The 72,089-nt window shown below is 38.0% G+C and overlaps 3 protein-coding genes and 1 long non-coding RNA gene across 4 annotated transcripts; 3 read left to right on the top strand and 1 right to left on the bottom strand.

Moving 5' to 3' along the window:
• Positions 1–6,665: 6,665 nt before the first annotated feature.
• LOC108955336 (jacalin-related lectin 4-like) lies at positions 6,666–8,459 on the bottom strand. Its single transcript, XM_018862897.2, has 2 exons — positions 7,714–8,459; positions 6,666–7,147 (listed from the first exon to the last, which is right to left on the bottom strand). Exons 1-2 carry the CDS (start codon positions 8,248–8,250, stop codon positions 6,830–6,832), a joined length of 855 nt encoding a protein of 284 aa, XP_018718442.2. The 5' UTR covers positions 8,251–8,459; the 3' UTR covers positions 6,666–6,829.
• Positions 8,460–25,669: 17,210 nt separating this feature from the next.
• On the top strand, positions 25,670–28,361 carry LOC104415634. The gene is made up of 3 exons (XR_005546674.1): positions 25,670–25,808; positions 26,457–26,539; positions 28,093–28,361. It is a non-coding gene; the product is annotated as an uncharacterized LOC104415634 (long non-coding RNA).
• Positions 28,362–41,380: 13,019 nt separating this feature from the next.
• On the top strand, positions 41,381–41,680 carry LOC104420330 (agamous-like MADS-box protein AGL61). Its single transcript, XM_010032195.1, has one exon. It carries the CDS (start codon positions 41,381–41,383, stop codon positions 41,678–41,680), a length of 300 nt encoding a protein of 99 aa, XP_010030497.1.
• A 5,811-nt stretch (positions 41,681–47,491) lies between these two features.
• Positions 47,492–48,064, top strand: LOC104420331 (agamous-like MADS-box protein AGL61). Its single transcript, XM_010032196.1, has one exon. It carries the CDS (start codon positions 47,492–47,494, stop codon positions 48,062–48,064), a length of 573 nt encoding a protein of 190 aa, XP_010030498.1.
• The last annotated feature ends 24,025 nt before the right edge of the window (positions 48,065–72,089 follow it).

Raw genomic sequence — 72,089 nt, forward strand, 5'->3', positions numbered from 1 at the left:
TGGCCAGCAACCGCCATAGGTGAGGGTCGGTGAGGGTGTCATGGCCTCGCTTGTGGGCGGTGATGGTTGCTTTCGTCAGATTCAGCGATGGGTCGACCCTCTCGGCTAGGGCAAGGGTTGCCTTCGCTAGATCTGGCGAGGTTTTGGGAGGCGACAGTCGTTGGATTTGGCAAGGTTCCGGGGTAGGTGCGAGGGCAATGGATGACTTGTGATGAACATCGGCATTGCTGGTGAGCCAATTGTTCATGGTTGGCCGTGAGCATCGTCCATGGCTGGATGAGAAAGATGGATACTCGAGGATCAATAGCATGCCCGATCGATACTGATGACGGCCATGGATGAGGGTCGGCATGCTTGTGAGTGGTTCATCCATAATTGGCTGCTACAATCGAGCGTTGTCTGTCCATAGCCCCAGAAGGCAAAAAGAAAATGAAGAAAGAAATGTTGAAGAAGAGAGAGAAACCAGGGAGAGAGAGGGACTTATAGCTTTTCTTAAAGGTAGGCCCACGAGCAACACATATGGGTCGCGGAATGGACTAGTGCATTATTGAGGTAGCTACCCTAGCTACACCTAATTTTTCTTGAAGCGGATGAGCTAAGCTACAAAGGGGTAGTGAGAAAAGAAATTAAGAATTCGTTTGTTTGCTAAAAACTGTTTCCAAAGAATTATTTTTCAAATTTTGTATTTGGATAATGGAAAATAATCAATTTATGAAAAATATCTTTCATCAGCTGAAAATAATCAGCTTACATTTGGGGAAAATAATTTCCTATTTTGGTAAGAAGGAAATCATTTTCCTTAAACTACCAAATAAACGAAACTAACCATTTTCCCTAAAAATGATTTTCATGAAAAGTATTTTACTTTATATGAATTTTTCAATGAAATAAACGTACCCTCAATTTTTCGATGGTGACTAATGTTATCTATACAGATATGATCGTATTTGTTACCATCAATTCTCTACAAATTGATTCTAGATGTAAACTCATTCAATTTTGTCTTCAGTGAAATGTCTTCTGTTTGGTTTAATGATAATAAAAAGTGAAAAGCAGGCTGGTCGTAGAAAACATGGCCCAAACTGCAGAGCATCTCAAGTTTTATTGGCCAAGAAAAAAGCACTTAGAACAAAAATGCTCTATGCTGTAAGAAAATACCAAAAACTTAAGAATCCAAACACACAATGAGAGATGATCCTCAAAAGAGAAAAGAAAAAGTGAAAGTATGCTCCACAATCTCATCTTTTAAGTGAAGGGAAAAAAAAAATGAGACTCCAGGTATGTATACTCCTCATACTATGCCTTTTTTGAATCATAAGGCATATTTTTTCTATTTAGATTTGACAATATTACGTAATGCCAATCAACAATAATAACATGCTATAACTTAGCCTAATTATATGGTTCCAAACATACTCCAATAGAATCGAGGTGTGATCCAAACTGTCCAAAAAAACCCTATGATCTTACCTTCAATAGTATACGATGGTATCCAAAATTGCGTACCCATTTCAAGGTAATTATGTAAAACTAAACCGAAAACATTAATAAGATCTTGCAATTAAATTAATGCAAAAAATAAACGCGAAATGATAAGGACATTGGAGATTTATGTTGTTGGATTCGAGTGTTAGTATTTACATGAGCTGCTAGTAAATAATTCACTTTAATCAAAGAATGAGAGCTGTAATCGCTCACACATTTGAGTGTTTCTCACACTTGAATTAAGTCTAAATTCAAAGGTTGCGTTTGGTAGTTCCGATAAAATTCAACATAGGATTAACTTTATTCTATCTTGTGTTTGATGCTTATTTAAGATATGATAAAGTCGAATATATGGGGGATATAAACCGAATAAAATTATCTTGTGAAGGAGGTGAGATAAATGTGGATATGAATTATAACATCAATAATAAGAAAGTTATTTTCTTAAATAACAAACTTCTTATATTAACAAAATTAAAATTATATTTCAATATAATTAATATTTGAATTCTAATATAAGAAATTCAAAATAACAAAAAATTATTTAGTTATTTTAATTTAATTTAATTTTAATTTATATATTGGAATATAATTATGTTTTATAATATAACTTCATAATATAAATATAAATTTATCACTTATTTTAGGTATATTTATTACATATTTTAGATATTTTAATATTTTAGGTATATTAGTACAATTTACTATTTAATAAAATTTTACTAGAGAAGAAAGAAATAAAAAGAAATTAATTAAAAAGAGAGGAAAATAAAATAAAAAAGAAAATAAAAATAGAGTAGGCAAGAGTGTCTTGAAAGATTTTTAAAATCTTCATTTGTAAAATTTTTGGTTTATTTATACTAATATACTGTTTATATTAAACAATGTATATGATATGATGTGAATATATTCAATTTTATTATTGCAATCACCAAATAATAGATAGAATATAGCAAAACTCCTACTTTTCATATATTATTTTACCCAATCCTATTTGAGTAAAAAATTCGGATAACCAAATATAATCAAAGTGTTTACAAATAATTTAACTTTATTTGGATGAAAAAAATTATCATTACAAAAACATCGCGTTGACGTCGGTGGCGCCGAAAACCAAGAACGTGGTGCGTTCTTTTTTTCTTCATTCGCGCAGCTCTGTTTCTCGAAAGAACGCTCGTCTACCTTCTTTCTTGCTTTTTACCTTGTTTGGCTGCTGCTTTATATAGGAAAGAGAACTCAAGCAAACCTCCCTTTTGGATTGGGAGCCACCAAATCTTTAAATGCACCTTTTTCATCATTTGGATTTTAGATGAGACGTTCACCGAATCTTTAAATGCACCTTTTTCAACCACGACAACTTTGACTCCTTAATGATGCGGTCGATAATTTCAATCCACATTGTCTAATTTGGTTCAAATTTGATACACTGCTCAAATTCGATTCATAATTTAACGAAAACGACAACTCAAACTGCTTCAAGCTTTTCGTCTAAGATAACAAATTGCAATTGAGTTTCCATTGTTCCATATGAAATTACATTTTCTCTTTGCTTAAATTGCTATCCTTTTTCCACTACTTGCTAGGATAAAACCATATTGCTCGCATGGGTTGTATCGGACGAGTATCTTCCACAGTCAGTGGCCGAAGAAGTCCAGAGAGGAAACCTTCAATGATCAAACTTAAGGTGACGATAGAGGGTGCGGGTCATACGCCCGAAGAAGACTGGCAGGCCTCCGTGTACTTTCGGCGCTCTTAGTTCTAGCCTTTTGTTTTCTTATGTTTAGTTTTGACAGTAGGCCATGTTTCTCAGGCCTGAAATGGTCGCGGAAGCTTTGTGGATGTTCCTTGCTATGAAGATGCGCAGTCTTGATTGTCTTCCCTGTTAAAGCTTTTTGCTCTTTCTAAAGGAAAGGAAATATCATCCAAGGCTTATGCCGGAAACTCTGTAATAGAATCTCTGAGAAATGCTTTTGTCACTATCTATTGACACCAAAAACTACCCTTGCTGTCACGTGCTGATCATGAACGGTAAAAGCCTCCGGAATCACCCTTGTTGTCACATGTGGGCTGTGATTTACATTAACCCAATCCATGGTAGTCATAAAAACAAAGGATGACCAAGGATTTCGAGAGCCCTTGGGCTAGATTTTGATGGACTTATAGGTATAAATACATGATTCGATGATAAAGCAGTTAATTGCCACGTGTCCAAGCTAAGTGACGCTGTTGAAGATATAACATTTAGATGAAATTGACGGCGAAGTTTGGGCGGGAACTATTGATACTTAAAAAAGCGCCAAAATTAAAGGAGTAGTTAGTACTTATTGAATAAGCCATGAGAACATCGTCAAACATGTCAGAAAGCAACTAGATATGGATAAGGCGGTTCAACATAGAACGTGGAGTGACTTTTAAGGAGGAAGCAACTGACCACTGACGGTTATCAAAATTAGTCTATAAATACCATAGGCAATCCAATAGAGAAGCCCTTGGAACAACACACAAAGCTACTTTATATGACTTATATATATATATTAGTCTAGTCTAGTTTAGATATAGCTTAAGATTCCTCTTGTAAATTCAATTTCGGTGAGTGTCTATATTCCGGGTAGTGTTGTGATTAGGTTCCAGTATTGACCTACCATCTAGTGTCATCAATTAGATTCCAATGTTGTGTCTTACCCATTTAAGAGTCGTGTCCACTAGGTGTTGTCTCTATCGTCCAACACCATAAATTAGATTCTGACATTGTATTCTCAAACTCATCTAGAAGTAGTGTTTACTAGATGCTGTTACCATTGTCTAGCATCGTCGATTAGATTTTGATGTTATGTTCTCATATCCATCTAGGATCAATGCCCACTAGGTGCTTTTATCACCGTCCAACGTCGTCATTTAAATTCTGACGTTATGTCATCATATTTACCTAGGAGTAGTGTCTACTAAATGTTAGTCCCACTGTCTAGCATCGTTGATTAAATTTTGATGTTGCGTTCTCGAACTCATTTAAAAGCAGTGTTTTCTAGGTGCTCTTGTAAATATGAATTTTTTTCAAATCAATTTCGATGTTGAACAAATCACTTTGATTTTAACGTGCTTTCATTAGTGTGTTAAAGTGAATTTGGATTAAACTATTGATTAGATTTCGACATTGGTTATCATTGATTTTGGCTTCATATTAAGTGACTTCAAAGATACGGAACCATATAATATATAGCTCCATTAGCGTCCGACCATCTTTGTCCAAAACTAGCACAAAACCTAAGTCTCCTATAATAAAAAACCAAAATATAATACTTGGTGAAAGATATTTTGTTGCGGGATTCAAAATTGGCAAAACATCCTTTTGGCATGCTCGGTAAGACTCCGGCGTTAATGGGAAAGAGTGCTATGCCATGCACAAGAAATTGCAACAATCTAGACGGTGTCATAGACGAGCCCTTGCCATCAATGGAAGATATCCCATGTGTCAAGTCATTATCTCCTCAACCTGTGCCAAATCAGACACAAGGTGATAGCACATATGTCCCAAGATAAGTGGAAATCACTCATCATGCTTTTATCGATGAGAAGGACCATTGAGGAAATTCAGAATGAATTCATTGATTATATAGTGAGACGAATGACTGTTGTCATCAAGTTGTTGATAATTAACACATATCATGGATGTACTCAAGGGCAACATGGAATTCCAGTAGGATCAGCCTAGCCACAAATTGGGAATGTTCCCATAACAACAAGGTATGCCCCTTTGCCATCAGCTCTTGCGATACGTTTTGGCACTACAGGATAGAGTGTACCACCCTTAGCTTCTATAAGGATTTTGTAAAGGGGAGAAGCGATTTCGACAACTTAGGCTAATAGATCTAATCCTGAAGGCATCTTTGATCCTAATGGTAAAGTTGGGCAACAACTTTGTCTAGATGCGTTGCTCACTCTTAACGAGAATGCCCACCATGCCACTAATGTCTCTAATGCTATGCCTACAATACAGCCTAGTGTGCCCCTCGCACCACTTGCACACATAGCTGTCAACCGTCAAGGAACAATGTTAGCTACAGCTGGGGGTAAGAACAATTACCTTTAATTTGAGGCAGGATCAGCCTTTTCAGCTAATGTTCCTAGACACTAATCCACACATTCTTAATCAAGAGTTTCAACCCTTGCATCCTAATCCACAACCAAACAATCCACTAGCCAACTAAAATGTTCCTCAAATATACCAGGCTTCATAGCAGCCAGTATATCAAGGTTCGCAGCAGCCAGTATACCAGGTTCCACAATAACCAATATACCGAGCCCTGCAACAGCCAATATATCAAGCCTTGCAGTAGCCAACATATCAGTTCTCACAGTATAATGCGAACCTGATGTTACATCCTAATAATAGTGCCCAACAGATGATAGAGTTACCATAGCCATCTTGGGGTAGAATTAGATGGCTGTCCAACCTGCTCTAAGGAATCATGTTGGTAGAGTATAGCTCGATTTGTGCTTGGATAGATTCAAGAAAATACTGTTGAAAAGAAAAGAGTCTAGATAAGACCTTGAAAGTATTATGCCCGCCATTTCCACCATAATTAGTTTTTGGATCGGAACTGGGGGCATCGTCGACTTCAAAAGTAACGGACTTGATGAAGTCTGCGTAGTGAACATCAATCCCCTTTATATCAACAGAACCCCAGGAGTTCGGCCCTCACCTCCAAAAGGCCCGAAAACCTTAATGGGATATGTACGAGGAATCGGCTCATAAAAAGCACTGATAGACTTGAGACGAGGGCCATTGCAACTCCCATGAAACCCGACAATTTTGCTGCGGGTGTATGGAAATGAAAAATGCTTCCCTTTATTAGCTGTTTGGATCGGTCCATGATCCCTTCTATTAGTACAAATTGTCATTGACTGAAGAATGGTGAGTCTAGAAACTTCAGTGTAGCCCGAGATAGGTGTCAAGTACTCACTTGGATGGTTAAGCTTAATCAAGGAAAGAAAAAGGATAAAAATTAAAGAATTCAAGAACAACTATCTACTTTAACAATGAAGAGATAGACCTTACGAGAAACTATAAAGCATTGAGGACATCAACAAAGTCACATTCTATCCTGAAGATAATGTTGATGATATTTATTCCATAGCTCATCGCATCATTGAGGACATCAACAAAGTCGCATTCTATCCTGAAGATAATGTTGATGATATTTATTCCATAGCTCATCGCATATGTTTTGCCTCCTCCAATTAGGCCATGTATGAACGGGCCAACTTGAAGTCCGTGTTTATCATATAAGACAGAGATGGACTTAATTGCAAAATCGAAGCCTCTGATGACTTGCCTCACATCCATTTATTTTCCGTCGTCCCAAATGTCTGGACCACCATCACCACCAAATGGTCCCACGACATCGAATGGATCGGCGTGAGAAATTGGCCCAAAATGGGCTCCGATTGCATGGAGATGGCTGCTACATTTTCCATGAAACCCGATAATCCGTCCACCAGAATGTGAGAGATCAAAAGGCTGTCCACTTTCTGAACCAAATGGTCCGTACGTCTTCTTGCTGCTGTGGATCTTGAGAGACCGAACAACGTGATGACCGTCCTTATCATCAATATGGCCTGATACAGAAATCAGGTATTCACTTGGGTGATCCAATATGACCAGCTGCAAGAAGTGCAAAAGTTCTTGTAAGCGTTAACATCATCACATCAATCTAACATCTAATATATGTTGCCTTTGCGTTTTTTGGGGATCAATATAGTTCCTTTATCACTTGACCAAATTCGGTTTAAGTACTAGTCCCTAATAGAAAAAGGAAAGATGGAAAGTTGAGTTTAGTGTTTTTTGCTATAAGTAGGTCCTTGAGCAAACCTACCACATCCGGTTTTGCTGCAAATGAAAGGCAAGACAATAAAGTCTCATAAACAAAGCAAAGGGAGACGAAGTAAATACATAAAAGTAAAAAATAAGAAAAAGGAATGATGGGATTTATACCTTCATACATGGCAAAGTTACGCAAAATAGTAACACACAAACACCTCCGTAGAAGTTTACACATGTTGGCCATCATCTCCTGACTACCTTACATTCTTCTATCTAATTACTTAGCAGTAGATTCTATTATCGACGCACAGAAAATGATGTTAAACTTGTAGTTGGTTTTATTTACCTTCTTATAAGCGATGAGTAATAAAGTACATATGAGTCTATTAGAGTGGCAGAAAACTGACCCTTTCATTGTCATGGACATGTCCACCATGATGGACAGATCTCACTAGACACCCGTTCTGATCATAATCGATGGTGATGGAATCAATGACTGACTGTCCATAACGCCTAATTTGCCTCATACCAGTGTGTGCACCATCATCAAAAGCATCACCGCCTTGACCTTCATATAGCCCAACGAACCAGAAGGAACGACAGGACAAATCGAGATAGGCGCTTCTAATTAACTTCTCCAATATCTGGTGCCATTGTTGTTTGGACTTGCCGTTTGGGAATGAGCCAAACCTTTTAAGAGACAACGGATGACCTCTTGCATAATGAGCTAGAATTCGGGACAAATCCTCATAGCCCCCTTGAGGTTCTTCTCTCATCAAGGCATGGTGACAAAAGAGCCGAAGCGCTACATCCGGGCCCAGTCCTTTGACGATAAACTCGTCGTCTACCTTGAGATCTTTCAGCAAGTTTTGGTCTCTGCTTGTGAACAAGATTCTGCTCTTGGGACACAGCAGTTCATGCTCTCCGGCCCCAAAGTAGTCCATCTGGTTTTTCCTAGTAACATTATCAAGAACAAGAAGTATCCTTTTATGACTTATGTTATCCTTTATCTTATTGATGTTGGTCTGAATGTCGTCATACGTCCTCCATCCTTCCACCTTTTGAGATCACGGAGCAGCTTCTTTTGCAGGCCTGATAGAACCACAACATTGTGATCTGCTTCTCTGATTTTGTCAAGAGAAATGAAACACTCAAAATCACGGCGAATGCGATCGCAGATGACTCTGGCTGCCATCGTCTTACCTATTGCTTCTCCTCCACATAGGCCTATGACACGCATGTTGTCCTCTTGGCCCTTGCTAATTAAGGAAATCAACTCTTCTACCAACAATTCCACTCCAATTGCACTTTTCACACCGTAGTGTGGCCGAGTTCCGCGAATTTTCTTGACAAGGTACTCTACTATTATGTTCACAAGTCTCCTTTCATCCCTGACGTTAAGAGGAGTTAAGACTATAAGAGAAATAAACGTAAATATGTGCACCAAGAGACATAATATTTAAGATTTTACGCGTACATATTAGTAAAAAACGGCCAACTTGACTAATTCATTGTTTGTTATTAAGTTTTTCTGCTGATTTAGCGTGCGGATATCTCCAGTTATTTTAAATCAGAACAAAATGACATGTCCCCTGTTTTTTAATCTCAGACCATTTCCTCACTGGGGATTCGTTGTCTATGCATCGTTACAGAGGTTAGTTCTTCTTTACTTTTTTTTTTTAATGAGCAAGAGTAGACTTGTAGTTTTGGTCCTGAGCAGGACCTTAAAAGGCTCAAGGGAGGAATAGGCGGGAGAACCACCCTGAGGTGGGAGACCCCGTTCTGGCTCCCGTAAAGGCATGGGTTAGGGCCTTGAAAAGGATTCCTAACCCCACTGCTAGACTGGCCATAGTCCCCCTCTACGGGGGAACGGCCAGCACACCTGATTCCCGCACAGAGGCGTGGTACAGGAAAATGATGGTGCTTGTCCAAAAGGACGGGGTGGCCTCCCCACTTAAATCATAGGGTGGGTAGGATATTCTTATTGGAAAAAAATTCTAGATACCTTTTAATATTTGGTTGTCAAATGATTGTCAGTTTCTCGTAGTTCTGTAATTTGATAAATGATATCATAATAACTAAATATTAAATAACATATTTATCTAACGGTTTAAACTTGTAAATGTCAATGATCCTAATAAAATCTCACATGGCATCGAACATGAGATCCTAGGTTCAAATCTTTCAGGCCTTGTTTTGCCTCCCTAAATAAATATGTCCATACTTAGTACTAGGCAAAAAGAATAGACTAAGTGTGAGGGATACCGTTAGAATAATTAAATAACAGTTTAAATTTTTAGAATGGTTTATAGTGATTCTACTAAAATCTCACACATGAGGTTTACATAGACGGCGAATTGAACATATATTTACTAAAATTGCAGAAAACAAAGAAGACAAAGCAATATGTAGAGGCAATGAGGGGAGCTGGCGATGTCCTAAAACCATTCTAGCACCACCCCTATAACTTTCGCAAGAGTCCTGCGGCCGCTATCTCTAGAGACAGTGTCGCGAGCACACATTGCAACGATGAGCATAGTAGACATCGCTGGTACTTTCAAGATGAGCACAGAGGTGACAGACAATTGAAAGTCAGCCATCCTTGATGACATCGAAAGATGGTTTTCGGGGAGTTTTGAAATGAGAAGCATATTTATCATACATAGGCGTAATATCACGAAAAACTCCAAATTAGTAAATTTGTGATAAATTCATTCCAAACTAATTTTTTGACCAAAAAAAATCTCAAACGGGTATACTTTTAACAAATTTACCCTAAACTAATATATTTATGACATTTACTGCGACATCCTCAATCTGACCCCTGTCTATGGAGCAAAATTACAATGGAAAATTAATGGACCATAGAAAAGCTATGAATGGCTACCTTAGGATGAAAACTCAATTTTTCATCAGCGGATCGTGAAATTTCAAAAAAGTGGAAAAGAGCCGCAAATGAGGAGCTAAGATGACCCTAAGGCATGGATGGGCCCATTAGCCCTCACGCCCATCTTGGTTGGCCCAAGGGGACGCACCAAGCCATCCAAGCCCATTCTTGAATTTTTGAAGCATGCACATTTAATTTGCCCATTGCATGAATAGTAATTGGACTATAACTTGGTTTAACTCCTAAATTGCTCCTTCTAGAAACTAGTTAGCCTAATGAGGTAATTTTGTTGGCATCCTAAGGGGGAAGGTTGCGCCCATGAAGGAGGAAGAAGAGAGAGACAAACTTGGTTTGTTTTTCTAGTTCATTCACAATTATGACACATGCACAATATCTCGCCATTAATGAACTTGGATAGGAATGCTTCATGAAGCAATTGTAGCCATGCAAAAGGTTGGCCAATAGTGAATTAAGAAGATTGTTTGCAAGCTCATTAATGCTTGGAAAGGGAAAAATCTTGATTGAGCTCATTTCTCTCATTCTCTCTTACTCTCTCTCTCAAACTAAACCCTCCTTCATTCTCTCTCTCAGCTCACCTCTCCCTCATGCTATCTCTCTCTCATTCTCTCTTGGTCTCTCACATCGCCATCGTTTGTTGCCCCTTGTTGTCGTTATTACCGAGCTGCCATCCATTGCTCCATGCTTGTGCCGCCATTTGCCTCATTATGAACCACCATCCACCACCCTTTGCCGCCCTTGCCGAGCTGCCCTCATGCCCATGATGCATCATCGATGTCCTTCACCGTGAGCCATTGGGAGTCATTGCAAGCTGCTAAGCTAGCGCCGCATCTTGCCAAGCCACTGCCATGCGTCAAGCTGCCACCCTCGTCATCTATGCCGTGAGTGATGAGCCTCGCCATCATCGCTCACCATAAAGCTCAAAGATCCAGCCCCATAAGTAACTTCCTAACCCTTGTTTAGGGTGGTGGTTATGCTTAGGATTAGGGTTATGTTAGGGTTAATGATAGTTAGATTATGTGATAAGTGGATTAGGATGATAGCTTATTACTGATAAGTGATAAACCAAGGCGATAGGTTATCATGAATAGTGATAAATACAAGTGATAACCTATTGTGAATAGTGATAAATGCATATGATAGGTTATCATGAACCCTAACATAACCCTATCGTAATTAGTGATAAGTATATGTGATAGGTTATCATGAATAGTGATAAGTACATGTAATCGGTTATCGTGAATAATGAATAGTGCATACGATAACTTATTTATAAGGGTCATAAGTGCTTATTATATACTAACTTTGAAAGTGATAAATGCTTATTATATCCTAATTTTAAAAAGTGATAAGTGCTTAAGATGTTCTATTTTAAAATGATAAGTGCTCATGACATCCTATGTTCATAAATGATAAGTAGTTGTGAAATATTATTTTGAAAAGTGATGTGCTAAGTTGATAAATGAACTCATGATGTGATATATGCTATGAGGTTAATGCACAGTTATTTTGGTGGATAAATAATCAATGGGCGATCATGCGGAATTATTTCATGACATTTTTTTGTGCAACGATTGTTAATGTATAATGTGTGAGCACTAAATACTCTTGCATTGGCTAATTAGAAAGATGAAAATTGGCTTGAGTGGTTGATGTGCTTATGTGATCACATTAATGGTTTTGTACTCGTATGATTACGAGGGACAATGTCGGATAGATTTCAGATGTCCCTACATCAATGGGATGCTATTCACGAATGAATTTCGGAACGAAGCTCCTTAAATGGAATGCCGTCTTCGAGTGAGGTCGAGTCGTTGTCGCGCCTGATAGGGAGGACGATGCTTGATTATGTCAAAAGATCACCGACATGAGTGCCAGTTGTGGCTGTGAGCGGTTGTAATAATCTAGATTCATGTGGATGCATTGTGCATGGAAGGGATAATGTCATGTCCAAATTACTATGCATGAATGTCATATACCTGCTGAAATTGTACGCTCACGTGATGATATATCTATGTAGTTATTAGATATTGTGTTAGGGCATTGTATGGTCAGTTGGCATTTCACGCTTATAGATAATGCAAAGTAAAAGCTTTGTTATTGATTTGCCATTGACAATTAAGCTACACATATAGGTTGTCTCTGAGGCGAAGTACTCTTCTACACAAGATTTAGGGAGCTTTATTTATTTATTTATTGAGTATCTCACTTATTGTTATTTAAACTTTTTAGGCCTTCATCATGACTAGTTCGTTCAGCCATGTTCACTTTGGGGTGCCTATCAACCAGGACACCCAAGTGACCCTCTACCCAATTCAGGGGACATACGTAATTTACAAAAAGCATGTGCTCATCATCTAGGTAATTGAAGGGCTAGCTAAACTGATGCCCCATGGTTTATGGCTTGGTATGTGTGGTTTGGAAGGGAGCTGTTCGAGCCCTCTCCGAGGTTTTTAACGGACTGCTGGGTGGGGGATTTGGGCCTATTTGGGACCCTATGGTCGTGGATGTCGCCAAAGGCACCATCACTGACCCAGAGGCAGCCCATATTTGAAGTCGAACTTCGAGCTTGAGCCATGGTACTATAACCTAGACATCTACTATAATCTCCAACCCCCGTTTGGCAAGTTGTAAGGAATCTGCACCACGATGTGTGAATATGTAACTTCTGATGTGCTAAGCTAATGTGTAAATGCAAATATGTATATATGAAAGTGTGTGTTGTTGTGTTTGATGCTATCCCTCTTATTGTGTATGATTGGGTGAAGTTGAATCTGCTTCCACTTGCGTATAATTCGAAAAATAAAATGAATGGGTCGGTAACGTCTTAAGAGATGCTATAATTAAATGACCAAAGGAAAGGAAGGGATGCTGCGTGTTCAAGGGTCAAGGTATGATATCTCGCTCTTTTGTTGGTATGAGAGCATGGTCATTATTGGAGTGATGAGATGTGTTGAGACTTTGGGATAGTTAGTTAGAAACCCACACGATGCTTATGATTGCTAATTGTTTTGCTGAATTGTGGTTATGGATTCCTGACTGTGTTATTGGGATTATGGAACTAGCTTTTATAAGAACTCTGAAAGATGAATAACACATACTCAAGAATACCTAAAGGAAGGGTAGCTCTGGGCCATGTAGGTGCTAGAGGAAGGGCACAAGGGTATCCCAAACTAGATGGGATTTTGCAAGCCTTAGAGGCAATTGGAAATTTGATGGGATAGTAGGCTCAAAATTAGGCTGCTGCTACTACCATCACCGCCGTTGCTCCCAATGATGCCTCGTTAGCTAGAGACAGGAATGGTGACCGATGATTGCATAAGTTAGTGGAGCAATTCATAAAGTTGAAGCCGCCACAGTTTCTCGAAAAATGTGATCCTAAGGCTGTTGCATCATGGGTTAGCTAAAGAAGGCCTTTGCATTACTAAGTACACTGAGGTGGATAAAGTGACATTGGTGGTGCACCAACTGCAAGGTAATGCCAATGACTAGCCGGAAGCCACTTGAAGAAGGGTCTTTCTTGAAGGTATAGTCCTAACTTGAGGTGCCTTTGTTGAAGTGTTCAATGGAAGGTACTTTTCTGAGTGCACGCGAGAATAGAAGATAGCAGAATTTTTATGACTCCACCAAATCATTTGTCCGTTAACTAGTACAAAGCTAAGTTCATTGAGCTATCAAAGTAAGGGCCAAGTATGATTGAGGACCCGGTAAATAGAGCGAGGAGATTCAGGGGTAGCCTGAAGTCAAAAATTCACAACTAGCCGGTGCCCTTGAACTTGAAAGACTACAATGAGCTATATGAAAGGGATGCCGTTTGAGTGAGCAGTCACACTTGGATCGCAGTTTACCTCTAATTGGGACTACCATCGATTTGGGAAGAAGCCGGTGATTCAAGGAAAGCACTCCATCCCTCCCACATAGAAAGAATGGCATTGGAAAGTCAGCATACGATCTAAGTAATGAATGTCGATCTCGTGGTAGGCATCATAAGATAGCACTATGCCCCACCAACACATGAGCATGCTTTAGATGTGGCTAGCATGACCATCTAGTGTGAAACTATCCGTGTCGACCGGCCAAGATACAACCCTAATAACTGCATGCGAGATAACAATTTGGGACTATGCGGTAAATCAACCCTGACTGACCCCTAGCTCAGGGAAGAATATATGCGGTAATTAGAGAAGAAGCGAAGGACTCCCGATCAATAACCATAAGTACAATTTTCTTACACCAGCATGCTGCTTACATGCTGTTTGATATGGGAGCTACACATTCATTCGTAATAGAGAAGTTTGTGAGATTAGCTAAATTAGAACTAAACCCGTTGGAAATGGTCCTTAGCATCTCCACTCTATGAAAGATAAGGTGTTATCTATTTTAGGCTGTCAAGGGTGCAAGATATTTGTTAGCGATCAAAAAGAGTTGATAGATCTAGTTGTTTGGCTATGTTTGAATTTGATGTTATTATTGAAATAGTTTAGCTCGAGCCACGGTGGATTGCCATAGTAAGATAATACATTTCAACCTATTTGGTAGTTCTTGTTATGAGTTCATAAGGAATGGAGGAGGACCCTCTATACCCTTGATTATATCACTCGAGATAGAATGACTACTAGAGGAGGGTTTCCACAGTTGTCCGGCAACAATGGTGGATACGACATTGGAAGAACCGAAATTGGAAGATATTGCTATGGTGCGAGACTTTGCGAATGTCTTTCCGAAGGAATTACCAAGATTACCTTTGGAAAGGGAGATAGAATTCATCATTGAGTTAACCCTTGGAATAGAACCAATCTATAAGGCACCTTATCGAATGTTGTTGTCAAAAGTGAAGGAATAGAAGATGCAAATGCAAGAGTTACTCAATGAGAGATTCATTTACCTTAGTGCATCGCCATGGGGAACATAAGTACTATTCATGAAGAAGAATGATGGATCATTGCATTTATGCGGCAAATAAGTATCCACTGCTAAGAATTGACAACTTGTTCAATCAACTTCAACGAGTTTTGGTATTCTATAAGATAAACTTGAGGACAGGCTATCATTAGCTGAGAATCAAGAAGGAAGATATCCTAAAGACTGCATTTTGAACGCGATACAACCACTACGAGTTTATGGTAATGCTGTTTGGGTTAACCGATGCCCTAACTGCTTTCATGGACTTAATGAATCGAGTGTTCAAGGTGTATTTTGATTAATTTGTCATAGTCTTCATTGTCAACATATTGGTATACTTGAAGAGCCTAGATGAGCATGAACAACATTTGAGGACGGTATTACTGACCCTTTGAGAACACGCACTTTATGCTAAGTTTAGTAAGTGTGAGTTCTAGCTCAATCGGGTAGCTTTTCTAGGTCATGTAATATTCGACAAAAAAATTTCAGTGGACCCAACAAAGATTGAGGTTGTCATGAACTGGCCGACACCAATAACGGTGACCAAGGTTTGGAGTTTTTGAAATTGGCTGGCTATTATCGGCAATTTGTGGAAAGATTCTTTGGAATAGCTATGCCCTTGATGCAATGCTAAAGAAGGAAGTAAATTTTGAATGGACGGATAAGTGCGAGAAGAGTTTTCAAGAGCTCAAGCACAAGTTGACTATTGCCCCAGTATCGACAATACCATCTGATCTTGGAGGTTACGAGATTTATACTAACGCCTCATATAAAGGACTAGGCCGTGTCCTAATGCAACATGGAAGAGTGGTGGCCTATGGGTCTAAATCTCACGAGCAGAATTATCCGACACACTACTTAATATAGGCAACAATCGTCTTCACTTTGAAGATCTAGAGGCACTACTTATGTGTAGAAAAATTCATGATCTACATTGACCATCAAAGTCTAAAGTATTTATTTTCTCAAAAGGAATTAAACATGAGATAGTAACGTTGGATGAAGCTTCTCAAGAATTATGATTGCGACATCCTATATCACCCTCAAGATAGTGGACGCACTCAATCGAAAGTCGACAATTGCACAAATGATGGTTCAAGAATGGATCCTTCTTAAAGGAGTGTTAGGTTTGGATTTCATATTTGAGGTAAGTTACCTTTCTAACTGTATGGCTTGCTTTCGAATCAAACCTGAAGTGCAAACCAAGATTAAATCATTGTAGCCAATGGATCCATTCATCCAGAGAATTTTGGAAGAGAGTGCGAAAAAGAGGATACCGAAATTTCAGGTAGTAGAGGATGGACTATTGAAATTTTGAGGACAGTTATATGTGCCCAATAATGTAGAACTCAAGGAAGGGATTTTGGTAGAAGCTCATAGAAACAACTATAGCATACATCCAAGTAGCACAAAGATGTATAACAAATATTTGATAGCATTATTGGTCGAATGGCATGAAGGCAGATGTCACCAAGCATGTGGCTAAGTGCTTAACATGCCAACAAGTGAAAGTCGCAACACTGCAAACCTAGTGGACTACTACAACCCCTAGAAATTCCAGAGTGATTGGAGCACATCATGACGGATTTTGTGATGAGACTACTAATGAGCCAAAGAGGTAATGATTCTATTTGGGTAGTAGTTGATAGTTGACCAAGTTAGCACATTTTATTGCGGTACGAAAAGACTTTGCCATATATAGATATGCCGAGTTATGTGTGTGGCAAATAATTCATTTGCATGGAGTGCCCATGACGATAACTTCATATTGGGACCCTAAGTTCATAGCTGCATTTTGGAAAAGTCTATAGACTACCATGGAAATGAAGCTGTAGTTTATCACGGTTAATCATCCACAAACAGATGATCAATCTGAGAGGACCATCCAAACACTCGAGGATATGTTGCGAGCTTACGTTGTGGATTTTGAAGGAAGATGGAAAGAGCAACTACACCTTGTCAAGTTCATGTAAAACAATAGCTACCAGCAAAGCATCGAAATGGCACCGTTCAAGACATTATATGGTCATGCTTGTAGAACACCTATTTCTTAGGATGTGGTTAGAGAAAGAATGGTTACTGGCCCTAAGCTAGCCCAATAGTCCATAGATGCAGTTAAGATTATCAAGGGCAAGCTAAAGACAGCCTAAAGCCACTAGAGAAGCTATGTAGATAAACGATGAAGGCTTTGGAATTCTAAGTAGGTGATCATGTATTCCTTAAGGTGTTGACTATGAGAGGAATGTCATGCTTTGGCAAAAAAGGAAAGCGAGCCCTCGGTACATTAGACCCTTTGAGATTCTAGAATGACTAAGGATCTTGGCTTATCGATTAGCATTGTTGCCCAAACTTGCTCAAGTTCATAATGTGTTTCGTGTATCCATGTTAAATAAATATGAATGGGACAATGTACAAGTGTTCAATTATGAGGAACTTGAAGTAAACGATAGAGCATCATACATTGAGCAGCCGATATGGGTCATTGATAGAAAAGAACAAGTGCTGCACAACAAGGTCCTTTCCTTAATCATGGTACCAAGTGAGCGACCAAGGAAAGTGAGGAGGTGTTGAGATGTTAGTATCCTCATCCATTCGAAGGGACGAATAATTCCACAAATTTCGAGGATGAAATTTATTTAAGGAGAGGAATGGCGACATCCTTAATCCAATCCCTGTCTATAAAGCATAATTATGATGAAAATCAACAGACGGTGGAAAGTTATAAATGGTCACCTTAGGATGAAAACTCAATTTTTCATTGACGGATTGTGAAATTTCAAAAAAGTGGAGTGCTGCAAATGAAGAGCCACAAGGACCCCAAGTCACAGATAGGCCCAATGGGCCTCATGCCTATCTTGGTCGGCCCAAGGGGGCCCACCAAGCAATCCAAGCCCATTAATGAATTTTGGAAGCATGCACATTAAATTTGCCCATGTGCATGAATAGTAATTGGACTATAGTTTGGTTTAATTCCTAAATTGCCCTTTCTAGAAGCTAGTTAGCCTAATGAGGCAATTTTGTTGGCATCCTAAGAGGGAAAGTAGCGTCCATGAAGGAGGAAGAAGAGAGATGCTAACTTGGTTTGTCTTTTCGATCCATTCCCAAATATGGCATATACAATATCTTGCCATTAATGGACTTGGATAGGAATGCATCATAAAGCAATTGTGGCCACGCGAAAGCTTGGCCAAGAGTGAATTAGCGAGGTTGTATGCAAGCTCATTAATGTTTGGATATGTAAAAATCTTGATTGAGCTCATCTCTCTCTCATTTCTCTCATTTCTCTCATTCTCTCTCACTCCTCTCTCAAGCCGAACCCCCAATTCTCTCTCTTGGCTCACCTCTCCCTCATGCCATCTCTTTCATTCTCTCTCGGTCCCTCGTGTCACCACCATTCCCTACCCCATGCCATCGCGGTTACCGAACCATTGAGTTGCATGCTTGCATCGTTCCCCTCACTGTGAGCCATTGTCCATCACCCATTGCCACCTTTGCCGAGCCATCATGTTTGTGCTGCACCATCATGTCCTTCACTGTGAGCCATCGGGAGTCGCTACAAGCCGCCGAGCTATAGCAGCATCTTGCCAAGCCATTACCATGCCTCACGCCGTCACCATCATTGTCCACACCATGAGCCGTGAGCCTTGCCACGGTGACTTACCGTCAAGCTTAAAGATCTAGTCCTGTGAGTAACTTCCTAACCCTTGTTTAGAGTGGTGTTTACACTAAAGATTATAGTTGAATTAGGGCAAATGATAGTTAGATTATGTGTTAAGTGGATTAGAATTATGGCTTATCATTGATAAGTGATAAGCGAAGGTGATCATGGATAGTGATAAGTACAAGTGATAGATTATTGTGGATATTGATAAGTACAAGCAATAGATTATCATGGATAGAGATAAGTACATGTGATAAGTTATTGTGAATAGTGAATAGTGCATGCAATAACTTATTTATAAGCGTGATAAGTGCTAATTATATCCTAATTTTAAAAGTGATAAGTGCTTATTTTATACTAATTTTAAAAGTGATAAGTGCTTATTATATCCTAATTTAAAAAGAGATAAGCGCTTATTATATCTTAATTTTAAAAGTGATAACTGCTTATTATAACTTAATTTTAAAAGTGATAAGTGCCATCACATCCTATTTTCATAAATGATAAGCACTTGTGAAATATTATTTTGAAAAATGATGTGCTAAGTTGATAAATGAACTCATAGTATGATATTGTATACTATTAGGTTAATGCATCATTATTTAGGTGGATAAAATAATCAATGGGGGATCATGTAAAATTATTTCATGGCATTTTTGTGTGCAAGAATTGCTAGTGTATAAAGTGTGAGTACTAAACACTCTTGCATTGGCTAAAGAGAAAGATAAAAATTGGCTTAAGTGGTTGATGTGCTCGTGTGATCACATTAATGGTTCCATACTTGTATGATTATGAGCAATGATGCTTGATGAATTTTGGATGCCCCATGTTGACGGGGTGCCGTTCGTGAATGAATTTTAGGATAAAGTTCCTTAAATGAAATGTCTTCTTCAAGTGAGGTTGAGAAGTTTCCGTGAGACAATGCCAAATTACATCGAAAGACCATTGACGCAAGTGTCAATCATGGCCATGAGCAGTCGTGATAATCTGGACTCATGTGGATGTATTGTGCATGGAATGATAACATCATGTCTAGATTACTATGCATGAATGTCATATGTCTACTGAAATTGGGCACTCACATGGTGATATATCTATGTAATTATTAGATATTGTGTTAGGGCATTGTATGGTGAGTTGCACATTTCATGCTTATAAATTATGCAAAGCAAAGGCTTTGTTATAGATTTTCCATCGATAATTAAGCAACATGTATAGGGCGTCTCCAAGGTGAAGTGTTCTCCTACGTGAGGTTTAGGGAGTTTACTTACTGAATATATCTCACTCGTTGTTGTTTAAACTTTTTAGTCCCTCATCATGACAAGTCCGTTCTATCATGTTCACTTTAGGGTACCTATCGACCAGGACACACAAGTGACCCCCTTCCCAATCGAGGGGATAGATGTGATTTATGAGAAGCATGTGTCTACCTTTTGGGTGAATGAGGGGCTAGCTAACCTGGTGCCCCATAGGTTCATGGCTTGGTACTTATGGTTTGAAAGGGAGTTCTTTGGCCCTCTTTGGGATTGATGGACCGCTAGGCAAGGGATATGGAGGTGCTATTAGGGACCCCATGGTCATGGATGTGCCCGACGGCACCATCACTGACTTAGAGATGAATCCGAATCCAAAGTCGAACCCTAAGCCTGAGCCATGGTGTTATAACCTAGACGTGTACTAAATGCATAAGGGATACTACTTTTGAGATCACCCTCGTAGGATAGAGGTGTAAGGCTAACACCCAACTCCCTTTGACAAATTGGAAGGAATCCGCACCACAAATATGTGAATATGTAGCTTCTGATGTGCTAAGCTAATTTGTAAATACAAATATGTATACGAAAGCATGTGTTTGTTATGTTTTATGCTATCCCTCTTGTTGTGTATGATTAGGTGAAGTTAAATTTGTTTCCACTTGCATATAATTGAAAGATAAAATGAATGGGTTGATGACACCTTTTAAGATGCCGCAATTAAATTATTAAAGGAAAAGAAGGGATGTCGCGCATCAAAGGGCCGAGCCGTGACATTTACCCTCTGTTAGTTTTCATTAAATTTCACTTATTAAATTGTTGAATTAGATGACACGTGATAATTGACTGGTGTAATATTTGAGATTTTACTCTTCATTTGTCACAGTTGTACTAGTTTTGTGGTTTTTTTTGTGATACTAACCCAATTTAATGGAATGTATATTTGTTACAAATGTACTAATTTGTGGTTTTTATGATAAAAAAATTAATTTGAGATAAATTTGTCATAACTATATCATTTTGGGGTTTTCTATAGTCATATGGGGTAAATTTGTCATGAGTATATCAATTTATGATTTTTCGTGATATTAACCCTTATACATAACTATATGACTACTATCAAAATCCAACAAAATTATTCAAGAATAGAATTCTTCCTCCAATTCCTTGTCCAATAATTACTAAAAAATAGTTGTTTTGAATTTGTATGCTAATTAACGGGACAAATTTGACTTATCAATATATGTCTTCCGGGTTACACAACATTAGGATGAGCAAATTTCAAATGATTAATTTTTCAATGAGTGAAAATCCTAGAAAGTATTGACAAAATAAAACAAAGAAAAGTAAATCCTAGAAAGTAGCAAACAGTAGAAGAGGAGGATGGAGAAGAAACTAAATCTCTCTTAATAGCTACAATTGTCTCATTTTACTTTAGACATAGATAATGTAATATAATAGTTACATCAAAATTACCAAAAAAAGTCATAAACCTATTATAATTGTATCAATTCAATTATAGACATTTTTGTGATTGTACTAATTCAGTCCATTTGATTAATTTTGGCAAGTTGACATTTGCCAACGCTAGCCATTTGGCAAAACACTAACTTAAACAATTTATAATAATATTTTTTTCTAAAATTTTTTTTCTTTTATTTTCCTTTTTTATTTTTATTTTTTTCCTTATTTTCCCCATAGCTAAGCCATGGCGATAGTCACTAGCCACTAAGCAAGGCCTGGGGATTGTGGTCAAGGTGGCTTCGCCTAAATTTAGGTGAGGCTAGCCTCCATGGTCTCACCATGACCTTGTCAACCTCGGGCAAAGGCAACTATGGCCTTGCTAACCATGAGTGAGGTTGCCTTCACTTGCGGCCCCAAAGCCATGGCAAGGCTGGGTAAGGGCCACGATCCTTGTTGATTGTCATGCCCCGGTCCTCGAGCGAATGCCCATTCCTCGGTGATCATAAAATTTGCAACATCCCAAAACGCGTCACCGACCTATTTATTTTATTACACATGCGGAAGCGAACTAAACACTCATGACAATAAACAACATGGGATAGAAAAGCAGAACAATCACATCAAACCAAACACCTTTATACACAAGCTGAGTTTATTTATAAAGGTTTACAAAAGATTTGCTTTCGAAAAGAAACTGTCTTACGACCTACTAGTTGGACACGTTCATCGATCCTTTGGACTCCACTAGCTCCGGGGGCATCGGGTCCTCCACAGCTCCATTAGGAGGGTCAGCTACACCCTCGCCAAAAGTGGCATTGACAACCACCAAGGGAATCTCAAAACCCTAGAGGGGACCCACCCTGTACCCATTGAGTTCATGGCGGAACCATGCCCTAAATTGATGAGGTACCCTCTCATGTAGGTCCTCATCGACCCAAACTGTGGTCACAATCAACTCATAGACCCAATGACTACTGAGGATCTGAACATCTATCTGCCGTTCAGTAAGAGCCCATAACTATCCAAAACATTCCGGAGGAACTGCTATCTAAGGACTTGAAAATATTGAGTTCACGACAAGGTGAGACAATGTCTTAGCAAGTTTACCCCCTAAACTCCGACTAGGAAGGAAATACGCTAAGGGCATCCTAACCACATAGCCACACAATCACAAAGACTTATCTCGTCTCAGATCTTTCCTGCATGTCAGTATAGTTCATATCACGAGATATAAACAGCATTCAAGCTTGAACAATTGGAATGCCAACACTTTCTTCTCAACAACACAAGGGGTCCCGATTATAGGGTCAAATTGTTATAACACGTCCCATTCCATGCCACACAATTTTGTCCCATAATTTAGCACGTCAATTTCACTCAGCATATGTTCCAATTGTTAATCATAGCCACACATAAGCACGACCTACTCAAAGTTCGATAGTCTTCTAGCATAGCCATGCATCGTCTCGCCCCACCGAGCATGTCTATGTCGCTACATCGATGGAATTCCATAAAGGAGCATTGATCCAGCCTTTACTATGACCAGCATCCATTGGTAGGGCATTCCCATATAGGGGCACGTCCAGCTCAATAGACGAGATGGGTTCTCTTAACCAACACACGACGATTCAATCTTGGCCTAGGACACCGTGCATGACACTCAAATACCTCAATTAAAATAGTGAACCTAGCATATTTTCTTCGTATTAAAAACACGGTAAAATAGTCATGTGTAGATACACGGTCAATTCGAATCAGAAAAACCGATGCCCTTCATTTTGAAATCTTACTATTTGATATGATATTTAAAACCATTTTTGGTGTCCAAACTTGACACCCGGTAATTTCTAATAATTACCAAAATTTCCAAATTTTAAATTAAATACTCAAAATTACAATCACCACTCAATTTGCACAATTTAACACTCAATTGCAGAAACTAAACACACTATTGTAATTAGCACGAAATTCCGGTCACCGACTATCCCTGTATAATTTCTGGAAAATATTAATTAATTAAAAAAATACCATAATTAATTAAATAATTCAATTTAAATGCAATAAATAGCAACTTAGACCAAAAATGCTTAATAAATCGCCCAAACAGGCCGGGAAAGTTTCAGAACCTATCTAGATAAATAGTACAACTACTTTAATCCCTAATGTATATGTTCTAACCACCTAATATGCACAATCCATTCTAACTAACAACATAAACCTTAATTAGCCTAAACTAATTATCCATTAAACATCATTAGCTTCCTAAGTAGAGTTTAGCAAGTAAACTCACCGGTTTAGCATTCCGATGAGTTCACGGCGATGGCGACGCAAAGGCGGGCGATTAACAACCCTATAGCAACACTAACCAAGGCCAGGAAGGGACCTAAAACGGGCCTAGAAATCTCAACTCTTGCTGGAACTTCCGCCTCTATTCTTGGCTACAGGGACAGGTCGAAGGGGCTGAAACATCACAAGATGGATGGCAACAGATGCAGCGGCCTAGGCGGGCAATGACGAAGGCTAACTGCGACATACGGTGGCTGGACGACGGCAAAGAAGGCTTGAACAGTGAGCTAGGCTCATGGGATAGCAAGCACGAGCAGGCACGAGTGAGTAGACACGAGCAGGAGGGCGGCGTTGCTTCGAGCACGTGTTGGGCGTGTGACGGTGGTCCGGTGGCTTCGGGCGGCTGTCGACGGGCAAAAGGGAGGGCCTAGCCGGTTCTTTCTGGTTTTTGGAGCTCAAATTCTTATCAACAATGGATAAAGGTGGTTGGTTGAGGGAGAAGAAGACTGCAGAAGTCTCGGGGGTCCCCTTTAACCATAAATATCCATTTTCTACTCATTACAAAGCCCCACCAGCTGTTGTCTTCCATCCTCAGCCATTTGTAGCCCTCAATCTTCCTCAACACACTTCCCAAATGGTCCAAAATGTTGAGTCCCCCATGGCCTACGAATTTTAGGCAATCTCCATCCAAATTGGCTTCAATTCCTCTCCAATTAGAACTAAATTGGAGTCCATAAATCCACCAAGATGCCATCATCCCTCTCAAGATTTTTCCTCATCAATTGAACCAACTTGAATCCCAAAAATGAGACAAAAAACGGTCCTCTAATTTTCCCGATAAAAAATGGCTCTATTTTAAATTTTTGCCAAAAATCTCGGTTTACAAAAAAATCTTTGGAAGATAAGTCGAGGTTCCTAAAATGACTTGTGACATGACAGAACTTTCAATTTCTGAATTCAAGTTTAAATTCGCGGTTAATTTCAATTTGACGCGATTTTAACATGACCTAACCTATCGGGTATCTTTTAAGAATTTTTGGTGCAATTGACCTATGGTCGATTATTTTCGAGCCACATTGTACATCTTCGACACATTGGCGACTCTCAATTGTCGTGAAAATATCGAGGTTTCAAATATGGACACATGGTAAGAAATGGTAGAAAAATCGGTCTAGTGCCATTCGACAGAAATTTTGCAATTAAGTGGAATCACTCACAAATTAATCACATACCTCTATCAAATCAACCTATCTCTAATCTCTGATCGATTTTGACAGTGCCGTAATGACCTTTGTAGATTAGCACGGTTGAGCAGTCGATTCCTGGTCAAATTCTCAAGTCTATTGCGTTTAAATTTCTTAACGACTTCACCTGATAGACTAGTTATCTCGTAAGTGGCCAACTTAGAGAAAAGAACTATAGGCACGTTGATGAAAAGCCCAACTTATTCAATTGAAAACAGAACCTGAAATTCAGGATGTCACATTTGCACTCTTGAGATCAATCTCCTATAGATAGATAGAATCTTCAAAAATCCTACAAAATGAACAAACATGCAATATGGTATGTATGCATGAGATATACGATGCAAATATCCTAAAGTGACTTAGTTTCAATCCAAAAGTGGCTTAGGCCCTGTTTGGCAACTGGCCAAACAGTACCAAATTCTGATTTTTTGTTCCCAGAATCAGTTTCGGACGAGAATCGCGTTTGGTAAAATTTTTGTTCCCGGAACAAATTTGTTCCCGAACAGTTTTAGCCAAGATTTGAGAATCTAAAATTTGATTCTCTGCCGAGAATCAGAAAAAAAGAATCCAAATCTTACGTCCTCTGCTCCTCTGTTTGACGGTCTCTCGTCCGCTCCACTCTCTCGTCACTCTGTCGTCCTCTCCACTCTCTCATCCTCTCATCTCCTCTACTCAGTCTCACTCTCTCCCTCCTCAAGAACGGCGACGGCGACGGTGACGGCGAGCTCCTCAAGAACGGCGACGTCGACTGCTGATTCTTCATCGTTGAAGCCGCTTGTTCAAGGTGAGTTCCTTTTGCGGTGGTTCTTCGTTTGCGTCGGTTGGCAGGAGCGACCCCCGGGCCCTCGTCGGCGGGCGCCCTCGTCGGCTAGCCGAGGGTCGCTCGGCGGGCGCCCTCGCCGATTCTGGCCGAGGGTCGCTCGGCGAGCGGCCCCTGCCCGACTCGGCGGGCGCCCTCGCCCGAGCTGGCCGAGGGGTCGCTCGGCGAGCGGCCCCCGGCCCGACTCAGCGGGCGCCGTCGTCGAGCTAGCCGAGGGTCACTCGCCGGGCGCCCTCGCCGATTCGGCCGAGGGTCGCTCGGCGAGCGGCCCCAAGCCCGACTCGGCGTGCGCCCTCGCCGAGCTGGCCGAGGGATCGCTCGGCGAGCGGCCCTCGGGCCCGACTCGGCGGGCGCCCTCGTCGAGCTAGCTGAGGGGTCGCTCGGCGGGCGCCCTCGCCGATTCTGGCCGAGCGGTCGCTCGGCTTCGTCTCCGACCGTCCTCTGAGTCAGAGGCACTCCTATAGCCTCGACGAACTCTCCCGCATCGCAAAGAACACGCCATGTCTCTCTCTCTCCATCCGTTCCTATCCTGTCGTTCTATGACGAAGGATTAGCCGGAAATGTTGAGCTGATTGGGCATCGTTCGTTTGTGTTTTTTTTCCTTCTTTGCAGTTTCCATCAACGAGATCGAAGCGCTGCTTGAGCTGTATAAGAAGTTGAGCGGCTCGATTATTGACGACGGCGTGATCCACAAGGTGATGTAGCATTTTTGGGGCTTTCCTTACCGTCTGAGTTGTGGAGTGGTTGAATATGTGTAGGTAGAAGCACAATCAGTTCCACAGAGATTGATAAGCTTAGGCCTATAACTTGTCGAATTGCTTACGGAATTTTACAAAGAGAATTGCCTAATTAAAGAGCGAGAGTAGTTTATGGTCTGCCAGAGCAAGTGCAAAGAAGTTTGAGTTGACGTCGTAGAACATCGAGTTACTGTTCTTACCAAAAAAAAAAAAACATCGAGTTATCAGAATCACCATTATCGGTGTTCGACAAGCATTAGTTGCATGATGCAAGTTGATCAAGTGTGAATTGAAGTTTGATCTACTCATCTATAGTGCTTCATTTGAAGAGTGATTCATTCGCCGATTTTACAGAAGAACTGCAGCAGGCGCCGCTTAGAAAAGCGGTGGGCAAGAATCTTTTCCTGGACAGTGGTAATTCCCATTCTGTTTTTATGTCCATCAGGGCAATTTTCACTCAATCGGATTCATAGTTTCCGTTGGATTGATTTGTTTGACAGAGCTATATCAGGTCAACTTGGAGAGTTCTTTTGGAAATAGAGGGCAAGAAAACTCACGAGCAAATCGCCGTGAAAATGCTAAATAAACAGTATCTGTTTTGACAGAGGAAGGGGCCAGGATTATGAGCGATAAAAATCTTTTTTATTTTTGTCATTATTTGTACTAGAGAAACACTTAAACTGTAATTTCTTTGTTTTGAAGTCTCACACCTTTTCTGATCATGAAATAAAAGTAAGAGAAATTTGTCAACTTAATGGTTTGTTGCTGTCAATAGCCAACATGTATTCCTAAATTGTTGTTGCTTCGGCTCAATAGACTTCAACTCAGTGGCATCCTTCATTTGTTGTTACACTAAATTCGTAGTTCATGAGTTAGCTAATTTAGGAGGTTGTTCTTTTGGGTATCCCTTCACACTGTTTATGCCTCCTGTAAAATGTAGCCAAGGCAGCCCACTTGATCGTAAAAACTCTAAGCTGCCTTTGGTGCACTCGGGTTTCTTTGGATAAAACACAAGTTATGTTTTATTGGACTTTCATCTGTGTGAAACACAAGTTGCCGAGAGCTGCTGCTTGCTTCCCTCCTTTACTTTTGCAGTCCTTCAAATCCTTAACTATCCTCAAAATGGCGAGCAAGGCATTTCAGGGTTGGGGGAAGTCGTAGACTGTGTTGTACAGCTGTAGTGCCTGGTTCAATGGGGCAAACTATACCTGAATGATCCCTCTCATGTGTACATTTGGATGTTTTCAAAGTATATAACTGATGGTATTGTGTTGTTTTCTGGTTAGTTTTGTTAAGCTAATGAACTGTAGGTTGTAGGTTTCCATGGAGTAGCTTTATGCAAAAGAGGAGGCTCATGTTGTTTACTTATTCCATTTTCATCACATTGCATTAAATATATAGCTTTTAAGTTCACGTAGGATGTTAGAAATATATTGAAATATTGTTTTGAGTTGTTTCCTCAAAGTGTTCCTCTCATTTGATTTTTTCCAGGCTGTTGATTCATTTTTCAGGTTAGCTGGAAGTTGTTGGTTTGAAGTTGTGGATGTTGTAGATGATACATCAAATGAGGAAGCAATGGAGATAAACATACTTCGGACAAGTATTGCAAATCAAATGGCAAGGGATTATAATATGCCGGAGATTTAATAACTTTATGTTTCCGATCTTTGTAATATTGTTTTTAATTATTGACTTATTAAAGCCAATATTCAAAGTTGAACAATGGACTACGTTACTTTATTATTCATTTATGGATTGTAATGATGAGTTTCTCGTTAAAGCCTTTTCTTTGTTTCAAAGAGTCCTATTAGTTTGAAGAGTTTTATCTTCTTAAACATTGATTGTTCGGTTTTGGGGAAGTGAATATATATATATAGAGAGAGAGAGAGAAGTATATTGGCTAAATTAAAATTAACATGGAGTACCTTTATGAAATTTAAAATGGATTAGATATTTAATCATATAAAAGTAACTATTAATTGATAATGAGAAATCACCATGATAAAAAAAAAAAAAAAACTCTTCTCCTAAATATAAATAATATTGAAATTCTAAGAAAACCAAATTTAAAATAATAACAATTTTTCATTTTATTTTTATCTATTTTTGATTTGCATATTTTATTTTAATTTCTTCCTATTCTGAAATATATATTTGCTATATATATATATATATTTAATTTTATATTATAATTTAGTATTTATATTTATTACATATTTTAGGGATATTAGTATAGTTTATGCTATGGTTTATTATTTATTATTTACTATTTAATAAAAATTGATTAGTTAATATTTTGATTACTACTATAAAAATATAATTGATCGTGAATGATTTATGAAAATTGAATATCAAATTCACATTCATCTAAAAAGGTAATTAAAAAGAATTAGAATATAAATTTTATTCCAGAATCAGAAATTTTATTTGTTACCAAACGCATTTCTGTTCTTTTTCTATTCCAGAATCAGAAATTTTATTCGTTACCAAACAGCTTAAAATGCTTAGAATCAGTTCCCGGGAACAGAATCAAAAAGAATCAGTTCTGATCAGAATCAGCTCCCGGGAACAGAATCGTTACCAAACGCGCCCTTAGAGGCCTCTCACTTTATTCATAGGTAATACATTTTGATAGCATCGGCATTTACAACCCTTGGCAATTATTGGTCATCCATTTCTATGAGAATTAATGCTCCACTAAGTAGCACATTTCTTATAATATATGGACTTTTGTAGTTTAAAGTGAACTTGTCACAAGGATTTGGAATGATAGGTAGGACTTTTCTCAAGACGAGACCGTTGATCTCAAAATGTCTTGGCTTGGCTATTCTCTTATGATAGCTTTGTCCATGGCATAGAGCTTTTATCTTCTTTTCATCAATCTTATTGAGTTGTTCAAACCTTTGTTAAACCCATTAAATTTCAGAGAACTTGACTTGGGAAAGTACCCTTAGTGAAGGAATTTCCACTTCCACGGGTAATACAACCTCCATATCCCATAGACCAATGAGAATGGTGTTGCCCCAGTCGAAGTGTGAATTGAAGTTCAATTAGCCATCAAAGCATATGGCAATTGATCATGCCAATCGCGATAGTTATCCAATGTTTTGGCTAAAATCTTCTTGATGTTCTTATTTGCTACTTCCACAGCTCCATTCATTTGTGGGCGGTAAGGAGAAAAATTCAAGTGGCGAATGTGGAACTCTCCACATGATATTTCAAAATTTGGCCCTATTTTGAAATATATGAAGTGGTTATTTCATCGACGCACTTATGGTTATCGGCAAAAGTATGCTTCAAGTGCCAAAAGTTGGTACAAATGGACACTTAAGTGTCAAAAGCTACGAAAATGACACTTAAGTGTCAAAATCGGAGAAAAATTGATCACTTAAAGTGCCACTTTTTCAAAAAATCTAGCCAAAATGCACGTATTTAATTTTCCAGCAAAGCAAGTGCAAAATGGCATCATTTTGCACGCTGACGTGCCAAATAATGCAAAAATGATGTCATTTTGGTGCTGACGTGGTAAAAAATTAACATTTAATTTAATTTAAAACTAAATTTATTTAAAACATTTTAAAATACAAATACAAATATTTTTAAAAATTTTAAAAAAAAATTAAAAAAATTTTAATAAAAGGGAGGCGGTGGTGATTAAGGGTTGGCTAAGCCCTCAGCTGCCTCTTTTTTTAATTTTATTTTAATTTTTTTTAAAAAATTTTAAAAAATTAAAAAAATTATTTTTATTTTAAAATGTTTTAAATAAAATTAATTTTAAATTAATTTAATTAATTTTTATATTAATTTTGTACCACGTCAGCACCAAAACGACGCTATTTTGCACTTGCTTCGCTGGAAAATTGACACGTTAGCGTTTTGGCTAATCCGTCAGCACCAAAACAACGCCGTTTTTCACTTGCTTTGCTGGAAAATTGACACGTTAGCGTTTTGGCCAGATTGGCACTTAAGTGATTCATTTTGTTTTGATTTTGGCACTTAAGTGATCCATTTTATTTCGATTTTGGTACTAAAGTGTCACTTTTGTAACTTTTGGTACTTAAGTGTCTATTTATGTAAACTTTTGGCACTCCAAGGGTCCGGGTGTCTATGGTTATCTTACTCTGAACTGATAACTCACGAGTTAACTAATCTATTGAGTGATGCCACAAATGGTTAAAATACGAAAGACTAGAGAATTTGATTAGGAATCAACTGCTCGACCATAAGGATCGACAAGGGTCAATACTGCAATTTTATAAGTCAACTAGCGAATGGATATAAATTGATTCGATAGAAATACGTAATCGGTTCGCGAGTGATTCCACACAATTACAATATTCATATCAAACAATGATAAACTAATTTTTCTATATTATATGCAAGGTGCGTAATTGAACCCTTGCGATTACATCACAACCAAAGGTCATCCGCAATTCGAAGAGGCACAAATGTGGATAGAAAATTATTGACCACGGGTCAACCATATGAAAACCCCTAAAAGCCACCCAATAGATTAGGTTGTACTAAAGTCACGTTCAATTGAATTTTTTTTAATCACAAAATTTAATTTGATTTCGGGTATTGAATTTTTGAGAGTTTTGAGATTAAATTATTGAACATCGCCTTATCGTCAATTGATTATCGGTATTTTTGAAATTTTTGATAAATGAATTATCAAACTAAAAATTGGAGACTGGAAAAGGGAAATTCGAGTCTAGTGGCTAAATGGTGAATTATGGGCCATAATTTTGGCTTTAAAGAAAAAAAGGAAAAGAAAAGGAAATTGTGGGGACATGATACTAGACTAAGAGGGTTTTGAGGGAAGTGGGTATGAGAAATGATGGGATTTTGGAAGAAATTTTGTGAAAAATCCTTCTCTTTTTTTTTTTTTCTCTTTTTTTCTCTCTCCCCTTCTTTTCACCCCCCTTTCTTTTTTTTTTTTTCTTTTCTCTCTCACGCGTGCGTCCACCCCTCCGTTTCCCTGCTGCAGCCCCTCCCTTTTTTCTTTCTTCTCTCTCTCTTTTCTCTTTCTTCTCTCCTTCACTTCTACCGCAGCACTTCCCCTCCATTTTCCTCTCCCCATCTTCTTCTTCTCCCCATTTCTTTCCACCATTTTTGTTTTCCCCCCTTTCTTTTTCTGACACCCGACCACGCCCCTTCCACCACCATTATCCACGCCACTTCACCACCACCCTTATCATTCACCATCCCCACCGTCGAGCTTTTGAGTCGTTGCCGCTCGAGCTACTCGTCCATCAAGCTGCCCGCATCATTGTTGCCATCCTGGAGCCACCTTTGCCATTGCAAGCCGAGCCACCACCATGGCCACCGCCCAAGCCAAGCCCCCCTTTGCTATGAGCTCAACTTCACCAAACCACCGCCGTCGAGTTTCCGTTCAAGTTGCGAGCCTTGTGTTCTTGACACCATCACATCGCCGTCACCGTGAGCTTGCCGTTGCTAGAAACCCGTGAGTTAACTTCCTAATCGTGGATTAAGATGTTAATTACGTTTAGGGGATGGATTAGTTTAAGGATAATGATGTTTAATATTAGTTATTTTTTTTTGGTAAAGGTTTTTAGTTAATTTTGATTTAGCCTTAATTACGATTAATGATGGTTTAGATTAAATTTAAGTGCGATTAGTTTAATAATTATGGTTAGATTAATTAATCATTATTTATTTAATTAATCACAATTTATTTATCTAATCGTTATTTATTTAATTAATCATAATTATTTTAGTTAAGGATGATTAATTTTAGTTAGGTTGATTAATCGAGTTTATATTAATTAATAGTAATTAGCCTAATTAATCACGATTAGCTTAATTAATCGTGATTAGTGTAATTAAATGACTGATTAGCCATTAAATAGAATTTGTGCCCGTTTTTATGGATGAGTTTATGCATAATTTTGACAATTTGCACATGTGATGCCATGTTATTGATTGCTTTATGATAAATTCCATTTCCTATTCCAAAAGAAGGTTTTATAGGCAATGAAATGATAAAGTTTGAGATGTCAAGTTCGGATGCTGAATTTTATGTGCTAAATAAAATAATAGGGTTTTAAAATGAAAGTGTGCAAAGTTTGATGGGTCGATTTCTAATATGTGACCATGTACAAATATTTTACTGGGATTTTTTAAATGTGAAAAATTGCCAAAGTTAATTATTTGAAAACGAACTCTTTTGTTCTTGACTAATTAATGGCAGTAAAAATTGGCTTGATTGTTGATGCGCTTGAGTGGTCATTTAACTGAAGCTATCACCCAATAGGAGTTTGGGGGCAATGCCTGATTTTTATCGGATAACCGATGGGGGTCTGGATGACAAGTTGTGGTTGAGGCCGGATTGATGCTCCTTTATAGAATGCTATCTAGGCGGGGATTCAAGACGATGCCATGCCCAATGGGGCGGGATGATGCCCAATCATGCTGGAAGATCGCCGATTCTTATGTTGGCCATGGCCTGAGGGTCGTAATAATTGGAACACGTGTGTTGGCAATGCACTTGGAATATTTTGAATGTGTTCTAATTATTATTTATGTCCATTGCACTAATATTGCCACGTGACATGTACTAATATGCAGGGGTGTGCCAAGTTGAGGTAAGATTGTATGTTGTTGCATGTTTAGGCTTCCTTCTATATGAATTAGCTTCCTAGTCGAAGTTTAGGAAGTTGATGAGATTTTATCTCACCCTTGTTAATTATTTTCAAGGTCGTAGCGTGGAGAACTACTAGGTACGATTGTGGTGGGCGTGAGATGGGACACTTTTGGTTGGCCTTGCCATTAGTGAAATTTAGGCTAACCCTGACCTTAGTAGGTTTTTGAGTTGGTCAGTAGGCAGTCGCTCTTTTGAATAAGCTTGTAATTGTTAAACTTCCTAGGGTTAAAAAGTAATAAATAAAGATTGCTCATTTGGAAATGGTTGATGTGTTTTACTATCCCTACTATGATTATTGATTGGGTGTTGTTTATATTGTGCTTCCACTTGCACTTAATTGAAAGATAAAAAGATTAGATCGGCGACGTGTCCTGGGATGTTCGCATGCTCAGGGTTTGGGGCATGACACTCCAAGTAGTTCGTCCATTATCTTGTTATTCAGGTTTGATCCATTGTTAGTGATAATTGCCTTAGGAATTCTATATTGAGCAATGATATCACGACGGATGAACCTCACCATGCTTTTTGTAGTGACATGGGCATTAGAACTGGTTTCAATCCATTTAGTGAAGTAATCGATAGCCACCAAAATAAAGCAATGTCCATTCAATGCTTTAGGATTAATTGGTCCACTGATGTCAATGCCCCACATTGAGAACGGCCAGAACTTGGACATTTGATGTAGTTCATTAGGAGGAGCATTGATTTTGTCTCCATAGACTTGACATTGGTGACGGCACCTCACATGTTGAATACAATTAGCTTTCATGGTCAACCAATAGTAACCTAACCTCATGGGTTTTCTTGCCAGGAGCGACCATTCATATGAGGGCCACACTTTCTTTCATGTATCTCTTTCATCAGGAGTTTAGCTTCTTGTACATCTACACACTTCAGTAAAACTGAATTGAAAGACATTTTATAAAAGGGCCCCTCCACTGAGGAAGAATTTGGATCCCAACTTCATCAGGTATTTTTATCATTGGCTTGCTTCCTTGGGGAAATTTGCCTTCTCAAAGGTAATTCATGATGTCATAATACCAAGGTTGACCATTAGGTTCTTTTTCAATCATCGGGCAATAAACAAGCTTCTTCAAACGTCGATTTGCAAAAGATTAATACTTAAACCATCGTTTACTTGTAACATTGATGATAAGGTTGCTAGGGCATTAGCAAATTGATTTTGTGATCTTGGTGGATAATCAAAAGAGATTTCATCAAATTCCTTGACTAGATCTTCGAGATATTCATGGTAAGGAATTAAATTTACATTTCGTGTTTGCCATTCGCCTCTTGTCTAGAGAATGGTCCAATGGGAGCAAGAATTTCTAGGAACATTTGGAACATTTCGTTTCTAAGCAGAAGAGCCGTTTTCAAATAGTTTTCGATTGATTACATATTAATCAATATTTGATTGATTGGTCTAAGGTTATCGACAAAAAAGATTTGTCTAAGTCACTTCGTTTCGTTTTGTCCAAGTTACTTTACTTTTTGTCCAAGTTTCTTCTTTTTTCGTCTAACTCACTTCCTTTTTTCTTTGTGAGTTTCGGGAATACCCCCATTCATAGGTTTGAGATCCACATCTATGAATTGAAAGGTCCGATGATCAACTCTACAATCAGTTGTTAGAATCAATAGATCTTTAAATCGTTCATTTGAAAAAATGGAAACCATTATTATTGGATGATCATGATACTTCCCAAAAATCGAAATCATTGATCAATGGAGGAACAATATCACCATTTTTTTCAATAAGATACCAAAGTGGATGATTGACTCATTCCATACTAGAAATAATCCCAAGAAATCTTTTGATAACACGGATTCCTATTTCTCAATGATATCCCGCAATCAAGACAATTGGTTGAATCCCGTGAAACCATTTCATAGAAGTTCATTGATATCTTCTTTTTATAAAGCAAATCGACTACTTACTATAACTAGTTATTTCGGTTTTCTACTAGTAGCTTTAACTATAACCTCAGCTCTCTTTATTGGTCTGACCAAGATACGACTTATTTGAAATTAATTGAATGAACACAACGCATAAAAATAAATCTTTTTGTGGTATTGATAGACTCTATAGTTCCTTAGAGAGTCAATTTCCAATTAGTAGTCATTGAGATTCATGGGCAATGTGGATTAATATGTAGGGATAGATATTACCCCTCCTTTTTCCCTTTCAAAAAAATTGAAATGATTGAAGTTTTTCTATTTGGAATTGTCTTAGGTCTAATTCCTATTACTTTAGCTAGATTATTTGTAACTGCATATTTACAATATGGACGTGGTGATCAGTTGGATCTTTGATTAAATTAATTAACATTTTTTTAATTGACCTCCTCTTTTCTTTAATCCAAAGGAGGTCAAAGTAAGATTATTGGTCAATTATTTAATTGTAATTTTGGGACTAACCTAACCAAGAATGGAATCATGCTATGTAGGATTTGAACCTACGACATCGGTTTTTGGAGACCCACATTCTACCGAACTGAACTAAGAGCGCTTTCTTATCTTCTTATCATTATCACACTAGCTAAAACTAAAAAAAAAAGAAGAGGATTTTTTTTATAACCCGAATACATCTTGTATGCATAAGACTATCATATAGAATATGATATAATAAGAAAAGATTATATATGCCTGATTTTTATCGATTTCAATAAATCCCTCGTTACTACTCAAACGAGAAGTAATAGGTAGGGATGATAGGATTAAGTGCAAAATCACCATAAACTTGAAGCTTTCTAACCTTCATATCCATGGCCAACTACAAACCAAGGACGCAAGCTTCATATTCAAAATTATTGTTTGTACAAGGGAATACCAACTTTGTAGCTACTAGGTAATGTTAACCTTCTGGGGATATTAAAATGGCCATAGTGCTAGAACCAGAAAGATTAACAGCACCATTGAAGTATATGGTCCACTTGTCAAGTGCGACCAGATGGATTCATTCATCGACTTCATCCCAGTCATCAAACCTTTCGAGATTTTCAGCTAACATATCAATTATGGCTCGCCCTTTGATGGACTTTTGTGTCATGCTTGGGATATTGAACTCAGAGAGTAATATTTGCCATTTAATGAGCCTTCCAACCAATGCAAGCTTCTCCTAAAGATATTTAATCAAGTCATTCTTAGTCACCAACAAGATGCAATGGTGAAGAGTATATTGCATCAATTGGTGTAAGACCCAAATCAAGGCTACATAGGTCTTTTCCACTTCGGGATATCGAATCTTGAAGGTAGTAAACTTTTTATTGAGATAGTATATGGCACGTTCTATTCCATCCTTTGGTCTTTTTTATACCAACATGGCTCTTAAAGACTTTTTGTGAATGGTGAGACATAAGATTAGAGGCACACTATGGATAGGCAGTACCGGCACAAGAGATTACGAAAAATATCACTTAAGCTCCTCAAAGGAATTCTGACATTCTTCATCCCAACTAACCTTAGCATTCTTCTTCAACAACTTAAAGAACGGTTTAGCAGTTTCTGATAATTGGAAGATGAATCTTGCAACATAATTCAATCTTCACAATAGGTTTTGGACTTACTTAATCGTAGAATGAGCTTTTAGCCCACATATGGCCTTTACCTTAGAGGGATCTATCTCGATACCATTATTACTAAACATAAATCCAAGAAGCTTCCTAGACTTTGCCCAAAATATGGATTTTGTGGGGTTAAGTCTTAGCTTGAATTTTCTCAATCGATCAAATAATTTTCTTAAGATTTTAACATGGTCTTCACATTGTCATGATTGCAAACATGTCATTGACATAGAGTTCAATCTCTTTATACATCATGTCATGGAATAGTGCCACCATGGCTTTTTGATAGGTTGTCTCAGTATTCTTCAAGCCAAAGTGCATAACTTTGTAGCAAAATGTTCCCCATGGAGTGATCAAATCTAGATATTGCCTAAAAGATTTAAGAATAACATAGAACCTCGCCATGCTTTTTGTGATCAAACTATATATTGTCTCACCGTCTTCATGTCCTCTCCATCTTCAGGGTCATAATCTAGATCTAGTGTAGGATATCTATAACTAGGTTCATACAATGGAAAGAAACAGACATACATGTCAAAACAATCAAAAGCACAACATCATACTAAAATCAATCTTTCAAAAGGGAGTTCAATTCAATAAGAAGATTTGGGCCTCGGGTTGACCTTTGTAGTTCATGCACCAATCACACTAAGACACAAAGTCGATTCATTTTATAACTTACAGTCATTATTGATCAATTGTGTTCTCGCATGGCCAATAACACTTGTAAGTCCCTAATGTGGCACTCTAAGTGATCCCAAGATTTCCCTCGATATCATGCATCAACCCTACTATTCATCTAAAAATTACACCTTTCGCTGGGGGGCGTTCTAGAGCTTGATTCATGGCGAGGGCTCGATTTGATTTTAGATTTATGGGTCGCTGTAGTTGAATTACCTTTTATTCATGTGGCAGAGATGTCTAGATGATCCCTTTATTCTGCTGAAGCTGCGATGAAGATTGTTTTATGTCTGGACTTCATTTGAGTGGCGGAATTAGGGACCTTGTGATTGACATATGAAAGCGGGGCTTTTTTCCATCGTTCTCGTTTTCTTGGCATTTTCTTTGATGAGAAAATGTTAGATTGAAGAATGTGGTCTGCAAATCTAGAAATTCTGGGGTGTAGTAACAATGGTTCCTTTACAGAAATTTGAAGTTGAAAGGTTTCTACTTGATTGTAGAAAAAGATGGATGGCTGCCTGTTGTCTGAAGCCATTGTGATTTTGGGCTAGGGTGCTTGATGATGAATTCGGTTTTACTAATTTTTTGTTTTAACAGATGAGACGGCGAAGTGGGAGAAGATAACACTTCAATTGAATATAGTTGAGCTTACTGAGTCTGTTTCCTTGCGTCATTTTTTGAAATTTTCCCAGATTATATTAATAATATTGTATACTTTTTTTTGATTTAGGTACTTAAAGCATAGGTTCATTAATAATCATAAAAAAAGATTATATTTTACTTCTTAATTTCAAACCATTTTTTGCTTTTTAAAGATTGTTGAAACTAAGTTTTGATATCATGTATGAGGGATACCTAGAAGTGAAGTCACCGTTTTAGCACAAGTGAACTGATATTAGTATTGCCTATTCTAGGAAATGTTGAGGCAAATTAAGATGTCTGCTACTAGCAATTAGGTTGATGTTTACTGTGAAAGTGAAAACGGAAATGGGACCAAAGATATGTAAATAGATGGGTGATGTAGCTACTCTGGGACAATTACTTGTTTTAGTTTTGTCGTGGAGAAAGGGAACAAGTCTTCAGTGAAGAGTATTCTGCTGAACAGATATCATTCTTAGATGCTTAGGAAAATTGAAACTGGGTTGATTGTTATCTCTTAGGTTGCCTCCCTGTGCAATTATGGGTGGTTTTGTTCATTCTGGTGATACTCTGCCTTGCTCAGAGCATTGCTATACTCCTTGGAATCACAGTCTAGGCTTGAAGGATGATGTAATACGCCAGTTCATTGAAGTAAATGTTGTTGGGCTAAATTTTGAGTGGTTATGATATCGTGTCTCATAAGTATAGCCATAGTGTCTGCAACTGGAAAAGTTTGTGGTTATTGAAAGCGTCAACTTTGTGAAGCAAGTAATTTGTAGCCTTATCTTCCCAGAAAGCTAACATTTAGTTATGAAGTCTCAATTGCAGTTCCCAATTGTTTAGTTGGATGCACCATAAGAACTAAGGTGTCGGTTTGTCAGACTGATACCTTGAAATTGAATGTGCATGAGTTGTTATTCTTTAGAAGTTAGACTACCTGTTATTCAGTTGGATCTTTTCAACTGATCCTGTGATAGCAAAACTAGCCACGAGGTTTTGGTTACTTATTAAGACTGTCTTGTTTAGTGCTTAGTTTTTGCTTTTCACATTAGGCTTTACGAGTGTCTCCTAGGTACTTGTTAAGCATACTTAATAGGAATATTTTAATTTCCAAGGTGTCATTAACAAAATGCAAGAAAAATAGTACATTGAAAAATGGAAACTTTCTGTAAACGGCATCTTTGCAAGTGCCATTGGGGCACATTTTAACAAAAGTGGTCTACAGTGATAGGTGTTTTCTTTTTCTCTTAAGACTGACAAAAAAGAAGGAACTGGATCGGGGGAAGGTATACAGAAGTGCTTATATCTTGCTTGAGATTTTGACGTCCTCCTGAATTATTTACTGCTTGTAATTGGTGTTTCGGTTATGAATCCCTATTACTGAGTTTAATAGGATCTTAGGGATTCAATACATTTTTTTATCGCGTTCCTTCTCTGGCCCCCCTACTTCTCTAACAAAAAAGAGTTGCATAGTTGTGTCAGATCGTAAATCGAAATCAGGTAGATTGTACGTCCTCAGCAGATCAACAAAAGTGTTATTTGTGTTGAGATTAAGTGTTGGATAAGTAGTTGGAAGGTTGATCTTTCACTGGTACTTCATTTCTTCTCCTACGACAGGGCCTGTCTTCATGTCCGTGAAGCCAAAATGAACTTAACTTCTATTCTGCATGAATCTGTCTGGTTGAAGCAACTATTCTTGTGGTCATTGAATTGAATAGTCAGATAATACAAAAGAAACTCTTCCTGCTAGGGATGGGAATCAATCCTGTCTTTGGAATACTTAGGTTGTCATTATGGCAATTCTTCTTTGGTGCATCTGTTTCGTTGATTGATAAAGTCATATCCCAAGCTCCAGATCTCCCCTCATGCTCCTTTCTCCATGAACTGAGAGATATTTTATCTTTGTTACTCGATGAACACCTCTTCTGCTAATATTGCTCGAACTATATACTTAAATCTATCCCTTTCCAGCTGTGCTATCTTCCGTACTTTTATGTGTGATCCTCGTCCTTAACTCAAACTTGTCATACTCTTACAAAAATGCCTCATGCCAATGTGCACTTGCGCGTGCTCGTCTGCACACACACAAGCACTGTGCATGCACATGCTCACACAAATTTGCATTGTTGAGCATTGAATGCACATACCACAGAAAATGTTACACATCCATCTGTGATAATATTTCGTTTCTTTGCTACTGCAACTTATGATATGGACTTTGATGAACGTGTGAATAGTTCTATCTAGGTTATCAAATTAAACGTTGTTGACTTGAATGTGGAAAACTTCTTAGTAACTGAAAATCAAAACATTCGCAAGGTCGTCTTATGTGATGGCAAATTGAATCTATATTTCTTGGCAGATTGGTTTGACTTCTTATCTTTGAAAGTAATATTGGAATGAACTTAGTGCTTCCAAACCCACCCCCACCCCCAACCTTTTGGTTGTATATCAAATTATTGGAGTTTTCTCAGATGGTGATTTGGTTAGTAAGAACAACATTGGGAAACTTGGAATCCAAGTTTTGGATAAATTACTCTGTGAAGTGATGTGAGATAGAAGCAGTTGACAGTTCTCCAACGATTTCCATATCTTTCTTTCTTTGATCCTTGTGACAGTGACAGACGGAATAATAGTTGTCTTGGAATCCTGATTTTCACTTATCAGGACCTTGATGGGTACGTTTCAAAAGATTGTTAGACGCTGGATAAATAATGCATGTACACGAGAATGCATTTTTCTGTTTCTTTATTGCTTTGTTGAAGTTTTGGATTTGTCCTGTTGATGTGAAGGGTCTCTAACTATCTTAACCTGAATTTTTTTTTTTCATTTGTACGGAGGATTTAGCCATCTTTTTTCTTTTGTAGTGTAGTCTCTGTTCTTGTCAAGTGAATAATGTGGCATGGCTGCAAAGATGGTCACCCCTTTTCCGTGTCTTTGTCAATTAGACGGAAAACAACATCTTATCATTGAACCTCTTAATACGCATGCTAATACATGGAAAAAGAGGGAGTGGTGCATTATTTTAAGCATTGCTTTGGCCTGGAAAATCTTATAACTGGCCACCACTTTTCATTATTCTCGCAATATCATTTGAATTTGCATTAATTTTGCAGCTTAAGACATGAAGGGCAGAACAACTGGAGCAAAGATGATAATCGAGGATGCCAATCACGACGAGTTGCCTCCTCCAAGTGGCAACCAGGGCTGTTCAAGAAAGCAAGCGAACTATGAACTCTCTGTGCTGCTGAGATGGCCATTATTCTTTTCTCTCCTAGCGGTAAGCCTTTCTCCTTTGGACACCCTTCTGTGGGTGCGGTCCTAGACAGATTTGAGCATCCACAGGCGGTTTGTCCTACTGTCACTCAACAGGCTAAAACTGATGGAGGCACCTTAGTTGAACTGAACAAACAATATGCCGATGTGCTCGAGCGACTGGAAGCTGAAAAGAAACGGGCAAAAGAGCTCCAGCATGTTAAGCCTCTGCAAATCGAAAACCTTAGCTTTGAACAGTTAATAATGGTATTAAAGAAGGCGCTAGCAGATCTCTAGGAGCAGCTGGACAAGAGAAGGATGGGGCTCTTGGGATTAGAAGCTTCAACTTCAACTCCTCACGCAGGAGCTATTGATGCCTCTGTCATTAGCCAAATTGATATGATCTTCGTGAAGCAAATGTTGGTGAGTACTGAGGAGTAGTCAATTTTAGCAGAACTAGGGGAGAGATTGTTGTCCTATCTTAAATTGTATTTTACATTTTTCAGTCAATCTCTCTCTTAACAAGAGAGAAGTCTTGAGGATACAATAAGCAATAAAAAAGTTATGTTTTTTAAGTTGCTATTTTTCGATATAGTGACATGATATCAATTTTTCAAAGAATACAACTAGCATTAAAGTAACAAATATATAAATCTAAATTAGGCAAATGACACAAGTTATGCTTCTCATAACCAAGTGCAACAATGCTATACTAGGCTTATTGATCTAGGCTTTTGAAATGTGTCTTAATCAGTCTATTATATTAACGGAAAATTCCAAATAAGAACCTGAAGTGCTCACATTTTCTCAAATAAAGACTAAAAGTAAACATTATTTTAGTAAAGGCCTTAAGTGACTTAATTGTCTCTAATAAGAGTTTGAAGTGGAACTTTTTTTAAATAAGAGCCTAAAGTGAGCATATTAGTTTCAAAAAATGACCTAACCTCTCTAACTGAAGAGCATTTTTCGTCTTTTATCTCTTAATGTTTTTCTTTTTTTCTTTTCTTTTTCTTTTGTTTTTTTTCCCTCCTCCCTCTGCGAGCCATGGTAGAGGGAAAGTGGACTCAAGTGAGGGCGAGGGTTGACCTCGGCGACATCGAAGGCGAGGGTGTCCCTTGTTGGATCTGGGGAGGGACACCATCGCTCGACTCAAGCAAACACTGCCCTTGCCCACATAGGGGAGGCTCGCCCTCACCGAATTGGGCACGGGTTGCCCTTGCCGGATCTAGGGAGGGCAACCCTTGCCTAACTCTAGGTAAGGGTAGCCCTCGCCCAATGCTAGTGAGGGCAAACCGTTGACGGCCATGGTCGGGGAAGGGAAGAGAAAAAAAGAAAAGAAAAGAAAAGAAAAAAAGATGAAAAAGTCAAAAAAATTTAAAAATATATTTACCATTTTTTGACCAAAATACCCCTTCTTTGATGGCTGAAAAAGTCACCACCGGCCAAATGCCCTTATTTAAGACGATTTAGCTATTTTAGGCCTTTATTTGAAATAATTTCGTTATTTCATGCCTTTATTTGAAATAATGTCCACTTCGAGCTATTATTTGAGAAAACTAAAGCACTTCGCGTCATTTTTTGAAATTTTCCCTTATATTAATAATATTGTATACTCAAGATTTAGGTACTTAAAGTAGGTTCATTAATAATCATAAAAAAAAAAAAAATTACTTCTTAATTTCTCCATTTCATAGAAGATTGTTATATTGGGGTTTAGTTCTTGACCTTATGAATAGACAACTAAATATTTATACTTACACATCAATTGTCTCTCCTAAGAAGTTATGTCTCTTTCAAAGTTCAAACCACAAGTCTCCTGGTCATAGACCTTCTCAGCATGTGTTTTCGAAAGTGCATAGAAGTATTTAACAGGTGTTCATGATTTATAGGCTCAATCAGGTGCATCTTTTCATTTGTTTCGCAAATATCTAGTGTGAAGATTAGAGTCAAGAATTTTATAGACAAGTTATTCATGTTGCACCTATGAGTTCTTGTACATATGTGATGAAATCTAATTTGCTGGGGACTCCGACCCACCACGTTTTTAAGCTAACTTAACACAACTCTTCCTGGGAATGACCAAATTTAAATACTATAGTTTACAATTATAATTTTTTTTTCTTTCCAATCACTTTTAACTATTCGAGAGCAGTTCAAAAGGGAAAATTACTTGATTAGTCTTAAACTTATTGTTTAAATGCTAATTTAGTCCTAAATTTTGCTAATATAGTCCTAAACTTTTACGTAAAATTACAATATAGTCCTTTCGACTTATATTTGTTGAAAATAGCTGAGTGGTGGTCCAATCATCATCGATTGTCTTACGTAGCACGTCACTACGTAAGTGATTTTCAATGAAAATTGATTGAAGGACTACATTTAGAATGTTACATAAAAGTTTAGAAATAAATTAGCAAAATTAAAAATATAGGATTAAATTGACATCCGTGTAATAAATTTATGACTAATTGAATAATTTCCCATTATTCAAAGAATATACACATGGTGATAATATTTTTCGTTATATATATATATATATATATATATTTTAATTTTCATTTTGGAAAGCCTAATACGATTTCTTTTTTGTTTATTTTAATTGATAACAGATGATGGAATGTGACGTGAGAGAATGAGAATAAATCATTATATACCTCTTCCTTTGGGACGAATACGACCATTCTTCCTTTGTTTCCGGCAAATACCAAGCTGTTTAAGTTCAATGCTCAGGTTTTTGGGCCAATCCCTCTTTCCTTACTCATCAAGCTAGAAATTAGAGTGCTGAAGGCAGCGATCAAACTGTAAATTTCTCTTAGCGCATTCATTAATTGAGGCTTGAATCTCCTGGGCCTTCAATGGACATAGGAGTTTCAAGAAACATGAAGTGGTTTATTTTATATTTCCTGAGCAAAATTTTCTTGTGACTGAGAAATTTGTTTTGGCAGAGCAAAAGGGTGCGGTAAGGTGACCAATTATAATCACCACTCTAGGCATTAGAAGAAGCTTTTAATACATGAAGCTTAAGAAAGTTTTGAGCACATGAAGGATTTGATCTCCTTTGTATTGGATACATGCCCATACAACTCCTTTACTAGACTAGAAATTACAATGAAAGATTCTAACATTGTAAAACGCGATAAGATTTGCATGTTGCGGGCGCCAATTCTCTTGAGACGTCGATGAGATTATTCTTGATTGAATTTAAACGACAAGTAATGATAAATTTAAGATGGTTGAATTGCAATTTACAAGAGAATGATCTAATTCATTTGTGTATTGGTATGAGCAAGGAACCCCTGAATTCGGGGAATTGTGGTCGAGGGTTTGCACCGAACTATTTATGTTGTGTATCACGGCTTAATTATCGACCAACCGTTCAAGTTTTTGTCAGCCCTGTATTACATCCGTAGCGGAACCAATTATCTCAAAATCTCATAAAGTACTCCCTCAAAAAAATAGAATAAACCCTAACACTAATCTTTATATATTTTAGTATTCAAAATAGGGAATCCTTTGTAAGAGACCTACTCAAACTGGGAAACCTACTTGAATTGGATTTTCTTTCCAAGCTCAAATTCAATACATATTCTTGAGATAAGAACAACGAAAGTGTCATAATATTTGTTCGGCACTCACTTGAATGTCATAATTTTTTTTCTCGCTCATTTGAATGCCATAAATTAAAAATAAAAAAAGATTACTTTAATGCTATAGGCAATTTGTCTCTTTGGAAAATTCAATGTGGATGCTAATTGTCCTATGTGGCATTGCCAGGGACACGAAGACAATTAATAATTTTTTTTAAATAAAAAAATTCATGTTGAGATGGAAATTTTTTTTTAAAAAATCCATGTATGACGATTTGCTAGAAATGACACTCAATTGGTTGATTTTATTTTGATGTGGCACTTAAGTGAGTGGAAAAAGAAGTTATAGCAGTCAAATGAGTGTGGTTCGAAAGTTATGGCACTATGCTGTTCTCATCCTAAGCATTTTTTTATTTATAAGTGAAGGTTGGGGAGGGCCAATCAGTCATAGCTATCTCTCCAAACTTTACTATAAGAGTCTCACGTAGGCAAATGCCTTGCATTATTTAATTCTTTATAACATAATAATAACTAGATACTTCTCATGAATGATACCGTTGCATATAAGATCCAAGATATTTTAAATTTAATTTTCAACAAATATCGAAAATAAATATCACTAGAACAGTTATTATGTACTAATACACAAGTAGTAATTATAATTACCTCCTCCGCCTTTCCTTTCTTCTTAACCACCATATAGCCCTTGACTCTAGAAACCCATCATACCACAATATTTTGCAGGTGCTAGATTTTTTTTTTTTTTTTTGGTCAGTCCTACTCTATTCCTACTCTACACTCATGCTCAGACTTTTGCCCTGCCTCTTGCAGGGTATGGGAGTCGAAATCCGCTCCTGAAACTTACACGTCCCCACCCCCATCCTCCCCTGAAAAGGTGGGGATTTGAACCCCTCACCTCCCCCTTCCATGTTGGAAAGGTAGCCACTGGGGCGAATCCTAGTGGTTAGGTGCTAGATTCAAGATCTTTTTTTACTTTTTTTTTTCTTCTCTTTCTTTGGAAATTCTGATGCATTTAGAAGTGACATCCATAAAATAGGTTTAAAACTAAATTAATATTTTTTCCAAAAATATAAATGATCACTCCTTCAACAAACATGTATATAAGCATTTTTGGGATAAGTATACTAAAAGTGCCATAACTTTTGTATAAGACTTAAGGGCCATAAATTTGAAAACTCGATCACTTAAGTACCATCGGCAATTTGTCTCGCTGGAAAATCCAACATGGATGTCGGTTATCTTACATGGCATCATCAGTGCAGATGTTGTCAATTGATAGAAAAAATTCAAAAATAAAATATAAATCCATGTCATAATAGGAAATTAATAAATAAAAAAAGTCTATGAAGGGTAATTTGCCTACATGATTAATTTTATTCTGATGTGGCACTTAAGTAAGTGAAAAAAAGTTATCGCATTTAAGTGAGCGTTGTATGAAAGTTATGGCACTCCTATTGTTATTGTCCCCATGTTCTCAATAGGTTTTTATACATATATTATTAGCCAGAAATAGACATTATAGGGATGCCAACTTTTGAATGTTGAGAGGATTATGCTTCCATCTAATTGACAGAAAACGACATGCTTGTCATTAAACCTTTTAAGACGCATGTCATATCTAGAAAGTTGAATCAGAGTTACCATTCAAAGTTGAATTAGAGTTAAAATTTGAATGTTGGAGGATTAGACTTTCATCTATTTGATGGAAAACGACATGGTTATCATTAAACCTCTTAAGATGCATGCCATATTTGGAAAGTTGAATCAACGTTACCATTTAAAGAAGGGAAAAGGACACCATGCTATAACTTTTGTACAGTACTCACTTAAGTGTCGTAATTTTTTTCTGCTCGTTGTTATATATTTTTCAATTAGTCACTTGAGTATCATGACCTTTTAAAAATGCTCACTCAAGTGCTATGCCACGCTGGACTTCCAGTACTAAGGTAAATGTTTTTAAAAAGTTTTAGCGCTCAAGTAATTGATTCAAAGTTATTGCACTCAAATAATCTTTTTATATAAGTTATGACACTCAAATGATCGAAAAAATAGTTATGGTACTCAAGTAGTTGAAAATATATGATTGTTCCAAAGCTAAAGCCGTTCGTGTTATCAAGCATAGAAAATTCTAATTTTACCAATGAGCGAGATTTATTTCCTTTTATGCTAGGTTGACTCGTTGATTAAGTCTATTATGGATTGTTATCATAGTATTAGCTAGCAATTGCCATTAAAGGGATGCCAACTCAGTAATGTTGAGAGGATTACACCATCGTCTTATTGACGGAAAACGACATATTTATCATTAAACCTCTTAAAACGCATGCTAATACATGGAAATCCAAATCAGAATTATCAATCAAAAGAGGATTACCAATCAAAGAGGGAGTGGTGCAATTTTTTAAGCAATGCTTTGGCCTGTAAAATCTTATAAATGGCCACCATTTTTCATTTTTCTAGCAATATCATTTGAATTTACATTGATTTTGCAGGGTGAGACATGAAGGGCAAAACAACTGGAGCAAAGAGGATGATCGAGGGTGTCGATGCACAACGAGTTGCCTTCTCGAAACGGCGACCAGGACTCTTCAAGAAAGCAAGCGAACTATGCACTCTTTGTGCCACTGAGATGGCGATTATTCTCTTCTCTCCTAGCGGCAAGCCTTTCTCCTTTGGACACCCTTCTGTGGATGCAGTCCTTGACAGGTTTGAGCATCCACAGACGGTTTGTCCTACTGTCACTCAGGCTCAAACTAATGGAGACCAGACCTTAGTTGAACTGAACAGACAATACGCAGATGTGCTCGAGCGACTGGAAGCCGAAAAGAAACGGGCAAAAGAGCTCCAACATATTAAGCCTCTGGAAATCGAAAACCTTAGCTTCGAACAGTTAATGGTATTAAAGAAGGCGCTGGCAGATCTCAAGGAAAAGGTGGACAAGAAAAGGATGGATCCCTTGGCATTAGAAGCTTCAACTTCAACTCCTTGCGAAAGAGCTATTGATGCCTCTGTCATTAGCCAATTTGATGGCAAACACTTCGATCCTCGTGAAGCAAATGTTGGTGAGGAGTAGTCAATATTAGCAGAACTAGGGAGAGATTGTTGTCATATCTTAAATGGTTGATGTAGTCAATCCCTCCTCACAATAAGCAATAAAAAATTTTCTTTTTTAAGGTGCTATTTTTCAATATAGCATCACGATAGCAATTTTTCAAAGAATACAACTAGCGTTAATGTAACAAAAATATATAAATTTAGATTAGGCAAAAAACACAAGTTATGCTTCTCATAACCGAGAGCGACGATGCTATATTGAGCTTATTGATCTGGGCCTATGACGTGCGTATTATCCATTATATTAGTGATTTTTGTTTACCTGGGATTTAGGAACATAAAGGAGGTTCCTTAATAATTATAAATAAATAATTTACTTCTTAAGTTCTCCATTTCTTGGACTTATTACATTGGGATTTAGTTTTTGAACTTACGAAAAAACAATTAAATGCTTGTACTTAGTGTTGGATGCAAATTGCGCAATTCCAATATCTCTATAACTAGAACAAGATCGTGCATAATTGAGTAGAAAATGTTAACGCACCTGTTTTGGGATCCATCGTTCTTGAAGCGGAAGCGGAAACACAATGTTCCGCGCACAAGTCCTTCTCCTCTATTGCCTTTTATATCACTGGCTTAATGAGGCGACCCCCCTCACGTTTAGCATTAGGTAAATTCTTCTTAGGTGAGGATATATGTGAGAATTATAGTTAGATGAGAGATTTGAGCACTATTTATAGAGTTTCTAGCCAAGCCCCCTCATTACGGGTCAGGCTCAACTCGGCCCACTCTAACTAGTCCCATATTAGATTAATTAAGAAACATTCTATCTCACCTTAGACCAATCATGTTTTACGGTAACCATAAAAATAGTAAATTACAATATTGATTAATGTAGTCCACATTAGGAAAACTCTTACATTCTTTCACTTGGACTATATTAATTGAAATTTTTACTGTATGTGTGCACATTGGTCCATAAATAATTCTTAATAGTCAATCATATTCCATAAAGTCTTAAACATCAAATTATGGTGGTAACTGCATATATATACATAGAGCCTTCCATGGTTACGAATGTTCTCAACTTTATTGATATAGATTCAATATGATAGTATGACAAATGGATAACATCTCTCATAGAGAGATCCCATTTGTTAGTCACCATTCTCTTACCTTAAGCGTCACAAAAAACTTGTGGCACTAGAGAATGTCTTTATGGTTCCAATGAACCCATATATATCTTGTTCTTACGGTTAACCATTCTTTATGTATCACAAGAATATGCATAAGGCTAATAACCAGATGCCCCTAAAACAGATATAAACTTTATTAAAAAATAAAACACAGCTCTCACTAAATAATAGCATCCCAAGATGCTCCTACACCCATGCTAATGATATGTCGATCAAATACACATGGGTGTAGGCCTTTAGTTAGTGGATCTGCAACCATATTATTTGTAGGAATATAATCTACTGTGACGTCACCATTCTGCACTGATTCCTTTATAGTAAAAAACTTGACCTCTATGTGTTTAGACTCCTTGAGACTTATGTCGTTATTAAAAAGCAACACTACAGAGTTATAGAGTTATTGTCACAATATAATTGTATGGGTCTATCTACAAAATCAAGAACTGATAACTCCCTAATAAGGTTCCGGAGCCAAATAGCTTGAGTAGCAGGTGGAAAACATACTACAAACTCCACTTGCATGGTAGAAGAATATATATATTTTTGTTTTTTGCTCTTCCATGATACTGCACCTCCTACCAACATAAATATGTATCCTGTCGTTGCCTTCTTACCATCTTGACAACCAACAAAATCTGCATTTGAATACCCTGCTAGTTGCAAGTCTGGAACATATTTATAAATCAGCAAATAATCTCTTATTCTCTTTAAGTACCTTAAAACCTTCTTGGTAGCAACTCAGTGATTACATCCTGGATTTGACTAATATCTGCCTAGAAGTCCTGTTGCAAAAGCAATATCTGGTCTAGTGCAAACTTGAGCATACATAATACTTCCAAGCACATTAGCATAAGGTACATTCTTCATTTGAGCTTTCTTAAAATCTGAATTAGGGCATTGTGAAAGACTCAATTTATCACCTTTAACAACGGAGCAATTCCTGGTTTGCAATCCTACATATTAAATCTTTCCAAAATGCGATCAATATATACCCTCCGAGACAAACCCAATGAATGGTGTGAGTGAACCCTATGGATCTCAATCCCAAGAATAAAAGACGCCTCACCAAGATCTTTCATATCAAAAATTTTCAATAACATCCGCTTTGTCTCATGTAGTAAACCAATGTCACTACTAGCAAGTAATATATCATCTACATAAAATATGAGAAAAATATATTTCCTCCCACTGACCTTGGTGTATATACATCGATCTACTTTGTTCTCAATAAATCTGAATGAAGTGACAACACTATGAAACTTGAAATACCACTGTTAAGAAGCTTGCTTAAGGCCATAAATAGACTTTTTCAATATACAAACAAGCTTACATGAGTCATCTGCTGCAAAACCTTCAAGCTGCACCATATAAACCTCCTCATTAAGGTCTCCATTTAGAAAAACAGTCTTAACATCCATCTGGTGTAACTCTATATCAAAATGAGCTATCAATGCCAAGATCACTCTTAAGGAATCTTTAGAAGAAATTGGAGAAAATGTTGCTTCATAATCTATTCTTTCTCTTTGAGTGAAACCCTTAGCTACCAGTCTAGTTTTAAACTTTTCAATCTTTCCATTGGAATCCATTTTAGTCTTGAATACCTATTTGCAGCCAATAAGTTTACAACCTTTAGGCAATTCAACAAGCTCCCAAACACCATTGTGTTTCATAGATTACATCTTATCTTTCATTGCATCTAGCCATAAATCTGATTGAGGACATGAGATCACATCCGTATAAGTTACTGGATCAACAACACAACCAATATCATAATTATGCTCTTCTAGGTAAACAACATAGTCTGGTGGTATAACTAAACGTTTTCCCTAGTTGATCTTCTGAGTGGAGCTACTTCAACCTCATTTTGAATTTGAGGGGCTTGAGGAATTTCATTAGGAACTATCTTAACAATAGGATCTTGAGCCACAACAGGTTCAGTTTGTGGCGCAAGAGGCTCCATAATTGTCTACATAGGATGAGACAGGATCCAGTAATCCCCACCATACTATCATCTTCGATAGCTTGTGAGCAGCTACCATTTTCAGCTACATCAAATTCAAGAAATTTTGCAGTCTGAGATTCCACAATTCTTGTACCTCCATTAGGGTTATAAAATCGATATCCCTTTGAATGATCTGGATAAGAGACGAAGTAACACCAAGTAGTTTTGGAATCCAGCTTACTCAATGTTAGATTATATAACTTTACTTATGCTGGACATCCCCAAAGTTTAAGATGATTCAAGCTAGGTTTACGTGCAGTCCACAACTCAAAAGAAGTTAATGGAATTGCTTTAGTAGGAACGTGATTTAGAATATAAAGAGTTGTTTTCAAAACTTCACCCCACAGAAAATTAGGTAAATTGGTCCTACTAATCATGCTTCTCATCATGTCCACAAGAGTATGATTGCGCCTTTCAGCTATACCATTTTGTTCAGGACTTTTGGGCATAATAAACTGACATATTATCTCATAATCTTCTAAGTATTTAGCAAACCGCCCTTTAAGTTGTCCAGCATCACCGTGCCTACCAAAATACTCACCACCACGATCAGATTGATAATCTTCATAACTTTTCCCAACTGTTTCTCCACCTCAGTCCGAAAAATCTTGAATTTGTCAAGAGACTCGAACTTTTCTTTAATCAAGTATATCCATATCGGGAATAGTCGTCAATAAATATGATGAAATAAAAATTTCTACACAAAATAGTTGTGTATGGTCCATTAATATTAGTATGAATAACCTCCAATAAGTCAGAATTTCGTATGGTGGATTTCTTCTTTATTTTAGTCATCTTACCTCTACAATAGTCTACACAAATCTCTAGATCACCTTTAAAAGTAGGAAAAATGTTAGCCTTTATAAGTTTTTATACTCTTTCTTTAGAGATGTGATCAAGACGTTTATGCCACAGTGCATAAGACTGTTTCTTAGGTAAAGGCCTTTTAAAAATAATTTTTTTTAGATGAATAAGCAACCTACATGTCGTTGGGAGATAAGCTCAATCGATATAATCCAGTGGATAAATTGCAACACCCAATCTTATTTGAATCATAAAACATGGAAATAGTATTATTCTTTATTTCAAAAGAGTATCCACATATGTCCAAACAAGACACAAAAACTAAATTTCGCCTAAAGGTATGTAAAAAGTGTTTCTCAACACCATCCTAAAACTAGAATCTAAAATCAAAATAACATTTCCCACGAACTTGACGTTAACTCCAATGCTGCTTCCAACAGTAAACTTTGATTCACCCTAATTTGGCGTCCTTTGGTTTATGAACCCATGTATGGTAAATGTAACATGATTAGTTGCACCACTATCTAGCCACCACGAATTAGTCGCGACTTCAGATAGATTGGATTCATAAATAAATACCAAAGAATTATTACCTTTAGACTCACTCTTGATTCTTTTAGACAACCAAGCCTTAAACTTGTTGCAGCGTTTCTTTACGTGTCCTCTTTCCCTACAAAAATAGCAAAGAACACCATCCTTCTTAGTGAATGCTTTCTTAGGACCCAAACTGTTAGAGGGTCCAGCACCATCATAATTTCCTTTATTATTGGAAGGTCCAGCAACTTTAGAATTGCCCTTATGAGTATAATTTCTCACATTCTTACCCTTATCACTGCTAGAATCAGAAGCATAAAAGGCAATGTGCCCTTTATCTTTCTTCAATTTTTCTTCCTCTGCCACCAGCCTTGCAATTAGGTCATTAATTGACCAAGTTTCATCTTGGGAACTATAATTGGTTTTGATAATCCCAAAATCAGGAGGAAGATTATTTAGAGTTTGATGCACAATGCAAGCATGGGAATAACAACATTGAGAGCCTTAAGCTTTGTCTGCAAATCTACCATTCTCAAAATATAATCTCTAATTCCACCAGAACTATCATACTTCATAGTAAATAATGTTTGCAAGTATGTTCCTATCTCAGTATTAGGTGAGAAACGGTTTCTAGCTATTAAGGCTTCCATCATCTGCCTAGCAGTGCAGTCTGCAGGCAAACCACTTTTCAAGTGTTCATGAATGGAACGCTTCATCGATAGTAAGCAAATTTTATTGCTCTTTTCCTATGCAGTAAAATGAGCTTTCTGAGCTTTTGTACTCTCGGCAGTAAGATCTGCTGGTCGATCAACAATAAGAGCCATATGAACATCTGCCATCTCTATAGCAAACGGGAAATCTGCTCTCAATTTTTTAAAGTTTGAACTAACAAGAACCTCAATAGTGACGGAGTTACCGTTTATAGAAAATGTGACTGAAAGACAAGTAGTGTATATAATTAGCATCATGTGAGTATTGTGTAATTTGACGTACAAGTACACATCTAGAGAGTTACATGCAAAATCACATAATCACCTTTGGACAGAATACATGACATGCAATTGTACACTCCTCACATGATAACGTTTATGGGAATATATTTCAATCTTCGTGAATTCATCACATTTGGGCATATGAACCATTAGAATTAGTCACTCCTCCACCACACCATCATGTATCCCTCAATGAACTAATACACAATTAAATTCTTTGGGAGTATGACTATGTATTAAACTAGGAGATATCCCGATCAATATATGAGATCGAAATTTCTCAAACTCAACTAAAATCACATATCATGCTAATTATATTGCCTTATTCATTAATAAAATACAATAAAGTTTAATTTTTATTAATGAACCTTATTTTTATAATGTTTATGTGATAACATACCAGTAACCCAATACATGTATTTCCAAAAACAGAAAATACAAGAAAAATATGCAAAAATACACTAAAAATACACGTATTTATGGCTTTGTATATATTTTCACACCCATAAAATCATCAAACATGTAAAATAAATACACCGCAACATAGAGGATGAACATACGAGTCCAGAGCCGCCGACCACGAGCCGATCTGAGCTTCCATGTGCCCGCATGCACCGCCTGAGTGTGGGGCGCATGGAGCTCATGCCCTAGCGTCAATGGCCGGTCAAAACCGGTCCGACCGGTGGTGGTTCGACCGATTCCCGGTTTGACCATTCGGTCCAGCTGCCCGGTCCAGTCAATGGTTGATCTAGTTGGGTCAGGTCAACGGGTCGAGTCGACACCTGGGTTGGGTCCTGGGTCGTGTCAGTCGCCAATCGAGTTGGATCAGGTCTAGGCGCTGACGTCATCGTGATGTCAGCACCCACGTGCTTAGCACAGGTGAGCCGCACCCCTCGTGTGGGAGTGCGTGAGGGTGCGTGCTCAATGCCCAGGTGACACGTGGTCGAGCGTGGGGGCGCATGACCACGCGTGGGGCACGTGCTCGATGCCTAGGTGGCGCATGGCCACACGTGGGGGCGCGTGGGGCCTCCCTTGGCGACGCACTGCCCACGGTTTTGCTTGTCTCACAAAGCCTAGTATGAATATATAATTTAATTCTATTTTTATTTTATGAAAAATCTCGAAAATCTCAAATTAGGGCAAAATCCTTTGCGTTCGTATTCTAGGGTTATGGAGGTGCTAATATCACATGTTGGATGCAAATTATGCAATCCTAATATCTTCACAATTAGAACAAGAATATGCATAATTGAGTAGAAAATGTTAATGCAACTGTTTTGGGATTCATCGTTCTTGAAGTGGAAGTGGAAACACAATATTTCACGCACAAGTCATTCTCCTCTATTGCTCTCAGTATCACTGGCTCAATGAGGCGGGCCCCCTCACATTTACCGTTAGGTAAACGCTCCTTATGTGAGAATTAGGGTTAGAGGAGAGACTTGAGCACTATTTATAGAGTTTCCAGCCAGCCCCCCTCATTACAGGCCAGACTCAACTCGGCCCACACTAGCCAGTCCCATATTAGACTAATTAAGAAACATTCTATCTCACCTTAGACCAACCCTGTTTTACGATAACCGTAAAAACAGTAAATTACAATATCAATTAATATAGTCTACATTAGGAAAACTCTTACACTTAGATCTTAATTGTTTCTTCTCTGAGAGGTCATGTCTCTTTCAAACCACAAGTCTCATGGTCATACACCTCAGCGTGTTTTTCATAATGCATAGAAGTATTTAATTTGTTGGAAAGTCCAGATTTATGGGCTAAGTCAAGTGCGTCTTTTTATTTGTTACGCAAATTACTAGTGTGAACATTAGAGTCAAGGATTGTATAGACAAATTATTCATGTTGCACTTTTGAGTTCTAGTATATATATGTGATGAAATTTAATTTGTTGGAAACTCCGACCCATCACATTTTTAAGCTTATTTAACAGAACTTTTACTTGAAATGACCAAATTTAAATACTTAATCTACAATTATAATTTTTATCTTTACAATCACTTTAACTATTCGAGAGCAATTCAAAAGGAAAAATACCCAATTAGTCCAAGACCTATTCTATTAATGTCAACTCAGTTTTAAATTTTTCAAATTTTCCAATTTAGTCCTAAGTCATTGTACAAAATTCAAATGTAGTCCTTCTGGCCAATACCAAAAATGATTGATGTGGCGGTCCATTTATTGTTGATCATCTTATATGGCACATCACCATGTCTACGATTTTTGGTGAAAATTTGCGGAAGGACTATAATGAAATTTTTTACAAAAATTTATAACTAAATTAGCAAGATTGAAACAATTTAGGATTGAATTGGCATTGTATAATAAATTTAGAACTAATTAGACAATTTCCCTTTATTCAAAGAATATACACATAGGGATAATTTTTTTGGTTATATCTTCTTAATTTTCATTGAGGAAAGTTGAGTACGATTTGTTTTTCTTTGTTTGAATCAATAAAAGAGGATGGAAAGTAAAAGTGAGAAATTTGGTGGGACCATTGTCATCACAAAATTTTCTAAAAACTTATGCTGTTAGTTAAGGCACGATTTATTATTTAAATATTATAACACTCCCTCTCAAGCCTGGAAATTTAATTGGGGAGGCAAATGAGGCTTGAAAGATTCGAACTCAAGACTTCCAGCTCTAATATCATATGAGATTTGGTGGGACAATTTCCAATTGTTCTAAAAGTTTAAATTGTTAAATGAAGGCGTAGTTTATTGTTTAAATATTCTTTAAAAAAAAATGAGAAAATCGTCTAAACCGTTATATACTTCTCATCTTGAAATTGGCAAGAAATAAAAGGAAATGTGTTTCTTACACATCTGTCTACCAAATCACGTTTCCTTTTTAAGTGTTAATTAACTATTAGGTTTTCCTCCTATAAAAAAATTAAGGAAAATAACACCTTGACCCTTCTTTTTTGTTGAGAGGCCAGATCTTTGTTCACTTGTTAACTCACATTCATCAATGTCATTGCTCCGCAAAATCTTTTTCCAGTCATTTAGGCTAAGTACATGACCTTTCGACATTGATGATGTCACGTCCCGATCCACGAGCACGTGCCCATCCTTCAGTGGTCGATGTAACTGCGACATCCTAGGATGTGTCACCGATCTATTTCATTTTAATGCACATGCAGAAGTGAATGAACAAATCTCTTGATAGCAAACAACATGGGATAGAATGGCGGGAAAATAGATTCACAAACGAAACACGCATTTATATACAAAAGTCAATCTCCAAAAGGTGTCCTAATTGACCTACATCTTAGATCCCCTCAGCTTGGCTCTAGATCCTCCACTCTACGGTCTTGAAAAAAATTGAGCCTATGATGAGGTGAGATATAAATCTCAGTGAGTTCACGCTCTAAATCCCGATTAGGAAGGTAATATGCCTAGAGACGTCCTAACCACACAACCATACAACCATGGAGACTCACCTTGCCTTAGTTCCTTCCTGCATGTAAGCACAATTCATATCACAGACATGAGCAGTAATCAAACGCAATCAATTAGAACGCCACATTTTATATTTCACACAGCCACATGGGTCCCAATTATAAGACAAAATCATTATAACACGTCTCATACCGTGTCACACAATTTTATCCCATAATCCGGTGCCTCTAACTCAATCAATCATGCATTCCTAATTTTAATCTCGACCCAATGGGCACGGCCTACTCGATGTTCGGCGGTCTTCTAGCATAGCCAAGCGTCGTCTCACCCCATTGAGCACAGCTACGTCTACCTCAAGACGGCTTTTCACATAGGAGCATCGGTCCAGCTTCTACTGTGATCGATATTAAGGCTTTCCACATAAGAGCATCGTCCACGCAATGCACATCAAGTGATGAGTTCTCCTAACCATCACTCGCACATCCAATCTTGATCAAGGACGTTGTGCATTGCACTCAAATGCCTCATTTAAAATGATGTGCTTGGCTTATTTTCTTTGTATTAAAAACACCTAGTGAAAATAATCGTATGTAGGTACATGGTCAGTTTGAGCCAAAAATGCGATATCTTCCTTTTTAAAAATTCTACTATTTAATATAGTACCTAAAAAAATATTTAGCATTAAAACCCGACACTTGGTATTTTCTGATTAAAATACCAAAATTTCACAATTTTGAAATAAATACCCAAAACCACAACCACAACTCAATTTGCACAAATTAACATTCAATTGCATAAACTAAACACATTATTGCAATCAGCACGAAATTTTGGTCACCGGCTATCCCAGTTTTTTGCTAGAAAATATTTAATAATTAAATAATTAGCAAAATTAATTAAGTAAATACATATTAATTCAATAAATACAAACTTAGGCTAAAAATTGCTAATCTAACAACCTGTGGGACTAATTAATTATACTAACTATTCTAACTACAAGGCCACATAATAAACTAACTAATTACAATTTCTAACCACCTAATTCACTAATTTAACCAACCTAAATGAACTAAACAAGCTAATAACTACACTAATCAAATATTAATTTAATTTAAACACCATTTAAGCATAATTAACTTCATAAGCAGAGTTTAATAAGTAAACTCATCGATTTAGCAATCCGATGAGTTCATGGCGACGGCGGCGCAACGGTGGCCAAAACTCGGGCTTACGGCGACGCCAATGGGAGCTTGGATCAGGCCGAAAAACGGCCCACAAGGCTCACGGTTGCTGCTGGTCTTGAAGGGGGTTGGTAGTTTTGGCTTGGCTCAACTAATGGCCACGGGTGCTATTGGATCGGGACGGCGGTTGGTCGCAGAGAGTCACTCAATGTTGGTGGTTGCTGAGTTAGTGTGGTTGCTGGGCATGAGGGCTAGTGGTTAGCATAGCAACAAAAGATGACGCTGAAGGTGGTGGTGGTGTGGTGTAAAGAAGAAGGTGGTGCTAGCGTGGAGATGGTGGCTGCTCGTTGGTGGGGTGGTGAAGTCTTGGTGGGTGGTGGGCTGTTGGAATGATGGAGTGGTGTGCGGCTGTGGGGAAGAGAAATGGAGGGAAGGAAAGTGGGTTGCTGTAGAACAAAAGAAAGGGAGGGATGAGGAAGAAGAGAGTGTTGGCAGAGAGGGGGAAAGAAATGTGCGAAGTAAAGAAAGGGAGAGAGAGAGAGGGAGAGACGTGCGTGAGAGGTTGAGATAAGAGAGAGCCTAGAAAGTCAAAGGAAAAAAAACAAGGAAAGAAGATGGTAGAGGGTGGTCGAATGGGGGGTAGGAATGTGAGAGAGAGAGAGAGAGAGAGAAGTAAGGGGAGGAATGAAAGTCAAGATAGACAAGGACTTTAAGGGACTATTATCTTCACTTTCATCATTGATGTCCACAAGTCTTCATGCATAATGTCAATGCTCCCTCCAATCACCATTTAGCCTTCATTTCTCCCAAAATAACTCATTTTGGGTAGCAAATACCTTAATTAAATAACCCATTCGAATTTCACTCTCATTTTCCAATTTGTCCGAAAATTGATTTTTCTGCAAAATTCCGGGCTTGATTGAATTTCTCTGAAAGATGAGACAATATCCTAAAAATAAATTGTAACACGCTCGAACATTCGATTCCCGAAACCGAATTCAATTTCGTGGTTAATTTTAACGAAACACGATTTTAGAGCGACCTAATCTACATGAAAGCTTTTAGGAATCGTTAGCACATTTGACTCGTGGTCAATTATTCTTGAGCCACATTGTGCATCTTCGACACATAGGCGACTCTCGGTTGTCGTGGAAATCTCGAGGTTTCAAATACGGGTATAGGATACAGAAATGACAAAAAAAATCAATTTAGTGTCGATTGATGAGAATTTTGCAATTAGGTGGAATTACTCGCACTTTAATTACATGCCTCTGTCGAAATGATCTATCTTCGATCTTTGATTGATTTTGATGATGACGTATTGACCCTTGCAGATTAGCACAGTCGAGTAGTCGATTTCTAGTCGAATTCTCAAGTCAATTGTGTTTATATTCCTCAACAACTTCACCTGATAGATTAATTATCTTGTGAGTGGCCAACTCAGAAAAAAAAAAAGGCCATAGGCACGTCGATGAAATGCCCATTTCATATCATCAAAAACAAGGTTGAAAATCAGGATGTCAAAACTCTTCCCCTCTTATAAAAATTTCGTCATCGAAATTTAAACCTATTATTATAAGTCTTAAACAAAAAGGTGGGGGTATTGTCGTTTCAACGAATCTTCACTTCCCCAAGTCGCTTCTTCAATGTGATTATGACTTAGTTAAGTTTGGTGGATATCAAATTCGATGATGAGGTAAAGGTTTTAATTTTATTATCTTCCCTACCTGAAAGTTGGAGTGCAATTGTGACGGTAGTGAACAATTCGTCCAGTTAGAAAAAAGTTGAAACTTCAAGCAATTCGAGATTTGATTCTTAATGAGGATATTCATGGAAGAAAATCAGGTGAATTTCAGATGCTACCTTAAATACTAAAGCTAGAGGAAGAATCAATCAATGAGGGTGGACCTAATATCGTGGTAGCAAAGTCAAGAGGGAGAAGTAAATCGAGAACTCATGGAGAAATAATTTGCTAGAATTGCGAAAAGAAAGGCCAATAAAATGAGATTGTAAAGCCCTAAAGAAGAAATTTTAGTGTTGAGATCAAAATCAAGAGCAAGAGAAATTTGTGAATGCAACTCTTGAAGAGACGCATGACGGTGATGCTTTAATTTTGAGCATTAATAGTCTAATTGAGTCTCGGATTCTTGACTCAGGTGTGTCGTTTCACTTTACTTAACTGAAAGTAGTAGAGAAACCACTGCAGTTGCTGAGTCGAAAGTTGGTTTCAAATTATGGCACCATGGGCTTGGGCGCATAAGCAAAAAAAAAGGATGAAGTGATTAGCATCTAAGCGAAAACTATCTAATTTGAAGCCCATAGATATTGGTCTATGTAAAGATCGTGTTATGGACAAGCAGAAGTGTGTTAGTTGTTCAAAGATTGGAAAGAAAACAAAAGAAAGGAAAATTAAAGTTGGTGTGTATAGATGTGTGGGAACTAGCCTCTGTGCATTCCCTTGAAGGCTTGTACTATTATGCCACATTCATTGATGACTTAGTTAGAAAGCTATAAGTTTATTTTCTAAAAGAATTTTTTTTAAATGTGTTTGCTACTTTTAAGAGACGGAAAGCTAAAGTGGAGAATGAGACTGGCCTGAAAATTGAATGTCTAAGGTATAATAATGATGGTGAGTATGATAGCAAGGAGTGTAACAGCCTGATTTTCAAGTCTGTTTTCGATTATATGAATTGGGCTTTTCATCAACGCTCCTATAATTCTTTTCCCTGAGCTGATCACTCACAAGATAATTAATCTATTAGGTAAAGCTGTTAAGGAATCTAAATGCAATAGATTTGAGAATTTGACCAAAAAGCGACTGCTCGACCGTGCTAATCCACAAGAGTCAATACAACACCGTCAAAATCGATCAGAGATTGGAGATAAGTCGGTTTGAATGAGATATGTGATTAAAGTGTGGGTGATTCTACTTAATTGCAAAATTCTCGTCGAACGATAGGAAACTGATTTTTCTATACCCTGTGCCCGTATTTGAAATCTCGAGATTTTCACGACAACTAATAATCATCAATGTGTCGAAGATGCACAATGTGACTTGAAAATAATCAACCACAGGTTAATTGCACTAAAAATTCTTAAAAGCTACTCGGTAGATTAGGTTACGTTAAAATCGTGCTCGGTTGAAATTAACTACGAATTTGAACCTGATTTCAGAAATTGAAAGTTCTGTCATGTCACAATTCATTTTAGGAATGTCGACTTGTCCTCCAAAGATATTCTACAAACTTGAGTTTTTGGCAAAATTTCAAAGTAGGGCTATTTTGGACTGGGAAAATTAGAGGACCATTTTTGGTTGCATTTTTAGCATTTAAGTTGGACTAATTGGCAAGGAAAAATATGAAATGTGATGAGGACACTTTGGCTGAATTTAAGGGTACCAATTTGAGTCTAATTGAAGATGAATTGAAATGAAATTAGATGGGGAATGCCTCAAATTTGTAGCCAAGGGAGGGGGGTGCAACATCTAGACTACATGGGAGGCTTGTTGGAGAAGCCTTAGTGTAGCAAAGTGGTTGCGAATGAGGCTGAGCATGGTGGGAGCAACCTCTTGAGTGTTTTGGAATATTTTGTGGCCCCCTTCAGTTGCAGCAGCCTCCTTCTTCTCCCTTGGCCTTGCTTTCTCCATTTTTGTGTGTTTTAAGCTCAAGAAAAACCAAAGAACTAGCCAGCCTAGCTCTTACACTATTGACCGTTGCCCCAGTTGTCCAAGCACTCTTGTTGCCGCTCGCAAGTCATGACCACCCTACTCACGTCCCGCTTGTCCGCGAGCCTAGGCCACCGTCCCGCGTCTACTCGCAGGTCCTCGAGCTCGCCCTGGTCGTTGTCAAAGCCGCCGAGCCACCGTTGTCGCCCGCCTTGAGCCGCTGCAGCCATCGCCATCGCTCCTTGCCATTTCTAGTCACTCGACCCAACTCAATTCTTCCAGAACAAAACCAAGCCCAATGGCTTTGCTGAGAGCTTCGAGGCCCATTTTCGACCCCGTCCGAACCTCTGTTGGTGTCACTCCAGGCTTAGGTGTCGCCCGCCTTAGCGTTGCCATCATAGTGAACTCATCGGCCCGTAAAACTGGTTAGTTGCACTATTTATCTAGATATGTGCATTAATTTTCTAGGCATGTTTAGGTGGTTAAATTAATGTTTTCAACCTAGGTTTGCATTTATTGGATTTGTTTGCATTTATTTTGCTATTTATTTAATTATTTAATATTTTCCAAAAATTATACCAAGATAGCCGGTGACCATAATTTTATGCTAATTGCAGTGGTGTACTTAGTTTATGCAATTGAATGCTAATTTGTGCAAATTGAGTGGTGATTGTGATTTTGAGTATTTATTTCAAAATTACGAAATTTTGGTAATTAATTAGAAATTACTGGGTGTCAAGTTCTGACATTGAAAATGTTTTTAGATGTTATATTAAATAGTGGGATTTCAAAGGAAATGATATCAATTTTTAAAGTTCGATCTTACCGTGTACCCACACACGATTATTTTGACCGGATGTTTTTAATAAGAAGAAAATAGGCAAAGTGCATTATCTTAATTGAGACATTTGAGTGCAATGCATGGTGTCCTTGGCCAAATTTGAGTGGTTGTGTGATGGTTATGAGAACCTGTCCCCAATGTGCGTCGGGTGGACGTTGCCCTTATATGGGATGCCTTTGGACAATGGATGTCAGTCGCAGTAGAGACTAGACTGATACTCCTTCGAGATTGCCGTCTCGTGTAGACGTTGCCGTGCTCAATGGGGGTAAGACAATGCTTGGTTACGCTAGAAGATCGCCGAACGTCGAGTAGGCCATGTCCTCAGGGACGTAATAAATTGGAACGTGTGATTGATTGAGATAGACACGTCGAATTATGGGACAAAATTGTGTGACATAGAATGGGATATGTCATAACGATTTGGCCCTATAATCGGGATCCTTGTGATTAATTGAATTTTGGTGTTCCAATTGATGTGTGCATTTATTATATGCATTGTGTATATGAACTGTGCTGATGTGCATGGAAGATCTTAGATGAGGTGAGTCTCTGTGGTTGTGTGGTTAGGCCGCCTTTAGGCATATATTCTTCCTAATCGGGGTTTAGGGGATGAACTTGTTGAAACATTATCTCAACTCATCGTTGGCTCATTTTTTCAAGTCTTTATATGGTGGTCTCTCCGGAACGTTTTGGTTAGCCTTGGGCTATCACTAAGTAGAGCATAGACGTCTCTATTCTCGGGAGTCATTGGGTCTATGAGCTGGTTATGATCACTATCTAGATTGATGAGGGCTTACCTTATAGGGTACCTCATCGATTCAGGGCGTGATTTCACCATGCACTCAATGGGTATAGGATAGGTCCCCTTCAGGGATTTGATATTCTCGCCGTTATGGTCAACACGCTCTAGGCAAGGGTGCAGCTGACCCTCCTGATGGGGTTGTGGAGGACCCAAAGCCTCGTAGCCTGTGGAGGTGGAGTCTGAAGGATCGGTGAATGTGTCCGACTAGTAAGTTGTAGGACAAATTCTTTTTTAGAGCCGATCCTTTTGTAGACTTTTGTATATAAACCCAGTGTGTTTATAATAAGTGTTTTGTGAAAATTTTATCTTGTTTTTAATCACATATTTGTGTTGTCTAGGGTTTTTCTTATTCGCTTCCGCATGTGCAATAAAATGAATGGGTCGGCAATGCATCTTGGGACGTCGCAATTTTATCGACCATAGAGGGATGTGCGTGCACTTGAGGTTCAGGGCGTGACAAGGAGTTTAAGTGATTTTGTGTGAAAAGAACGAAATTAGAATGACAAGAATTATTCCCAATAGATTGCAAGAAAACGGAGTTGATGAAAGAATGAACATAACCTTGAATGAGCGTGTAAGAAGTATGAGGTTGCATGCAGGATTACCAAAGATGTTTTGGGTGGATGCAATTAACACCGTAGCATATTTGATTAACAAAGGACATTCGGTTCCACTTGATTTTAAGTTACTAAAGGAAGAATGGAGTGGAAAGAAGATAAATCTCTCACATCTAAAAGTTTTTGGTAGTGTTTCCTATGTCCACGTAGATTCCGAAAATAGAAATAAGCTTGATGCAAAAGTAAAAAAAATGTTTTTTTCCGTTGGATATGGTTCTGATTATTTTGGTTATCAATTTTGGGATGAACAAAATAGAAAAATTATAAGAACTACTCATGTTACATTTTATGAAAACATGTTGTATAAGAACAACGGTAGAATTTAGTGTGAAGAGATAAACGGAAGAGAATAGAGAGATTGAATTAGAGGAGGTTTCTAAGAGTGTTTAGGTTGAAATTCCTAAAACTATTGGTGTAGCCTCTTATCAAAAACCAAAACAAGAATTACGTACACTTGAACTCACTTTGAAAAGATCGAGTAGAACACCTAAACCTGTATAAAGATATTCTCCGTCATTGGATTATTTGCTTTTGATGGACGCTAGCAAACTAGAATATTTTTCAAAAGTACTGCAGGTTAAAGATTCTATTACGTAGGAGTTAGCAATGCAGGATGAGTTAGATTCACTAAAAAGAAAAAAAAAGAACTTTTGTGTTAACTCAATTACCATATGGGAAGAAAGCATTGTAGAACAAGTGGGTGTATTGGGTCAAAGAATAAGTTGATGGGAGCAAAAGTACAAAGCAAGCTTAGTAATAAAAGGGTTTCAATAAAAAGAAGGAATTGATTACATAGAGATTTTTTCTCCAGTTGTGGAATTGATTACTATTAGGTTAGTATTGAATATTGTTGCCACTAAGAATCTACATCTGGAGCAGTTAGATGTTAAGACGGTATTCCTCCATGGTAATTTGAAGGAGGATATTTACATGATACAATCAGACGGTTTTCAGGTTCTTGAAAAAGTAAATTATGTATGTAAATTGAAGAAAAATCCTTATGACTTGAAACATGCTCTTTAATAATAGTACAAGAAATTTGACATTTTTATTTGTGGTAATGGGTACACTAGAAGCGATATGGATTATTGCTATTATTTCAAGAAGTTTAATGACTACTGTATTATTTTACTATTGTATATGGATGATATGCTCCTAATCTAGCATGAGGGAGATCAACATATTAAAACAACAATTATCAAAAAATAGTTTGAGATGAAGAACTTGGGCGCAACGAATCAAATTCTTTGGATGATAATCATGCGGAATAGATTCAAAGGAATCCTTGAATTATCCCAAGGAAGGTATATTGATGAGGTGCCAGACAAATTCGAGGTCAAAATACAAAACCTAGAAGTACTTCTTTAGGAAATCACTTCAATCTCTCAAAGAAGTGGTTACCAAAGATAGATGAAGAGTGGATGTCACGCCCTAAACCTCGAGTGCACGAACATCCCTTAGTGGTCGATTAAAAATGTGACGTCTTAGGACGTGTCGCCGACCCATTTCTTTTTATCTTTCAATTATATGGAAGCCCCCAGTCAATCAATACTCAATACTAGTAGGGATAGTAAAAACACACAAAACAAAAAAAAAACACACAACAACGATTGCTCACGAACTACGATATATATATCAACAGGTTAACCTAATGAGTTTAATATTTATAGGCCTACCACAAAAGGAACTCCTATGTGACCTACGGCAAAAAAGGTCAAAATGTCAAGGTTAACTTCTAACTGTACAACTCCAAACATCCACTTTAGTACCTAGGCCCAGGCATGAAGTTGAGCATGATGTTAGGTGGTCACGGCTCCTCGGGCCCCTCTGGCTCGGAATCTGGATTCACTATGACACCGTCAATGATGTCGATATCCATGGGGTCAATATCTTGCCCATCCACATTTCTGATAGGCAGTCCATCAAAACCATGTAGTGGACCCTCTTGACCATTATTCACCTCCATAATAAACCATGCTTTGAAGCGGTGGGGCACCACAATCGCAAAGCCCTCATCTACCCACACCATCGTAACTACCAACTCATGAAATTGGTTGGTCCCGGGGATATGATAAAGAGTAGTCTCTACCTCCATACCCCAGGGGACCCCAAATCGCATGGGGCGACACTCTATACTATGGACCTGCAAATGTTTTGACAATGACGAGGTGAGATAAAATCTTAGCAAGTTAAAATCCCTAAACCTCCATTAGGACGCGAATTCGCCTCGAATGTGGCCTAAGCTTGTGCCAAACATAAACTCACCTCGCCTCGGTGCACCCCTGCACATTGGCATGTCTCGTACAATAATAATAGATTAACGTGCATAAATAACAATCAGAACACGTATTTGATTTCACATGCATTATAGACACACGTGTTCCAATTATTACGACCGCTCGGGCTATAGCCAATACAAGTGTTGGTGGTCTTCTTGCATGACCGGGCATCGTCCCACCCCATCGGGCACGGCATCTTCTAGGACCCCCACCTAAACAGCATTCCATAAAGGAGTTTCGATCCAGCCTCAACCGCGACTCGGCCTCTGGACCCCCCACCGGGCATCCGATAAACTTGGGCATCATCCCCAAACTCCCGTTGGGTGACAGGTTCAATTAAATGACCACTCAAGCACATATTTAGCCAAGAACACCATACTTTGTTTTCAAATAATGAACTTGGCTAATTTTTCTTATTTGAAAATATCAGTAAAATAATCGTATGTGGTCACATATTCAAAATCAACCCGTTGAACTTAGCACACTCCCATTTTAAAACTCCATGGTTTTATTTAGCACGTAAAATTTGGCGTTCAAACTCGACACCTCATTTTTTTTCTATTTAATTGTCCATAAAACCAAGTTTTGTAATAACAATGGATAACTACCATAGAGCAATCAATTGCATAATATCGTATGTACAAACCATCAAAATCACGCATAATCTCTTCCAAGAAAACAAGCGTAAAATTTTACGTAACGCCTTATCCATCACTAATTACACTAATTGAAATTAATTAAAATAAATTATGATTAACAAGGCTAAGCGCAATTAATTAATCTAAACACGATTAATTAAACTAATTGAAATTACTTACACTAATCGTAATTAAATTTAAGCTAAACCATTCTAATCGCAATTAAAACTAAACCAAGCCTTACTAAGACTAATAACCATTAACACTAATTTAACCACCCCCTAAACGAAATTAATAGCCTAATCGAGGATTAGAAAGTTAACTCACGGTTTTTTGACGGGGCGGGCTCGCGGTGACGGTGACGCGACGGCGTCGAGGGCATGGCACACATGGCTCGAACGGGGCTTGATGGTGGCAGTGGCGGCTTGGTGGTGCTACTGGCAAGTGGAGACGATGTGGTGGTGGTTGAGCATGGTTGTGTAAGGGTAAAGTGGCAGTGGAGATGGTAATGGATGGTGATGTGGTGGAGGCGTGCGACAGTAAAAATGAAAAGGGACAGAACCAGTGGAAGGAAAGTAGGGGTTGGCAATAAAGAAAAGAAGAGAGAAAATGAAGGGGAGAGAAGATATGAGAGAAGAAAGGAGAAATGGGCAGAAGGGGGCTGTTTCACACATGAGGGAGAGAGATAAAGAAAATAAGCCACTCCAATGACTTATAAGGGAAAATATCCTAAAATTCATCATTACAATCTATCCAAATGCCTCAAAAGTTGTCTATGCTCATCCTTGGTCTCCCAAATATCTTCTTTAACTCTAATTTTCCAAAATTAAAGCTTTTTGGGATTTGCTACCCTATCCGATTTTCATTTCCTTTTTCATTTTGTTCAAAATCATCTTTTTGAAAAAATTTCGGACTGGTCGAAATTTTGACTAAAAATGAGACGACATCCAATAAATAAATTGCAACACGCTTGAATGTTCGATTCCCGAAACCGAATTAAATTTTGTGACTAAAATCAATCGAACGCGACTTTAGTACGACTTAATCTATTGGGTAGTTTTTAGGGGTTTTAGCGCTTTTGACCCGTGGTCGATAATTTTCAACCCATGTTTGTGCATCTTCGAATCGCCAACGACCCTCGGTTGTCATGTAATCGTGAGGGTTCAATTACGTATCCTAAATATAATATCGATAGAAAATCAGTTTATTACCGTTCGACGCGAATATCGTAATCGTGCGGAACTACCCGTAATTTAACTACGTACCTCCATCATGACTTATATCCATTCGCTAATCGATTTATAACGGTGTGGTATTATCCCTTGCCGATCATTATGGTCGAGTGGTCGATTTCTGATCAAATTCTCTAGTTTGTCGCGTTTATAACCCTTTCGGCCTCACCTTATAGATTAATTAACCCGTGAGTGATTAGTTTTGACTAAAATAACCATAAGCTTGTCAATGAAATAACCATTTCATATATTCGAAATATGGGTCAAATTTCGGGACGTCAAACTCTTCTCCTCTTACAAAAATTTTGTCCTCAAAATTTAAACCCTTACAACCCTTCTTCAAAAAGGTGAGGGTATTGACATCTCATTGACTCTTTGCTTTCCCACGTGGCTCCTTCTGTTCTACGGTGTTGCCAGACCACTTTAATCAAGGGGATCGTCCTTTTGCATAGTACTTGCTTCTTTCGATCCACTATTTGAATTAGTCTCTTCACGTATAACACTCTCTTGTCTACGTCTATTTCCTCAAAATTCAGCACTTGGGTTGGATCAGGTTTGTACTTGCTCAGCATCGACATGTGGAAGATGTCATGCACTTGAGCAAGTCTCGGCGGCAACGCATGACGATATGCCAAAGTCTTGATTCACTCTAAAATTTCAAAGGGACTGAGGTACCTCAGGCTTAGCTTTCCTTTCTTGCCAAAATGTGAAGTACCCCTCATTAGTGACACTTTGAGGAATACGTGTTCACCTACTTGGAACTCCAGTGGTCTATGTCGCTTATTTGCATAACTCTTCTGACGACTTTGGGCGGTCTTGAGTCTTTCTCGAATGACTTTGACAGTGTCGGCTGATTGTTGAACCAACTTAAGGCCCATAATCTTATGCTCTCCAACTTCATCCCAACAGACAGGAGTCCTGCAGGCCCTACTATACAATGCTTTAAATGGTGCCATCTTGATACTCTACTGATAGCTGTTGTTGTAGGCAAACTCAACTAGATGAAACTATTCCTCCCAACTTCCTTTGAAGTCCAATACGCAAGCTTGCATCATATTCTCAAGGGTTTGAATAGTCCTCTCAGACTGACCATCCATTTGCGGATGATAGGCCATGTTGTGCTACAGCTTTGTTTCCAGTGTCATGCCCTGAACCTCGAGCGCATGCACATCCCTCGGTGGTCGATAAAATATGCGATATTCCCATAACACGTCGCCGACCCAATCAATTATACACATGCAGAAGCGAATTAATTAATCCCCTAACAACAATAGACATGAGATAGAAAAGCAGGACAATCAATTTCAAATCAAACACACTTTTATAAACAAACTAGTTTACACACAAGGTCAACTCTAAGGTTTATGTACAGGAAGTCTATCTAAAAAAGAAACCTCTAGGCTACCCATGCTCCTGACTCTTCCGCCTCAAGCTTTGGGTTCTTTACACAAGGGACCTGAAAATGGTAATTCATAACAAGGTGAGATATAAATCTTAGTGAGTTTACGTCCTAAACCTCAATTAAAAAGTTAATACACCTAGAAGCAACCTACACACACAACCAATGAGACTCACCTCGCCTCAGTTCCTTTTTGCACATTAGTACAGTTCGTAAAACATATGCATATAATTAATGTACTCATCAATTGGAACATCTCACTATCAAACCAATCAAACATAGGAGTTCCAATTAAAAGACCAAATCATTATGACACATCTCATACCGTGCCACACAATTTCATCCTATAATCAGGCGCGGGTGACTCATATCGATGGTTCAATCCACACCTGATGTTCACTCTCAATATTCAAACTCAACATCCCCACTCAATATTCCGACTCTATGTTCCAACTCAATACTCAATACCAGACTCAATATTAGACTCAAGATTCTAGAGGTGTCTCGTCCCCACAAAGTTTCAATATCGTGTGGCACCCTGATCATAATCAGCAATAGCTCAAGGTACTAGAGATGGCTCCCACGAAATTACATTATCCTATAGCACTTAGTTGGCCACGAAAAACACTAGTACAAGGTTCTAGAGGTAACTCACACGAAGTCTCGCTATCTTATAGCACTTAGTTCTTGATTATGCAAGACAATACTACAAGGCTTCTAAAGGTGGCTCCCATGTGACTCAAATCACCATGTAGCACTTAGACCTTGACTATAATAAGCAACGGTACAAGGTACTAAAGATGGCTCACATGAAGTTTTCTTATTGTGTAGCACTTAGTTCTGTTTCGCTCACAACCCATTGAGTTTCCTCAACTTTCAATAGTCATCTTGCCCTACCGATCAAAAAAAAAAAAAAAAAAAGTCATTTTGCCCTAACTATAAACCAACACTTGGTCATTCAAACATGGCCAAGGGCATTGTGCTTTGTACTTAAATGCCTTAATTAAGATAGCAAACTTAGCCTATTTTCTTCATATTAAAAACACTCGATAAAATAATCGTGTGTGGGTACATGGTCAGTTTGAACCAGAAATTTGATATTCTTCATTTTAAAAATCCCACTATTTTAGATAATACTTAAAAAAAAAAAATCGGTGTCAAAACCTACACTTGGTATTTTCTAATTAAATACCAAAATTTCATAATTTTGCATTAAATACTTAAAGTCATAATTACCACTCAATTTGCACAAATTAACATTCGATTGCATAAACTAAGCACACTACTGCAATCACCATAAAATTCCAGTCACTAGCTATCATGGTATAATTTCTGAAGAATATTAAATAATTTACAAAATAATTAAATAATGCAAATTAAATCCAATAAATACATACTTAGGCCAAATAATGCTAATCTAACCACCAATTGGGCTAATTAAATTACCCTAAAAATCCTAACTACAAGACTACATAATAAGCTGGCTAACTAAAATATCTAACCATCTAATTAACTAATTTAACCAATATAATTTAACTAAACACACTACTAATTACACTAATCTAATCTTAACTTAGTCTAAACACCCCTTAATGATCATTAACACCCTAACGAGAGTTTAGGACATAAACTCTCTGGTTTAGCGCAAAAACTGATTCACGGCGATGGCGGCATGACGGCGGTCAAAACTTGGGCCTACGACGGCACCAAAGGAGACCAAACCGAGGCTAAAAAAGCCTTGCAAGTCCACAGCAAAACTATTGGGCTCAACTTAACGGGGCTGCAGCTCGTGGGCTGGGCTGACCTTGGCGGCGTGGCAACGGCAAAGGGGAAAACTTGGTTGGCTTCGAGAGGGTTGGAGACTTGCGAACACTAGGCTGGAACGTGTGGGCTGCCGTGATGCTGAGGATGCACGGGTGCTGGGATTGTGGGAACATGGAGCATATGGGCCGTTGATGGCGTGAATGCGACACGAGATGGGCTGGACTGTGGCAACGAGTGAAGGCGAAAGGATCTTGCGGTTGTAGGCATGCGAAAGGATTTCGTTCACTGGTAGGTGACGTTGGAATGATGAGTGGCTAAATGGTGAAAGGAACAACTGGAGGTGGTGTTGATTCGGTGGGTAGCAGCAAGACAAAAAGGGAATGAAGTGGGGTGTTGACACCTGAATTTTGCGATTCGGTCATTTATTTATTGTATAGAAAATTATGGGTTAATTTTATCCCTAAAAAATATTAATTGCATAGCATATAAATTTAGGTGCATTTATTTTTAATTTGCATTTTTTGCATTTATTTATTGGACCGGTGGCGGATGGGTTTGAATTTGTGGTTCGAGCTTTAAATTGACAAGCCGGACTAGGCCCACGAAGGGAGCAAATTAGCCCGAGCCCGTTGTTTTTTTAATTAATTATTTTGTGAGAAAAGATTATTTGATATGATATTACGATG

The sequence above is a fragment of the Eucalyptus grandis genome, chromosome 9 (genome assembly GCF_016545825.1).
Source record: "Eucalyptus grandis isolate ANBG69807.140 chromosome 9, ASM1654582v1, whole genome shotgun sequence".
In the NCBI taxonomy this organism is placed as follows: domain Eukaryota; kingdom Viridiplantae; phylum Streptophyta; class Magnoliopsida; order Myrtales; family Myrtaceae; genus Eucalyptus; species Eucalyptus grandis.

Excerpts from the sequence above, each read along its gene's own strand:
- LOC108955336 (XM_018862897.2), bottom strand. The coding sequence starts at position 8,250 with ATGGACTACTTTGGGGCCGGAGAGCATGAACTGCTGTGTCCCAAGAGC. Across the intron at positions 7,148-7,713 it reads ATGTCCATGACAATGAAAGG|CTGGTCATATTGGATCACCC; the intron begins GTCAGTTTTCTG and ends CACTTCTTGCAG.
- LOC104420330 (XM_010032195.1), top strand. The coding sequence starts at position 41,381 with ATGGCCATTATTCTTTTCTCTCCTAGCGGTAAGCCTTTCTCCTTTGGA.
- LOC104420331 (XM_010032196.1), top strand. The coding sequence starts at position 47,492 with ATGAAGGGCAAAACAACTGGAGCAAAGAGGATGATCGAGGGTGTCGAT.